Consider the following 64,307-nt stretch of genomic DNA (forward strand, 5'->3'; position numbering starts at 1 on the left):
CCTCTCGCTGTCGGGGTACCTCAGGGCTCAGTCCTTGGCCCCCTTCTCTTCTCCCTCTACACAGCCCCAATTGGACAGACCATCAGCAGATTTGGCTTTCAGTACCATCTTTACGCTGATAACACACAACTATACACGTCATCCCCTGACCTTATTCCTGCTGTACTACAGAACGCCACTGACTGTCTGTCCGCAGTCTCTGACATCATATCCGCTCTCTATCTGAAACTCAACCTCTCCAAAACTGAACTTCTTCTGCTCCCGCCTTCTACTAACCTCCCTAAATCTGACATTTCCCTCTCCGTGGGTGGCACCATAATAACACCCCGGCAGCAGGCACGCTGTCTGGGTGTTATGTTTGACTCCGATCTCTGCTTCACCTCCCACATACAATCTCTTGCCCGCTCGTGCCGCTTACACCTAAAGAACATCTCTAGAATCCGCCCTTTTCTCACCATGGAAACAACAAAAACTCTCACTGTAGCCCTAATCCACTCCCGTCTGGACTACTGTAACGCTCTATTAACTGGCCTCCCCCTCACGCGACTTTCCCCTCTCCAGTCTATCCTTAATGCGGCAGCTAGGGTTGTCCATCTGGCTAATCGTTACTCGGACGTGTCCGCTCTTCGCCAGTCGTTACACTGGCTGCCCATTCATTACAGGATACAATTCAAAGTACTTGTTCTCACCCACAAAGCTCTCCACAGTGCGGCACCCCCTTACATCTCCTCCCTCATTTCTGTCTATCGGCCTAGCCGACCACTGCGCTCTGCAAACGACTTTCGACTAACCTCTGTACTAATCCGTACCTCCCACTCCCGACTACAAGACTTCTCCCGTGCTGTGCCAATCCTCTGGAATGCTCTACCCCAAGATATTAGGACCATCCACAACTTGCATAGTTTTAGGCGCTCGCTCAAAACTCATTTGTTCAGAGCGGCCTATCACGTTCCCTAATCAAACTCATTTTATGTTTGTGTGTGTGTAGCCCATTCAGTATCTCCATCTACCCCCCACTCCATGAAGATGGCTGGACCATCATTGTAAATACATCATTGTAAATACACACCTGTACTTTGTATCTCCCCCACCTCATTGTAGATTGTAAGCTCTCACGAGCAGGGTTGTCTTATTTTGTCTTATTTTGCTTTATTACTGTATTGTTAACATTGTTGCCTATGACTGTTGTGTTTGAAACTGTTAAACTGTAAAGCGCTGCGGAATATGTTGGCGCTATATAAAGATTATTATTATTATTAGATCGATAGATAGATAGATAGATAGATACATTAGATGGATACAATACATATCTATCGTATCTACAGTATCTATCATATCTATCTATGGATCTATCTATCGTATTTATCTATGGTATCTATCTATCTATCTATCGATATATCTATCTATTATCTACCTATAAATATGTCTATATATAGATATATCGATAGATAGATATATTGATAGATAGATAATAGATAGATAATAGATAAATAGATAATAGATAGATAGATAGATATCTATCGTATCTATCTATCTATCATATCTATCTATTGTATCCATCTATCATATCTATCTATCTATTGTATCCATCTATCTATCTATCTATGGATCTATCGTATTTATCTATGGTATCTATCTATCGATATACAGTAGCTATCTATTATCTACCGATATATCTATCTATAAATATATCTTTATATAGATATATCGATAGATATATCTATAGATAGATAATAGATAGATACGATATACGATAGATAGATAATAGATAAACAGATGATTGATAGATACGATAGATACTTAGATGGATACGATAGATAGATATGATAGATGGATCACACATGCGAGAAACTCGGACGAGTAACATAGTAACATAGTTAGTAAGGCCGAAAAAAGACATTTGTCCATCCAGTTCAGCCTATATTCCATCATAATAAATCCCCAGATCTACGTCCTTCTACAGAACCTAATAATTGTATGATACAATATTGTTCTGCTCCAGGAAGACATCCAGGCCTCTTTTGAACCCCTTGACTGAGTCTCGCATCTTAATACCCGGCACTGCCGCCGCCGGCACTCGGGAGCGGAGCGTGCAGCTGCATGTATTTCTATGCAGCTAAACGCTCCGGTTCCGAGTGCCCGCGGCAGTGCAGGGTATTGACGCCGGCCTTAAACGCAATATGTTTAATTTAAAAAAAAAAATTTGAAAAAAAATGGCGTGGGCTCCGCGCAATTTTCTGCACCAGAGAGGAAAAACCAGCACCTGGGGGACTGATGTTTGTAGCCTGGGAAGGGGCTGATACCCATGGAGTTTCCCAGGCTATGAATATCAGCCCGCAGTTGTTTGCATAGCCTTTACTGGCTATAAAAATAGGGGGACCCCCCAAAAAATGACGTGGGGTCCCCCTATATTTTATAGCTAGAAAGGCTACGCAGACAGCTGCGGGCTGATATTCATAGCTTAGAGAGGGGCCATGGATATTGCCCCCCGGCTATATCCAGATGTAGCAGATGTACATCTGGATACATCTGGATATTGCCCCCCGGCTATATCCAGATGTATCCAGATGTAGCAGAGCCTGTAGATGATCGTCGGAAATAACTCTCCAGCGATCACCTACAGTACAGCGTTCTCACAATCAGCTGATCAGCTGTTTGTGAGAACCAGACTAGGGACTGGAGATAAGTCCCGGTCACATGCACGGCAGTTCTCTCTATAAGATAAGTTATCGTGAGAACTGCAGTGGACGAGGGACTTCCGGCAGCGAGACAGGTGAGCCGGCAGACATGCGTAGTAAGCTGCGGGTACGCAGTTTCTACGCATGTGACTAATGATTAGATGTGGTTTTACCGCATCTAATGATTGTCTATGGGAAATTTATGGCACAGCGATGAAGCGTCGCAGCACTGTAAACAGACATGCTGCGTTCTGAAAAGATGCACTGCATGTCCGTTTACGCGAGTCTGCTGCCTGCGTGTTTTACCGCATAGTGGAGACGGGATTTCATGAAATCCTCTCCACTATGCTGTAACATCTGGACGCTGCATGTTTGACGCTGCGTCACTACACAGCGTCAAACGCAGCGTTTCCTGAACGTGGAAACATACCCTAATTCTATCACCGAAAGTTATTATTATTAGATTACTGACTGACTTCTAAATCGGTTCATCTGCTTATAATTGCACCCTGCAAATTATATTACACTACTAATTATATTAGTAGCATTATATTACACTACTTACACTCACTACTAATAAATTATTTTCTCTCCATATTATTGCGCCCAGTTATTTGAAAGCTACAATTCAGTTTTATATCCAATAGCTAAGCACATAATGGAAAAACACGGAGCAAGTAATGAGCAAAAATTGATGCCAGTTTCAAAGTTTGAATAAAAACTGAAAAGTAGTGAAAAGTTGGGTCAAATGTAGATAAATGCGCCAATGAACAAGACCATGCTGTTAATGCACATAATGTGCGCCTGATTATGTCAAATCAGCATTGGATCAAGAGAGCAAAAATGAAAGTACAACACAAAGGATAATAAAAACATCTTAACTCCGATATCTAATAAACAAAAACTTAGCACATCCTAGCCAGGACAGCGTAGAAGATCATAATACTGACAGAATAAAAACATATGACTAAACCTACAATTGTTTTATTTTTGTACTTTATTTTTTTCCTCCTCTTCCTCCAAGAGCCATAACTTATTTATTCTTCTATTGACTTAGCCATATAGGATTTATTCTTTTGTGGGACCAGTTTTAGTTTTGAATGACACATTGATTTTACCATCTAATGTGCTGAATACTGAAAAACATTTCCAAGTGTAGCAAAAGAGTGAAAACACAATTTGGCCATTGTTTTTTGTGTTTTGTTTTGTCAGTGTTTAGTTTGTAGTAAAAATCACCTGGCAACATATTTCTTCAGGTAAGTCCGATTATGGAAATACCAATATTATATTGATTTTATTAATATTATTTTAGTTGCGTAAAAAACTTCAACATGTTCTAAAAAAAAATTACATTTCTGTTTTCCCAGTCATGTATAAAAAAAAATCATCTTTGGAGCTGTATAAAGACTTGTTTTTTGTTTGCCAAACTGTAGTTTTTATTTTTTTACTGGAAAGCTCCCAGGCTCGAGTTCATATGAGGACAACCAGCAGAGGGCGCATCACCGTGAATGAAGGCAACTACAGGTCATTAACCTACATTACCTTCATTCCCCGGGGTTTTACAGGCAGGAGCACAGCTGCATTATAGCAGAGCTCCTGCCTGTAAAATATTTTAACCCCTTCAGATGGATTTACATCGTGGGACGTTACAGATCAACAGAAGGTATGTACAGTATATTGTTGGTTTATTATTTTTCCTTTGTTACAGAGCGAGGGTCTTCAGGTGGATTGAGAGAGCAATAAAATAGTAAAACAACCTGTGTGTTTATTTCATTAAAATACTTTTTAATAATGTGTGTTTTTTAACCCTTTCATACAATTGGATTAATAATGGATAGGTGTCATAATTGACGCCTCTCCATTATTAATCTGGCTTAATGTCACATTACAATAGCAAGGTGACATTAACCCTTCATTACCCCATATCCCACCGCTACACGGGAATGGGAAGAGAGTGGCCAAGTGCCAGAATAGGCGCATCTTCCAGATGTGCCTTTTCTGGGGTGGCTGGGGGCAGATGTTTTTAGCCAGGGGGGGGGGCAATAACCATGGACCCTCTCCAGGCTATTAATATCTGCCCTCAGTCACTGGCTTTACTACTCTGGCGGAGAAAATTGCACGGGAGCCCACGACAATTTTTTCCGCCATTTAACCCTTTAATTTAATAGCTACAACGCCCAAATTTTGCACATACACACTACTAACATTAGTAGTGTGGAATATGCAAAAAAATGGGGATATGAGATGGTTTACTGTATGTAAACCATGTCTCATATCATGTCGGGTTTAGGAAGGAGAAAGCAAAAGGCGGCAATTGAATTACCGGCTTTAAAGCTATCTATTCTATGTGTACACATTTATTCTACCTATTCTATTGTAAGCTGTCAGTGTGATTTTACTGTACACCGCACTGAATTGCCGGCTTTTCTCTCTAACACCGCTGCGTATTTCTCGCAAGTCATACTGCTGGTCCGTGTGTAATCCGTATTTTTCTGGCCCCATAGACTTTCATTGGCGGATTTTTTGCGCAATACGGTGACAAACGCAGCATGCTGCGATTTTCTGTAGAAGACCGTATAATACGGATCAGTAAAATACGGCTGATAGGAGCAGGGGCATAGAGAAGCATTGTACCGTATGCAATCCGTATTTTCAGCACCTCTCTTACGTCCGTAACACTCGCTAGTGTGAGGCCGGCCTTAATCATAGATATACAGTGTGATTAGTAAACATTTTGGGGCAGACACCTCTTTTTATAAAGATTAACTGATAGGAAAAGTGTTGATCTGACTTGACGTTCTAGTATTATATGGCACATAATTAGTATTTGTATTTTTTTCTCTATAGGGACATTTTATTTTTCTTTCTGCTCTTTTAACCCCTTATACTTACATATCATTATGTCATGCACCATGTTCGGGAGTATGGGAAGGGGTCAATAGCGGAGTCCACAACATATCTCGGAAATGCCACCTGTGTTATACAGCTGGCACTTTTGGTCCACAGCAGCAATCGGAGATCGTGCCAATCGCTGCTGCTGTTTAACCTACTATATGACACCATCAATCTTTGGCAATGGCATTTAAGGAGTCTGATCCTATCCAAGCATCCATCCGTGTGCTGATCACAACTCCATCATCATGATTGTGGGATTAGATTGATTGGCATGACAGCCCGGGTCTACTGAAGGCTGCCAAGTTGGTTTTCCTGTGAGGCATCATAGGAGACCGTGATTTTTGATATACAGTAATATTATGGTATTGCACTATGTAGAAAAAGCGATCAGGAAATCACAGGTCCAAGAGAAATAAAAAACAAATATAATAATAATGCTAATAAAAAAATATGCATATAAACAGCAACATAAATCTTTGAACTGCTCCTGACTCTTGTGGGAACGAAGCGGAGTTGGGGACAAAAGCCTAAAAAGGGGAAAGTACGGTAGCCTAGGCAGGGTGGAGTTAAACGAAATCAACTAAACATATTACTATATAATCAGTCACAAGTATGAGCACATGGCAGTTCTCCTTCACACAATGTCTGCTGAACCCTGTAGGAGCCATCTGCTCCTTTCTTTCCATCTGCTGTGTTCTGCTTTGTTGCAGGTGCAGACGACCACTTCACATTGTCTTACATGTCTATGAACTTGTCTTTGTTGATCACCAGAAAGCAAAATCTAGTTAGGCAGACTGCTTTTTGGGAATTTTATTCTGTGCTCTCAGGCTGGGGAATAAATTAGTATAAAATCAATACTCCCTTTTTTTGCCACACACAATAGCAGAAAATCCTCTGGTGCTATAAAATTTACATCAGCAAAAAAAAGAACCTAATAAGCACAATAGAAATAAGTTATGATCACTATTACTGTTATTGTTAGTACTATGCTTTTATGCATGGGGCAAAAAATTACAGAAAATGTAGCATGGTGGGAAAACCTAGCATAATCTAGCTTTTAAAGCGACATTAACATAGGCGATCATATGATTTTGTACTATACGTCTTTGTGCAAAAATAGTATTATCATGACGCTGCCCCTGCCTGTCACACTGTCTCCGAGTGCCGCAGCTCTTCCTGTCAGCGGTCACTGGCACCGCTCAGAGGAATGAATATGTGGCTCCACCCCTATGGGAGTGGAGTCCATATTCATTTCTCTAATGAGCGGTCCCACGTGACCGCTGACAGGAAGAGCTGCGGCACCCGGAGACCGTGTGACAGGCAGGGGCAGCGTCAGGAGCGCCAGGACTAGGCGAGTATGCCTCAGCGCCCTCTCCCCCTCACCCGCCGACCCTGCCGCCCACCGTGACTCGAGTATAAGCCGAGAGGGGCACTTTCAGCCCAAAAATTTGGGCTGAAAATCTCGGCTTATACCCGAGTATATACGGTATATAATATCTACCCTTTTCCATCTTGAATAAATGCAATATTTCACATACTTACCTTCATCCATTTGAGTATTGGACATACAGTAAAGACCAAAAGTTTGGACACACCTTCTCATTTAAAGATTTTTCTGTATTTTCATGACTATGAAAATTGTACATTCACACTGAAGGCATCAAAACTATGAATTAACACATGTGGAATCATATACTTAACAAAAAAGTGTGAAACAACTGAAAATATGTCTTATATTCTAGGTTTTTCAAAGTAGCCACCTTTTGCTTTGATGACTGCTTTGCACACTCTTGGCATTCTCTTGATGAGCTTCAATAGGTAGTCACCTGGAATGGTTTTCACTTCACAGGTGTGCCCTGTCAGGTTTAATAAGTGGGATTTCTTGTTGTGTTGTGCAGTAGTCTGGTGGATACACGCTGATAGTCCTACTGAATAGACTGTTAGAATTTTTATTATGGCAAGAAAAAAGCAGCTAAGTAAAGAAAAAGAAAGTGGCCATCATTACTTTAAGAAATGAAGGTCAGTCAGTCCGAAAAATTGGGAAAACTTTGAAAGTGCCCCCAAGTGCAGTGTCAAAAACCATCATGTGCTACAAAGAAACTGGCTCACATGAGGACCACCCCAGGAAAGGAAGACCAAGAGTCACCTCTGCTTCTGAGGATAAGTTTATCCGAGTCACCAGCCTCAGAAATCGCAGGTTAACAGTACCTCTGATTAGAGAACAGGTCAATGCCACACAGAGTTCTACAAAAACCATCATGTGCTACAAAGAAACTGGCTCACATGAGGACCACCCCAGGAAAGGAAGACCAAGAGTCACCTCTGCTTCTGAGGATAAGTTTATCCGAGTCACCAGCCTCAGAAATCGCAGGTTAACAGTACCTCTGATTAGAGAACAGGTCAGTGCCACACAGAGTTCTAGCAGCAGACACATCTCTACAACAACTTTTAAGAGGAGACTTTGCGCAGCAGGCATTCATGGTAAAATAGCTGCTAGGAAACCACTGCTAAGGACAGGCAACAAGCAGAAGAGACTTGTATGGGCTAAAAAAACACAAGGAATGGACATTAGACCAGTGGAAATCTGTGCTTTGGTCTGATGAGTCCAAATTTGAGATCTTTGGTTCCAACCACCGTGTCTTTGTGTGACGCAGAAAAGGTAAACCATGCCTGGTTCCCACCGTGAAGCATGGAGGAGGAGGTGTGATGGTGTGTGGGTCCTTTGCTGGTGACACTGTTGGGGATTTATTCAAAATTGAAGGCATACTGAACCAGCATGGCTACCACAGCATCTAGCGGCGGCATGCTATTCCATCCGGTTTGCATTTAGTTGGACCATCATTTATTTTTCAACAGGACAATGACCCCAAACACACCTCCAAGCTGTGTAAGGGCTATTTGACCCAGAAGGAGAGTGATGGGGTCCTACGCCAGATGACCTGGCCTCCACAGTCACCGGACCAGAACCCAATCAAGATGGTTTGGGGTGAGCTGGACCGCAGAGTGAAGGCAAAAGGGCCAACAAGTGGTAAGCATCTCTGGGAACTCCTTCAAGATTGTTGGAAGACCATTCCTGATGACTACCTCTTGACGCTCATTAAAAGAATGCCAAGAGTGTGCAAAGCAGTCATCAAAGCAAAAGGTGGCTACTTTGAAGAACCTAGAATATAAGACATAATTTCAGTTGTTTCACACTTTTTTGTTACATATATAATTCCACATGTGTTAATTCATAGTTTTGATGCCTTCAGTGAGAATGTACAATTTTCATAGTCATGAAAATACAGAAAAATCTTTAAATGAGGTGTGTCCAAACTTTTGGTCTGTACTGTATATCCTGTGGTGGCATTTACCTCATGTACATATGTGCGCTTTATTGACATTGATTCAGGATAACTATGCATATTGGGTTTAATCTATGCACAAATTTATATAACGTTTACCTTTATTTAAATTGGCTAATGCCATATACTGCATGACTCTACAACACTTACCTTTGTCCATCTAGGACAAGATTACATATATTTTATGCTGGCAATTATGTAATGCACATGTGTGCATTTTATCAAAACTTTGGTTGTTCGCCAGACTTACCTTTTTCCATCATTCCAAATATATTTTATTTTTGTAAGTACCATATATTATGTCTATATGCGTGTCTTATTCAAACTTTGGATATTTACAAGCATGGTCGCACGTGCGCACCACTCCTTTAGCTAATTATTTAGCTTGTTGATAGGTTTTGATCTGTATATCCACCATATTGACACAACTATGTGCACCATTATATATAACTGGTGTCTTGACATGATTGCTTTGTTCTCTTTTATGATTCCACACATAATTTTAATGCTTTGAGCTGATTGGCAGTATGCACACCCAGCATTCCAAATTATGTGCATATGTCCTTCATAGCAATGTCACACCCAGAGTCCCAAATTACGCGCATACATCCTTCACATCAATGCCCTGGGACGCTTTATAGTCTGCGTGCCTACTATTTTAAAATATATGTGTACAGGTCCTTCTCAAAAAATTAGCATATAGTGTTAAATTTCATTATTTACCATAATGTAATGATTACAATTAAACTTTCATATATTATAGATTCATTATCCACCAACTGAAATTTGTCAGGTCTTTTATTGTTTTAATACTGATGATTTTGGCATACAACTCCTGATAACCCAAAAAACCTGTCTCAATAAATTAGCATATTTCACCCATCCAATCAAATAAAAGTGTTTTTTAATAACAAACAAAAAAACCAACAAATAATAATGTTCAGTTATGCACTCAATACTTGGTCGGGAATCCTTTGGCAGAAATGACTGCTTCAATGCGGCGTGGCATGGAGGCAATCAGCCTGTGACACTGCTGAGATGTTATGGAGGCCCAGGATGCTTCAATAGCGGCCTTAAGCTCATCCAGAGTGTTGGGTCTTGCGTCTCTCAACTTTCTCTTCACAATATCCCACAGATTCTCTATGGGGTTCAGGTCAGGAGAGTTGGCAGGCCAATTGAGCACAGTAATACCATGGTCAGTAAACCATTTACCAGTGGTTTTGGCACTGTGAGCAGGTGCCAGGTCGTGCTGAAAAATGAAATCTTCATCTCCATAAAGCATTTCAGCCGATGGAAGCATGAAGTGCTCCAAAATCTCCTGATAGCTAGCTGCATTGACCCTGCCCTTGATGAAACACAGTGGACCAACACCAGCAGCTGACATGGCACCCCACACCATCACTGACTGTGGGTACTTGACACTGGACTTCAGGCATTTTGGCATTTCCTTCTCCCCAGTCTTCCTCCAGACTCTGACACCTTGATTTCCGAATGACATGCAAAATTTGCTTTCATCAGAAAAAAGTACTTGGGACCACTTAGCAACAGTCCAGTGCTGCTTCTCTGTAGCTCAAAAGTGGCTTTACCTGGGGAATGCGGCACCTGTAGCCCATTTCCTGCACACGCCTGTGCACGGTGGCTCTGGATGTTTCCACACCAGACTCAGTCCACTGCTTCCTCAGGTTCCCCAAGGTCTGGAATCGGTCCTTCTCCACAATCTTCCTCAGGGTCCGGTCTCCTCTTCTCGTTGTACAGCATTTTCTGCCACATTGTTTCCTTCCAACAGACTTACCATTGAGGTGCCTTGATACAGCACTCTGGGAACAGCCTATTTGTTGAGAAATTTCTTTCTGGGTCTTACCCTCTTGCTTGAGGGTGTCAATGATGGCCTTCTTGACATCTGTCAGGTCGCTAGTCTTACCCATGATGGGGGTTTTGAGTAATGAACCAGGCAGGGAGTTTATAAAAGCCTCAGGTATCTTTTGCATGTGTTTAGAGTTAATTAGTTGATTCAGAAGATTAGGGTAATAGGTCGTTTAGAGAACCTTTTCTTGATATGCTAATTTATTGAGACAGGTTTTTTGGGTTATCAGGAGTTGTATGCCAAAATCATCAGTATTAAAACAATAAAAGACCTGACAAATTTCAGTTGGTGGATAATGAATCTATAATATATGAAAGTTTAATTGTAATCATTACATTATGGTAAATAATGAAATTTAACACTATATGCTAATTTTTTGAGAAGGACCTGTATGCATCTTTTGCATCATTGTGTATGCGTTTTCTACATCATTGGCAGTTTTACTACCAGTGTCTTATTTGGATGCTTTTGCGCATGCGCATTTGTATATTCATACATTGATTGCATCAATCCATGCATGTACTATATTCTCTTGCGTCCATTGCACTTTGCTACTCACAGTGATTTACTTTGACTTTTGTGTGGCTGTCTCTGAATATATATTTATTTTAACAATGCTGCTCACTTGGGAATGAGATGAGGTTTCACAGTTACCATTTCTCTTTAAAAGTCTGGCTGGTTTATTTCAGTCCTTATAAACTGCATAACAGGAAAACTCAAATACAGCCTTTGTCTGGCATAAAGTAACAAATCTATACAATGGTGCGGGCTTGCCCACTTGCGTTAGAGTCCAGCATCCTAGTATTTTACCAAATGCACATAATACTGGAGATCTGCAAACCTCAACACACACTGACTTCTGTGAGACAAACAGGCCTCATTTTACAATGTGAACCACACTCAGTGTGGAGATATGATGAGCAGTAGTCTCTCCCTACTCTTCAGCTGCTGCCAATCAACCTGTCATGACCAATTAACCCCTCTTAGTACTATGTCTACTAGAGTATTACTCCATGTTAATATCACAGACTTGCACCTCTGCGATACATATCTCCCATCCACTATGTGTCCGGCACCACCTTACATAGCTCCCCCCTCTGCCTAAATCCGTGGGGCTTGATACCTTCTAACACTAAACATAGAATTCTCAAGAGAGCATTACCATGTAAGTTCCCGGTTCTATATTCCCCATGGAAGTGGAAATCATGCAGGGCTAGAAATCAGCAGGTAACACAAGCGTTTTTCCCCTTTTTCTCCCTCATCCACCTGAATGGGGCATAGTCTTGTAATGCAGGTGTCTGGATGCAACGAACAGAGATCACGAGGCGGAAAGAGCCAGGGGTTGATATAATGCTATTTATACACAACTGTAACTTTTAAACAATTAGTGTTAGTAGCTATGCAATTTAACAGTAGAGGGAATAACCAGAGCTTTAAAATAAACAAGAAAGTCTTTAACTGCTTAACGTTTGTGTCCTTTTCACAAAGGAATTGCCCCCAGCCTTGGGAGTCACCACTTGAGTTCTCACGCAAAGCTCTGGCCCTAGTGGGGGTCGCCAAGTTTTCTTATTAGGCCACAAGTCTCTTCCTGACATAGTCTATTAAAGCTTCCCACGCACCTACTGGCCCCCTCCCAACTTTTAATCCCAGCCGAACTTGGTACCATTGATGACAGCTAGAAGTGATAGCCCTGCTCACTCGCAGTGTTCTTCTGCAATCACAGGCATGCCTCTCCTGTCACAGTCTCCGCATGGCTCTTCTCGGCTTGACCATCGGTGGGAGTCTCTCAGACTTAAGGCAGAGAGGACTGGGCCTCTGCTCTTGACATGCGAAGTCGGGCTGCATAGACTTGAGCAGCACAGGGCGCAGCCTCTGGCTCTGACCAGTGTAAGCCTTACTTGGGTAGACTCCTCGCTGAGGCCTGTAATGTTGGTCTCAGCGGTGTCTCTGGAGCACGTCTGCCCTGCTCCCTTCCCTCGCGCCAAATCTCCTCGTGGTTGGGTGTTCAGGGCTTTTATACCAGGGAAGTCTTCCCTGTGGGTCACCTGATCCAGTCCAGCACACAAGGTCCCTACCACTGTAATTCTTCTAGCATTCATTGTTTGCGCTCGACTATGGCCGGCTAGCAGATGGCAGCTTCTCCTTATCAATCGCACCTCCTGCAAGAGTTCTCCAGATATTTTATGGCTTACAGTCTGTCACTAATTTAAATTTTCGCCCTATGAGATAGTATTGCAATGTGTCCAAGCATTCCTTTTCTACAATGGAAACATTTTTCCCACATGCTGACAGTTTCCTACTCAGGTAGAGAACAGGATGTTCCTCTCTGTGTATCTCCTGAGAAAGGACCACTCCTCGGGTGACTTCTGCGGCATCCGTTTGGAGTCCAAATTCCTTCGTAAAGTCAGGAAATAGCAGGACCGGCTGCTTACACAGAGCTACTTTCAGTTCCTGGAAGGCTGTTTCAGCCTCTGACATCCATTTGGCCATAACTTATTTTATTTTAAGGTCGATCAGGGTGCAGCCACCATAGCAAAGTTTGGAATAAACTTTCTGTAGTTCCCACACAATTCCCAGACCTTAACTTGCTTTTGTGAGAGTAGTCTTGGCTAGTTCTGGATTGCATCCACTTTATTGAACTGTTTTTGATTTCTCCTCTACCTACTGCATAGTTAAGGTATTGGGCCTCCTCTTTCCTTATGAAACAATTTTTTGGATTTATAGCGAACCCCGCCGTTTTGAGAGCATCAAACACAGCCTGTACCTTTCGCAGATGACTTACCCAATCCGGCCTGAAGATTATGATATTGCCTAGGCATGCGGCAGTGTAATTCTTATGGCCTTTGACTATCCGGTCCATGCACCTCAGGAAGGAGGCCGGAGCTCCCTGCATTCTGAATCCCAATATATTGGAAGCATTCATAGGGTGTGGAAAAAACTTTCTTCTTGTGACATGGAAATTAGCCAATATCCCTACTTTAGATCCAAGGTGGTTATTTACCTTGCCGGCCCAAGTCTCTCAATTAGTTTTAATGAATGCAGCGTGTTATGAGTCCTAACACTAACATAGAGATGAACAAACTAGGGGATATGTTAAATCTGCACATCACAGGTTCGTATACAGACTAGGCAAACCCTAACCTGACACTGATTTGTCCCTGCCTGACCGCCGAGGTTGGCACCCTAAAATTACGCAATGATGCCCGCACTCAAAGTCGGCTGACCCTGAGTGTCCTTATCTGCACCCGCAAGTAACCCAAAACCACCACAACAGAATGGAGTGCACCCACACTGAGGGTGAGACACAGGGCTAAAGATGTGTTCACACAGTCATACATGAAAGGAAAGTAAAGAAAGGACCCCAAAAAGACCTTTGGTACATGTGAAAAACCCCGGACCCTGAAAAGTAAAAAAAAAGCTGAGAAGTGGAATACACAAACAAATAGCAGGAGAAGCAATAGAGAAACCTCAGCAAGATAATCCTGTCATGTCGACTGTTTCATTGCAAGCACCATGTTCAATTACAATACGTGGACATGTTCCATTACAGTTCTAGGGGTTAAAATGTGTCCTTCTGGAGAGCAGCAAGCTAGCAAAGGGAGGCTTATAAGCCAGGCCATGCACCCTGAAATAAAAAGATATGCAAATAACCTATGCATAGAGAGACAAGGTCTCCAGGGCTAATTTAGGCAGCAAGGCAGGTTGAATTTTGAAGTCTAAGATTTCTGCCTCCAGTAGGTGGCACTAGAGAGCTGTTCCCTTTCTCTTTAGCCGCCAGTTGCTGCGCACACAGTACATCTATGGATGCTGTATAAGGGGAGGGATAGGAGTTTTGGAATCTCAAACAGTCAGTCAATACATGAGCTGATCAAAAAATCATATGACAGATAAGTAAATGAAAAGGAAGATGCAATTTGATGAATATATTATATTTTATTCAGAAATCGGATGTTGCAGATTATAATATGAATAGAAATGTTACATGTTCTGTAATAAATAGGGAAAAAGAAGCCTTCTACAATGCAGGCTACAAACGTAGGGCTCCAGCAAGAAGAGCCTGGTTTTTTAGTACACCTACTGGGGTATGCACCCCAATGTGTTAAAGCATATCTATAAGATACATATATTTAAATTGTATGGAAGACAATCTACAGCCAACAACAGGTTCACTCTCTGCTCCTATATCCAATGTAACTGCCGGGTACAAGTGAAATACACCGTAAGGGTGGATAAACACGCTAAGGAGAGAGGGTTACAGTGAGTCTGCCTATGGCGTCACCCAGTCTGCACTATATGGCCCCTTTAACTAAGGTGGCACGAAAAGGTTACCAGGGTCTCCACATCTGCAGTGAGCCCATGAGAGGGCAATGTTTCTGCGGTCCATTAACTTGTAATTTTGTGCCAGCTTCAGGTTTCCTCCCTGCACCCTCCTCATTTATAAGGGGCAGCTCAGACTTTGCATCCATGGCTTCGGGAAGAGATTTTAACAGGTGATTGAGAAGCCGTGCACCGAGGGCTTGATCCATCCAGTCGCAGTTTAGAAGCAGATTGTGGAGCTCATGCATACACTGAATGTATCCCGTGCTGAATCTCTGATGGCTGTCTACAGTCTGAGAGGTCTCACCTGATAGAAAAGATAGAAAAAAGGATGTCACACAGGTAAATACAACCATTTATTACCTGGAGGTTGGCACAGAACTGACTACCTAAGAAACATGTCATAAGTGGGTTATTCAGTGTCATTTAGGAGCTAGATTACAGGGTTCCCCTACTCTGGACCTCAAGAGCCACCAACAAGTCATGTTTTCAGGATTTCCTTAGTATTGCACAGGTGATAATTGCATCACCTGCACAGGCAATAATTCCATCACCTGTGCCATACTAAGGAAATCCTGAAAACATGACCTGTTGGTGGCTCTTGAGGACCGGAGTTGGGGAACACTGAGTTAGAACATCCACTGAACTCACCATTGATGGCCACCATAGGGGAAATGGATTTCCATCCTTGGTCTCCACACAATGAGGTGCACGGTGAGTACACAAAAGATCATCCAAATGTTGGAGATTTGAATAACTCCCATTCAGTCCAACAAATGCTTGAAGGACTACTACATGATTGGTCTGTAATAACCTATACTATTCAATTGTGTTAAAGGATCTGTTTTGATTTCTGGCAACAATTTAAAAGAGTTGTTCCACTAACAAAGTACCGTATTTTTCGGATTATAAGACGCACCTCAAATTTTGAGGAGAAAAACAGTAAAAATTGTTTTTAATAAAATGGTGGTGTGTAGAAGGAAAGTGCCCCAAAATGTATATCTTTATATTGAGATGTGTTTAATGCATGTTTTGTGTATATACACCCCCACATGGAGGAGCGAAGCCCATCCTCCAGCCTGCTGTAGTGCAAAGTAGGTCTGCCATGAGCTGGTAAGACAGGTTATTGAGGGGATGTACCTTTGCCAGTGGACTTGTGACCTCATTCCCCACACCTGGGGCTGGACACACCTCTTTTAGTTGGTCACATAAGGCTACTTTCACACATCAGGTTTTTTGTATCAGGCACAATCCGGCGAATGTTGGAAAAAACGGATCCGGCGCAGATTGTGAAAAACTGATGCGACAAATCCGTTTTTTCGACGGATCCGACTAGCATATCCAGATAATTTGATTAAAAAAAATTGGGAGCATGCTCAGTTTAAAAAAACGGAATCCGGCGTCGGAATCCGTCATTTTCTGGATCCGGCACCTTCCGGCTCCCATAGGCTTCCATTCTAGCTTTTTCGCCAGAGACAAAAAACGTTGCTATGGTTGTTTTTTCCGGAAATGGCAGATTTGCTGGATCCAGCGAAAACCGGACAAAACGCTAGGTCATCCAGCGCAATCCGGCACTAATACAAGACTATGGGAAAAAAACGATCCAACGGCAACATTCGCCGGACCCGTTTTTTTTTAAATTAGCCGGATTGAACCTGACAGCAAAAATCTGATGTGTGAAAGTAGCCTAAAAGGGACAGGAGCATGTGGCTCTGGTCTCTTTTGCTTTGCCTGCTTCCTGGAATGATGATGGACCCGCATGGCTGAGTATAATCTGTAACCTCTTAGGCCTTAGGGATAGTAAACTATAGATTGGGAGGGCTGATATGGCATGTGTGATTTGGGTTTTTATTGTGTGATATTGAAAATCAAAAAGCGGAGAGCACCATCTACTATAATGGACTATTGGGATCTACCTGGAACATGTCACAAACAGTAATAGAAGACCAAGAGAAAAAGAAGACATGCTATAAAGCCGGGACCACCAAAATGTACACAAAAATAAAGTTTATTGGAAACCACAAACACCCAAAATTTAAAAACATTTAAAAACAGCAGTAATATACATCCCCACAATAGGGACTAGCCGCCGGACAAGAACCCAGATGAACACCAATATATTATACAAAGTATGACATCAAAATACTGACAATAGTCTAATATCAAAACTGGCCAAGCATAAAAAACGCAAAGGGGTACTAAATTTCCCAGCCCCCTAAGGGAAATACAAAGTTCTATGTCAAATCTCACAATAAGAATGGATTCCCAATCTGAATAATCAGCTGCAAAGGAAATAAAGTGCCTAGTGCAATAGATGAAACGATAGCAGGAATGGCCAATGCCCGCACACATATCTACATGTGCCAATAAGGAACAAGTTATTACAACTTCACAGCATCGTAGAGATTAGCTGAAGCCTTAAGCCAGGCTAGAGAATAGGCTTACCCCAAGAAAATGAATGCCTAAAGAGCATGACCAGTAAGGGTGAGGGTCCAAAGTATCACCACCTGTAGTGGCTTCGTCAGGAGCGGATGTAATGTGATGAACAAATAAACACATATATATAGCAGCATGCCCAGGTAGCCTGAATCGCAAGCAGCTGTGCGGGCCGGACCCGGAAGTCATCTGATGCCGAGGTGCAGTACGGCAAAAGCCGAAGGAGACTTCACAGAGCTGCTGGGTGAAGCAAGATGGCTGAATGGCAATGTACGTACAAAGAAGAGATGTTATGAGCGTGAGTATAAGCGCTAATTACATGACGCCTTGGGGATTTAGTGATTACCCCAAAGTGTAGAGGGCGAAATTGAAGAGGGATAGCCAGACGGCAATAAATAGTGTTTGCACAAATCAGCACGCCGGACCCAGAGGGTAGACATCACACAGTGATCACAGATGGTGTGCAGCGCATACAAAATAAAGCGCTGAATGAAAAGGCATTTTTATTGTGTGACATTGTGGTGATATTACTGGATATTGTGGGTTATTACTGTGTGATATTGTTGGGATATCACTGTATACTGTAGTGATATTACTGTATTAGAGTTGTAGTATCCGTATATTGTATATATATATATATATATATATATATATATATATATATATATATTTATAGTCGCCAGCTTGGGTGTAAATATATATGTATGTAATAGACTGCAGACTTGTGTGTGTAATAAATACCCTTTAATGTTACACTGTTTTGTCTCGGTTAATATATAGTATAAGGAAAAGATAACGTTGAGGTATATTAAGTGGATATTAATTATTAATAGTCAAGTTTGGGGTTAATAGTTAATATCAGACCTCAATAGAGGTGTAAGGAGATAACTATAAGGTTAATATTTCTTGGGGGAAACTCGTCCTTTAACATGGTGCTTCTTATAATCCATGCGTCTTATTGCTTACTGGGGGTGGTGGCTGTGGTGAAGCATGGGACCATGGTCGCTGCTGGAGGAGGCAGGAGTGGGGTGATGCTGCAGACCGCAGGCTGGGATGAGGGGGCATTCCGATGTGCGGCGCACCACTGTGGGTGTCCGATGCTGCTGTGGGGGTGTCTGGTGCTGCTGAGGCGGTGTCTGGCGCTGCTGTGGTGGTGTGTGGAGCTGCCGCTGGGATGTCCAGCGCTGCTGCGGGGGTGTCTCCGGTGCTGTGGGGGCTCTGCCGACATATTGTGAAAGGCCAGAGCCCCTGCAATTTCATGATTTCCTGTGCAGTGGACTCCATGAAATGGACTGCTGGGGGGCGGCGCATGCGCAGATGGAGATCTCGGCACCAAGATCTCTGCCATTTTCCCGGAGTCCACCGCACAGGAAACCATGGAACTGTGGGGGCTCTAGCCTTTCACAAAATGTCAGGAGAGCCCCCACAGCAATGCTGGACACACCCGCAGCAGAGCCAGACACACCCGCAGCAAAGCCGGACACCCCCTTATCCCAGCCTGCAGCAACGGAATCGGTAAGGTATATCCGCATTATACGATGCACCCCCATTTTCCCCCGAAATTTGGGGGGAAAAAATGCTTCTTATAATCCGAAAAATAAGGTACATTTAAATCAATAGATCTTGGATTAATAAGTTCCACAATTGCATGTGTTAAAAATATATTCCAGTGCTGAGATAAATGTGCCCCTTGTATATAATGTTATTTGCTGTGTCTGACCGTACAGAGTTAGTCCAGTTCATGGTCTATACATACCACAGCTCAATTGCCAGGAGAGGAAGCATACAGTAAGTCACTTATGATAAGTCAATATACAGATGTAACAGCAGGGGCTTGCAACTGCTGGTTTCTGATGTAACATATTTCCCTGCCTATTTTATCACAGGAGTCAGTGATTCTGTCTCATCTCCAGCCCTCTGAGCTCCTCACAAAGTGTAGTCAGTGACATAGGTGCTCCGGTGGCAGCTGAGCATATAGGTCACTAACTTGATTTATGATGAGCTCACAGGACTGATGACTTGGCAGAAACACTCCTGTGATAAAACAAGCAGGCAAATGTGTTACCTCAAAAAGCAGATGCTGTGATTTATATTCTCTCCTTGGCCAGGAACTTTGGTATGTGCCAACCATGAACAGGAGCAGGTCTGTATCTGCATAGTTAGACACAGTCCTAACGTAATACATACTAGAATAAACTTTATAACACATCCAATTGTGGAATTTATTATTTTTCCAAGATCTTTTAATTGAAATGTACTTTGTCTGTGGAAAAAAAACTGTATACGCAAAACAGACAAAAAAAGGTGAAAACATTAAGTCTGTGTGATTTCTCACCTGTGGTTCTAGTTTTCTGAATATTTTCCAGATGTCTCACTGTCATCTCCAGGATATCTGCCTTCTCCAGCTTGGACTGCTGAAAGTATGAAAAGATAGTGTAGCTATTTGGCTTGAATTCATACACCATTTCTGACACAACACTAATAGCAAAGTGAACATAACATGCCTGCAAAATGAAAACCTAGGATGAAAATAAAAAGTGGCATTGTGCATGAAGGGGCAACGCAATCTATTTCTTTGTGTTTTCAGAAGGTTTCTCCCTTCTATCTATGAGATGGATTCTAGGAAGTAGTGGCTGCTCTATGTCTCTCTGCTCTTCCTCCCCTGTCTGAAAAACTGCATACAGGCATAACTGAGAAGTGGTCAGGGCAGGCAAGCCATTGGACAATGAATATTACATCACTTGCTGGTGAGTGAAATGGAGTTCCAGCACATATAGTGCTGGAAGAATGCTAATGAGGAATTACACAATAAAATAGAGTGGATGACAAGTTATAGAGCATTACAATTGTGACAGTTCCTGCACATACAGTGGGGCAAAAAAGTATTTAGTCAGTCAGCAATAGTGCAAGTTCCACCACTTAAAAAGATGAGAGGCGTCTGTAATTTACATCATAGGTAGACCTCAACTATGGGAGACAAACTGAAAAAAAAAAATCCAGAAAATCACATTGTCTGTTTTTTTAACATTTTATTTGCATATTATGGTGGAAAATAAGTATTTGGTCAGAAACAAAATTTCATCTCAATACTTTGTAATATATCCTTTGTTGGCAATGACAGAGGTCAAACGTTTTCTGTAAGTCTTCACAAGGTTGCCACAAACTGTTGGTATGTTGGCCCATTCCTCCCTGCAGATCCCCTCTAGAACAGTGATGTTTTTGGCTTTTCGCTTGGCAACACGGACTTTCAACTCCCTCCAAAGGTTTTGTATAGGGTTGAGATCTGGAGACTGGCTAGGCCACTCCAGGACCTTGAAATGCTTCTTACGAAGCCACTCCTTCGTTGCCCTGGCGGTGTGCTTTGGATCATTGTCATGTTGAAAGACCCAGCCACGTTTCATCTTCAATGCCCTTGCTGATGGAAGGAGGTTTGCACTCAAAATCTCACGATACATGGCCCCATTCATTCTTTCATGTACCCGGATCAGTCGTCCTGGCCCCTTTGCAGAGAAACAGCCCCAAAGCATGATGTTTCCACAACCATGCTTTACAGTAGGTATGGTGTTTGATGGATGCAACTCAGTATTCTTTTTCCTCCAAACACGACAAGTTGTGTTTCTACCAAACAGTTCCAGTTTGGTTTCATCAGACCATAGGACATTCTCCCAAAACTCCTCTGGATCATCCAAATGCTCTCTAGCAAACTTCAGACGGGCCCGGACATGTACTGTCTTAAGCAGTGGGACACGTCTGGCACTGCAGGATCTGAGTCCATGGTGGCGTAGTGTGTTACTTATGGTAGGCCTTGTTACATTGGTCCCAGCTCTCTGCAGTTCATTCACTAGGTCCCCCCACGTGGTTCTGGGATTTTTGCTCACCGTTCTTGTGATCATTCTGACCCCACGGGGTGGGATTTTGCGTGCAGCCCCAGATCGAGGGAGATCATCAGTGGTCTTGTATGTCTTCCATTTTCTAATTATTGCTCCCACTGTTGATTTCTTCACTCCAAGCTGGTTGGCTATTGCAGATTCTGTCTTCCCAGCCTGGTGCAGGGCTACAATTTTGTTTCTGGTGTCCTTTGACAGCTCTTTGGTCTTCACCATAGTGGAGTTTGGAGTCAGACTGTTTGAGGGTGTGCACAGGTGTCTTTTTATACTGATAACAAGTTTAAACAGGTGCCATTACTACAGGTAATGAGTGGAGGAAAGAGGAGACTCTTAAAGAAGAAGTTACAGGTCTGTGAGAGCCAGAAATCTTGATTGTTTGTTTCTGACCAAATACTTTTTTTCCACCATAAAATGCAAAAAAAAATGATAAAAAAACAGACAATGTGATTTTCTGGATTTTTTTTCTCAGTTTGTCTCCCATAGTTGAGGTCTACCTATGATGTAAATTACAGACGCCTCTCATCTTTTTAAGTGGTGGAACTTGCACTATTGCTGACTGACTAAATACTTTTTTGCCCCACTGTATTAGCCTAGTAAGTAAGTTTTAACTTGTAGGGCATAAAAACTACACCATATCTTTCCTCTGGGTGAAAAGACATATATTTTTTTAAGTTTAAGGATTTCCTCAACCTTAGGTTACAAGTGAAAAGGTTTTTTTCCACTTCAGAGCAAAATTAGACTTTTAAAGGTGACCTATGGTTATGAGAAAAACGTAAAAAGGGACAGTAGATGAAACTATAAGGCTATGTGCACACGTTCAGGATTTTTCGCGTTTTTTTCGCTATAAAAACGCGATAAAACTGCAAAAAAAACCCGCATACATTAAGCATCCTATTATTATAATGCAATCCGCAATTTTTGTGCACATGTTGCGTTTTTTCCGCGGCGGAATCACATTCCGGAAAAAAAACGTAGCATGTTTATTCCTTGTGCGGAATCACGGGGAATCCGCACACATAGGAATGTATTGATCCGCATACTACCCGCATGTGGCTATGCCCACCATGCGGGAAGTAAGCGGATCATGTGCGGTTGGTACCCGGGGTGGAGGAGAGGAGACGCATGCCTACAGTTCTTGAAGGAACTTGGCAGGGACGTTGTTCCATACAACTTGAAGCAATTGCCAGAGATCTTCTGTGGATATAGGCTTCACACAAATCCTTCTGTATCTTCATGTATTCCCACATAGACTCGATGATGTTAAGTAGAAATGAGGGGATTCATCCACGGAAGATTATATTAGAAAGTATTTCTTGAAATTCGGGGTTTTACGCAAATTCAAACACTCTGTGAATTGATTTGCAAGGATCGAACAGAAGTATCATGTGTCTTTCATCTGCTGCACTAAGTTACCTTGGCCAACTATTGCATCTATGGTTTTCATTATTAGCTATTTCTTGGTTCTTCATCACAACAACACTTGAAACCTCAGTCTGCTTTAAATCTTTGCCTGGGGGAGACCTTAATGGTCCAGTATAACTACCTGGCGTCTTCTTGTTGTAATGTACCGCAGGGAATTATATCCGACTCATCAAATAAATAACTGGTATAGCAAAATGGGGATATTACAACTTAACCTTTAATTAAGTGTATAAAACCACCAAAAAATAGAAATATCAATATCACAAAAAGAACATGTTTCCACACAAGTGACCTCAACCGGTTAACAGTGGAGTGTATAGTACCTATGTTTTAGCTGCTGTATTCAGCACACAAAATATTAATAAGGCATAGTCCAAGTTACCCGAGGACTTAAACTTGAAAAACTTGTTCTTCTCCTTTCAATGAGTGGATGCTAACTCATGCCTTTTTGTTTAGAGTCATATCAAACCTCTCATTCTTCAGAGCTTATGGCATAATGTGCTCTTAGTGCTTTGCCATCGGTATATCAAGTGACTACAGTGGGTAGGGGGATAGGTGAGTCATGTGTGTGGTCCCCTGTCCATTCTATAGCCCCAGATCCACTGTAAAGTATATCAGAAAAGCAGCTGATTTAATAGCTATCCCAGTGTGTCATTTTGCAGCATAAAGCGGCTCCCTACTGTATATTCACAATAGGATGGTCTGTAGGACCATATTTATCCTTATACTAAATGGATAAGCACATACTGATTAATTAAGACACCAATATTTAACTAGGGTTTCAGAATGGAAAAAAGGCTTACTCTCACCCAATTGGCCCAGGGATACCCCAAGTTACACGCTCTGCCAATCAGGAGATCTGGTGGATAACTCCCCTGATGAGTCCGCATGGATGAAACGCGTCGGGAGACGGGAGACAGACTCAAGGCTTGACTGAACTTGGGGTATCCCTGGGCCAATTGGGTGAGATCAAGCCTTTTTTCCATTCTGATACCCTAGTTAAATATTGGTGTCGTAATGAATCAGTATGTCCTTACCAATTTAGTACAGGGATAAATATGGTCCTACAGACCATCCTCTTGTGAATATGTAAGGAGGTGGCGGGGACCCACATGTACCTTCTCCTTAATGCTGTTTACCTATGTCAGATGTGGCACCCTGATGTTTTACTAATGTTTTGCTATGGTGTGCACTGTAATGTATTTGTCATGTACTGTAATGTGATGTATTGTGCTTTAGCTTAGAGATAGATTAGTAAGTAATGCAGGACCATAGGGGTTAAGCAGATGGGAGGAGTCACAGAGCAGAGCAGCACAGAGCAGAGAGGTATAGAAACGGGACTTCCTGATTAGAGAGAGACGCCCGGGCACCTTGGCCAAGGGCAGGACATGTGAGCAGAGTATTACAGGCCATGGGGATAAAGCTAATTCAGTAAGGGGCCCCAGGCTGAGAATCATGCAGGTGGTCACCAGCTTAGACAAGAACCATTCTAAGGAAGGATCCGAAGCTAGCGGCTGGGATTAGGAGGCAGCTGAGTCGGCGAGCCCGTTACCCTATAACTCGCAGCTGGACCAGGGAAACGGTAAGAAGCTGGTGGGCCTGGGGCACGAGTGGGACAGAGATTGTCCAGAAGAGGGACCGGGATTGTCCAATAGTGGGTCGCGATTGACCAAGGATATAGACAGAGTTGAGTGGAAGAACTGAGTCTGCCCAGACGGCAGGGATAAGTTGTCTCTGTGTTTGAACTGTGCTGTCTGTAAGATGAATATGCTGCTATTTAGTAAAGTTTAACCATTGAAATGAAGACTGTGACTCTGTGGTGCTTCATGGGACTAGGATTCAAGCAGACACAGTGAGTATTCATCCCTTCATGTGCAAGGTGCCGGGGTGCTCATTGACTGTTGCTTAGTGAACTAGCCCACGACTACCACCCTGTGCCAGCTTGTTACAAATATAGGGAGCCCTGATTGCTTTATGCTGCAAAATGACACACTGGGATGATTATTAACATAGCTGTTTTTCTAATGTACCTTACAGTGGATCTGGGGCTAGACAGTAGACAGGTTCAGAAGGTTTGAATTATCATTAAGATCTGTAAAAAGTATATGGCAAATATATGGCTCTAAACAAAAAGGGATTGTCATGGGGCTACTGCGACAGAGGTTCCAGAGCACCGCAGCACTCTGGGACTCGTTCACACACAGTGAACAGAAGCTCTTCACCTATATTCTGACCTGGCTGCTTTGTGCCAGCAGTGCAGGAGTTAACCTTATTGCTGAGTTGCTGAGAGCTGGGTCTCTCTCAGCTGAAGTGGATTTTGTAATCTGATCCTCTATATAGACCCAGTCCTGACTTCAGCTATTGTCAGTGATCAGTTCTACTGCCTGGCTTGGAGGTTGAAGGAGCGTAGTGTTGGTGTTGGAGGTTTATTTACAGAGATTGGGGTCTGCGGTTTTGGTTGCATGTTTAACTTGTTTTCCTTCCTAGTTTATTCTTTCTCTTCCCTTCTCTGTGTTTCCTCTGTGGTTGTGTGAGCATTTGGTGAGTTTGAGACTTTTAGTTACCTTGTCTGTATACCCTGTTATTTGTTGTATTATTACACTGGTGCAGTCCACCTCCTTTGGGGGGAGAGGGGGCCACTGATAGGGCCTGCACAGGAGACAGGGATACGTTGGCGGCTCGGGCCTCCTAACCATCATAGGTACCCCGAGATAAGGGAAAGCCAGGGCCCCATTAAAGTGGTATGGACAGGTGCGGGTCCCAGTACGCCGTCCTGCCCCTTTAACGCCGCTTATGGCGTGACAGGGATGAGTTAGTATTCACTCACTTAAAGGAAAAGAACAAGGTATTCAAGTTTAAGTCCTTGGGTAATTTGGACTATGTCATATTAATATTTTGTGTGCTGAATACAGCAACTAAGACATTTTATAGGTACTACACACTCCACTGTTCACTTTACTGATAAGTCTGTAGCAGACAACCATCACAACATTGCACATTGTTGAAGAGTGCAAGAGATATCAGCTCTGCTATAACCACCTAATTATGTAAAACCATACAGGCAGCAATACTAATGTAGATGGCTGAAGATACTGTACAGGAGCTCAGAGTGCATAGAAGCATAATATGAATTCAACACTTAGATTAGCTTGATGATAACTCAGAGAGGAGGGGTTTTGTTAGGAAAATACTAGAGAGGATGGAGGTGGCTGCAGCATTGAGGAGAAGCAAGAGCTGCTGGGAAATGTAGTTTTAGTAGTATAAAAATAGGGCTGTGTGAAGCTGGATGCACTGAGGGGCAGAGAGAGATTAAAAAGGACACAAAGACACAAGGAAGAATTGTTATGTTAGGCTTTGTCTGTATATTAACAATAAATATGCATTTACAATTCTAGGAATAATCCTTTAAAGTGAATCTGTCAGTAGGATCAACCTCCCTAAGCCATCTATAAGGACATGCTCATCATAGAAAGTTGAATAAAATGATACCCTGATGTTTGCCATCCGATGTCTTAATCCAGAGAGATCCATGTTTTTCTTCATTTGTAAATGAGATGTTAAGCTCTATGGACCGGACATAGATCTCCCTGATAATCTGCCTCCAGAGCTTATTCCAAATGAAAAGGGGCTGTGAAGATCTGAGGTTATGGGTTGTAATAATCATCTAGGCAGGTTAACAATGAAACTATTTTTTTATTCCTTACATCTATGGTTTTACAACAACTCTGGGTAGATGGACAAAATACATTGCCCCCAGTCCACAAGATCCCCTCCCAGAGGCCGGTAGTCCCACTGCCCCCATACCAGGTGATACTCACTGTCTCCCAACTTTCGGTTAGCCACAGATTTTGTATCTCCCTCCAGTATAGTCTGTAGTCAAGGTCCACGCTCCTCCAGACGAAAACCCATGTATCTAGCAGCAACAGTCCTTAAAAGTTCCTTAAACCAGATGCTAGATCCCTCCACCGTAGCAGGGGGAACCAGCTCAGCCGGCATCTGATCTCCAAACTCCATAGGCCATACATCCATGGATTCCAGGACCTCAGACTAAATCCTCGTCTCTAGACATGTGACTTCTTGTTTTCCCTCCCTGAGATCAGCCCCCTGGATTTGCAGAGGTGTTCACACCTTCCCAATTAAACATTTGATTTTAACTCAAATAATCAAGAATGTTACCGAAGCCCATCACCTAGGACTGCATGTGAGACCCCTGCGGTGACTGCTCCGTTGATTATTAATCCTGGGTTTGACTATATGTATGCTTATATAAGATCCAGCCTGCACGTCTTCCTCTGCTTACTGTAACTGAATAAAAACATTCTTGAGGCTGAACTCACGAGCAAGCAAATCTCTAATAAAACACAGCAAGCAAATCTCTAATAAAATACAACAATAAGATCGACGTAACTGGTGCCCTGTACTGGAAAAAGTCTGCATCCCTTAGAGCCGTGGATTTTGCTCTACGCCCATTGGTCCAGTAGTCTTAGAACAAGGCCGGCTCTTTACAGTGGCGTTACCAGTGTGAGACATGTAATGACTGACACTTTGCTCTCACACACTGCCCTGCAGCAAGATAAAAATTACACAGGCTTATTCTCAAAAACTATCCAAAAAACTCGAGGTATAAGTCCTCAAAATCATATGAAAAAACCTCAGTCTAAAATGGTATAATTTTATTAGTAAAAGCAAGGCAGACAGACACGCCTACAAAACCCAACACAAAAATACAACCAAAAAACGTGAACAAATGTGTAAAAAAAAAAAAAAAAAAACTAATGGGAGAATCTAGATCACCCTACCTAGGCCACTAGTTTGCCCCTGCCTATCTGCGGAGGTAGGCACCCTTGGGGAGAGCGTTGTGGCGCCCCCGCTCCTCGATGACTGTCCCTAGGAGCCCTATAAAACCCTACGGCCACTAGTGTAAGCCACTACCCACACACTAAAGGGTCCTCTAACGCTAGACAGAAAGATACTCTTCTAAGGATGACCTAGTTCCCACTAGTAAAACGCTATATACACACACACATATGGCAATATGAATATCACAGTGGTATAGTAATTCACAGCGGCCTCAAGATATTAGACAGTGTAAATACACTTTTGAGATGGATGCAACCAGATCATCTAAGCATATATAAATACTCTATTCTCATGGGCTAACATTTATACAGATGTGGGTGAAGATCAAAATCATACCAGCCAAATTGGCTCAATATCATGCATGGGTAGTATCTCTGCTACCTCACTCCAATGTCCCCACACTATTTAGACAATGCTAACAGTAGCCCATACATAGCCCCGAGACAAGGCTATGAATACTCATCTGAGCCGCTGTGTACCACCGAACGCCATATGAAAAGCACGCCTCAACGCGTTTCGCCTCTGCAGGCTCATCAGGAGGCCTGATAGTCCGATATGTTGTGTCACATCAAAATTGTGGACCCTTTAGTGTGTGGGTAGTGGCTTACACTAGTGGCCGTAGGGTTTTATAGGGCTCCTAGGGACAGTCATCGAGGAGCGGGGGCGCCACAACGCTCTCCCCTAGGGTGCCTACCTCCGCAGATAGGCAGGGGCAAACTAGTGGCCTAGGTAGGGTGATCTAGATTCTCCCATTAGTTTTTTTTTTTTTAGTTTTTTTTTTTTACACATTTGTTCACGTTTTTTGGTTGTATTTTTGTGTTGGGTTTTGTAGGCGTGTCTGTCTGCCTTGCTTTTACTAATAAAATTATACCATTTTAGACTGAGGTTTTTTCATATGATTTTGAGTAAAAATTACACAGGACACAGAGCTAACACATTACAGCAGGAGTGAACTTTGTCTCATCACGAACACATTTGCAGGTGTCCTCTCATGGTGCTTCAGTGTTCCATCTCACCGGCAGTCATTGAGGGGGGAGGGGCAGTACAGCAGAGCTGACAGGACTGTGTGAGGACAACTGCAAAATGTGTTTGTGATGAGTCAAAGTTCACTCTGCTGCAATTTGTTAGCTCTGCTGTAATGTGTTAGTAATGATCTCACTGCAGAACTGTGTGTAATTATGAGAGCAGTCTGTGAGTCATTAAACATCTCACACTGGTGATGCCCCCTTTAATTTAAAATATGTTCTGGAGGCAGATTCTTAGGGAGATCTATGCCCCACCCATAGATCTTAACAGCTCATTTTGGGCTCATTCAGACGTTAGTGATTTTTCATCAGTGTTTTTATGCCAAAACCAGGACTGAAACATACAGTGAAAAAAATAATTGAAAGGCTGGCAGCTGATCTTTTTTTGGAGATACTTCTGGTTTTGGCATACAAACACTGATGAAAAATCAATGACATCTGAAAGAGCCTTTATATATTAAGAAAATAGTATATTTCTATGGAATAAGATATCGGATTGCAAATATTTTATTCAGCTTCCTATAACCTGCATGCCCATAGAAAGGCTGATGCTACTGACAGATTCCTTTTAACTCATCTGCTTTTTACTGCATTTTTACTTGCCAATGTTTTTTTCCACACCTGCCTAAAACGTTTGCACTTTGACAAAGTAGATGACTTCCTTCAGTATAAGGCCGCCGTCACACATGCGAGTTTTACGGACGTAAGAGCGCAGAATCTACGTCCGTAAAACTCGCAAAAAATACGGCACAATTATTCTCTATGCCCCTGCTCCTATTTGCCGTATTTTACTGATCAGTATTATACGGCTTTCTACGGCCGTACAAAATCGCAGCATGCTGCGTTTGTCACCGTACTGCGCAAGAAATACGCCAATGAAAGTCTATGGAAGCGTGAAAAATACGGATTACACACGGACAAGCAGTGTGACTTGCGAGAAATACGCAGCGCTGTTAGAGAGAAAAGCCGGTAATTCAGTGCGGTGTACAGTAAAATCACACTGACAGCTTACAGTCCAATAGATATAATAAATGTGTACACATAGAATAGGTATATATATATATATATATGTCAGTGAGACACATATATGTATATATATTAATATTTATTCCAGCGCTATACAGCTTGAAAGCCGGTAATTCAATTACCGGCTTTTTCCTTCTCCTTCATAAAACCCGACATGATTTGAGACATGGTTTACATACAGTAAACCATGTCTTCTCTCCATTTTTTTTGCAGATTCCACACTACTAATGTCAGTAGTGTGTATCTGCAAAATTTGGCCGTTCTAGCTCTTAAAATAAAGGGTTAACTGGCGGAAAAAATTGGCGTGGGCTCCCGCGCAATTTTCTCCGCCAGAGTAGTAAAGCCAGTGACTGAGGGCAGATATTAATAGCCTGGAGAGGGTCCACGGTTATTGGCCCCCCCCTGGCTAAAAATATCTGCCCCCAGCCACCCCAGAACAGGCACATCTGGAAGATGCGCCTATTCTGGCACTTGGCCACTCTCTTCCCATTCCCGTGTAGCGGTGGGATATGGGGTAATGAAGGGTTAATGCCACCTTGCTATTGTAAGGTGACATTAAGCCTAATTAATAATGGAGAGGCGTCAATTATGACACATATCCATTATTAATCCAATTGTAGTGAAGGGTTAAATAAAACACAAACACATTCTTTAAAATTATTTTAATGAAATAAAAACAATGGTTGTTGTAGTATTTTATTCAACGCCCAATCCAGTCACTGAAGACCCTCGTTCTGTGAGTAAAGAAACATAATAAACCAACAATATACTTACCCTCCGCAGATCTGTAACGTCCAACGATGTAAATCCTTCTGAAGGGGTTAAAACATTTTGCAGCAAGGAGCTGTGCTAATGCAGGCTGCTCCTCGCTGCAAAACCCCAGGGAATGAGGCTAAAAATAGATCAATGATCTATATTTAGCATCATTTGCGGTGAGGCGCCCTCTGCTGGCTGTTCATAGATCGTGGGAAATTACCTAGAAAGCCAGGGAGCCAGGGAGCTTTCTAGGTAATTTCCCACGATCTATGAACAGCCAGCAGAGGGCGCCTCACCGCAAATGATGCTAAATATAGATCATTGATCTATTTTTAGCCTCATTCCCTGGGGTTTTGCAGCGAGGAGCAGCCTGCATTAGCACAGCTCCTTGCTGCAAAATGTTTTTACCCCTTCAGAAGGATTTACATCGTTGGACGTTACAGATCTGCGGAGGGTAAGTATATTGTTGGTTTATTATGTTTCTTTACTCACAGAACGAGGGTCTTCAGTGACTGGATTGGGCGTTGAATAAAATACTACAACAACCATTGTTTTTATTTCATTAAAATAATTTTAAAGAATGTGTTTGTGTTTTATTTAACCCTTCACTACAATTGGATTAATAATGGATAGGTGTCATAATTGACGCCTCTCCATTATTATTTAGGCTTAATGTCACCTTACAATAGCAAGGTGGCATTAACCCTTCATTACCCCATATCCCACCGCTACACGGGAATGGGAAGAGAGTGGCCAAGTGCCAGAATAGGCGCATCTTCCAGATGTGCCTGTTCTGGGGTGGCTGGGGGCAGATATTTTTAGCCAGGGGGGGGCCAATAACCGTGGACCCTCTCCAGGCTATTAATATCTGCCCTCAGTCACTGGCTTTACTACTCTGGCGGAGAAAATTGCGCGGGAGCCCACGCCAATTTTTTCCGCCAGTTAACCCTTTATTTTAAGAGCTAGAACGGCCAAATTTTGCAGATACACACTACTGACATTAGTAGTGTGGAATCTGCAAAAAAAATGGAGAGAAGACATGGTTTACTGTATGTAAACCATGTCTCAAATCATGTCGGGTTTTATGAAGGAGAAAGAAAAAGCCGGTAATTGAATTACCGGCTTTCAAGCTGTATAGCGCTGGAATAAGTATTAATATATATACATATATGTGTCTACTGACATATATATATATATATATATATATATATATATATATTCTTTTCTTTTTGGGACACATGGATCACTTCTATAGCGGTATGTTGGTTTTGCAAGCCTGCGAGAAAACCACGCAGTACGGATGCCATACGGATTACATACGGAGGATGCCATGCGCAAAAAACGCTGACACAGCCTGCCTACGGAGGAGCAACGGACCATTTTTTTGGGGACTTTTCAGCGTATTACGGCCGTAATATACGGACCGTATTGTTTTACGCTGTGTGTGAGGCCGGCCTTACAGGGAAGCAAGCAGGTTTTACTGTTTCTTTACCAGAGTGTGAAATATGGAGAGCTTCTCTTCTCTGGGACGTATCAGCTGTGATGGAGAGCTGGTTATATGCCAGATCTCAATGGCTAAGTAAAGCCCTATGATCAGGTCTGGCCTGCTCTTGGCTGTTTCACTGTTTTGTCGACTTGTTGGTCCAGAGAATATACTGGTGGTTTTGTCACACATTTTTCTCATAAATTCACCAAGGAGAATTCCAAACATGGTAAATCAATTCACCAACGTATCCCAATGGGCAGTGAATCAGAAAAACGATAATAAGAAATCAGGTACAAAGTTTCCTCACCTCCTGCCAGGAACATAACTGAATATTGTTTTTTTTATAAGCTATGTTCCCATGGATTATGAGTTCAGCTAAATGAGGAGGATACATCTGCCTGTAAACTGTTAATCTGCATGTGGGCGACATAACTGTATACAAACGGTCAATTTGCAAATGAAGGAATCATTTTCCTGCAACGGTTTAATCTGAATTTCTCGCAAAGAGTATACAGAGACAAGCACAACACAATGAGGAGAAGCTGTCACAGTATTTACCTCAGTTACTGTTTGTAGGCTCCTCCTGCTGCTTCATTATACACAGTAATCCATTTTACAGTTCTTCATACAGAACAACATCCTGCATAAAGTAAGTTAACAGCACAGACATCCCTGTGTTTCCATGTTGCACACTCCCAGTCTTCCCTCACACGTCTCTCGGCTCAGAATCAGAGAGTCTCACACATCTGCCTAACAGTGAGACAGCAGGGAGCCCCCTTCTTCAGCCACTTTCAGTCTCTCTTTTATAAAAGACCAGGCTTTTATCTCTAAATTAATCATTTTTTGTTAGCTTTCCTAATTGTATTACACTAGCTATTGAACCCGTTCTACGCCCGGGTGGCGAGCATTTATATTGGTATATGGTCTCCATCCTGGTATGTGCTGCTCCATTTTGCGCCCCCATCCTGTCATGTGCTGCTTCATCCTGCTTCCCCATCCTGTCATGTGCTGCACCCATCCTGCGCCCCCATTCTGACATGTGCTGCTCCCATCCTGCGCCACCGTTCTGTCATGTGCTGCTCCCATCCTGCGCCTCCATTCTGTCATGTGCTGCTCCCATCCTGCGCCACCGTTCTGTCATGTTCTGCTCCCATCCTGCGCCCCCGTTCTGTCATGTGCTGCTGCCATCTTGCACCCCTGTTCTGTCATGTGCTGCTCCATCCTGCGCCCCCATTCTGTCATGTACTGTTCCCATCCTGCGCCCCCGTTCTGCCATGTGCTGTTCCCATCCTGCGCCCCCATTCTGTCATGTGCTGCTCCCATCCTGCGCCCCCGTTCTGTCATGTGCTGCTCCCATCCTGCGCCCCGGTTCTGTCATGTGCTGCTCTCATCCTGCGCCCCCGTTCTGTCATGTGCTGCTGCCATCCTGCACCCCCGTTCTATCATGTGCTGCCCTATTCTGTCATGTGCTGCTCCCATCCTGCGCCCCCGTTCTGTCATGTGCTGCTCCCATCCTGCGCCACCGTTCTTTAATTTGCTGCTCCCATCCATATGCCCCATACGCTGCTCCATAATATATGCCCTGTATCAGGTGGCGTAAGTAACAAATAGCTGTGGCATGAAGTGCCACAGCCTCATGCCACAGCAATTTGTTACTTGCGCCACCTGATTCCTTTCCGCTGCCATTTACTTGGTCCTCATGCTGGCGGAATCGGCGCCTGCGCAGTCCGCGCTTTCCAGCGCCATTTTCTTGAAGACACACTGCAGTGTGTCTTCAAGAAAATGGGGCCGGAAAGCGCGGACTGCGCAGGCGCCGATTTCCGGAGCCATTTTCTTGAAGACACACTGCAGTGTGTCTTCAAGAAAATGGCGCCGGAAAGCGTGGACTGCGCAGGCGCCGATTCCGGCAGCATGACCAAGAAAATGGCGGCGAAAAGGAATCAGGTGGCGTAAGTAACAAATTGCTGTGGCATGAAGTGCCACAGCTTCATGCCACAGCAATTTGTTACTTACGCCATTCCTTTCCGCCCATTTTCTTCGTCCTCCTGCTGCCGGAATCGGCGCCTGCGCAGTCCGCACTTTCCGGCGCCATTTTCTTGAAGACACACCTGCAGTGTGTCTTCAAGAAAATGGCGCCGGAAAGCGCAGACTGCGCAGGCGCCGATCCCGGAAGCAGGAATCGGCGCCTGCGCAGTCTGCGCTTTCCGGCGCCACTTTCTTGAAGACACACCTGCAGTGTGTCTTCAAGAAAATGGGGCCGGAAAGCGCGGACTGCGCAGGTGCCGATTTCCGGAGCCATTTTCTTGAAGACACACAGCAGTGTGTCTTCAAGAAAATGGCGCCGGAAAGCGCGGACTGCGCAGGCGCCGATTCCGGCAGCATGACCAAGAAAATGGCGGCGAAAAGGAATCAGGTGGCGTAAGTAACAAATTGCTGTGGCATGAAGTGCCACAGCTTCATGCCACAGCAATTTGTTACTTACGCCATTCCTTTCCGCCCATTTTCTTCGTCCTCCTGCTGCCGGAATCGGCGCCTGCGCAGTCCGCACTTTCCGGCGCCATTTTCTTGAAGACACACCTGCAGTGTGTCTTCAAGAAAATGGCGCCGGAAAGCGCAGACTGCGCAGGCGCCGATCCCGGAAGCAGGAATCGGCGCCTGCGCAGTCTGCGCTTTCCGGCGCCACTTTCTTGAAGACACACCTGCAGTGTGTCTTCAAGAAAATGGCGCTGGAAAGCGCGGACTGCGCAGGCGCCGATCCTAGCAGCAGGAATCGGCGCCTGCGCAGTCCGCGCTTTCCGGCGCAATTTTCTTGAAGACACACTGCAGTGCGCAGGCGCCGATTCCGGCAGCAGGACAAAGGAATTAGGCGGCGTAAGTAACAAATTGCTGTGGCATGAAGTGCCACAGCTTCATACCACAGCAATTTGTTACTTACGCCATTCCTTTCCACCCATTTTCTTCGTCCTCCTGCTGCCGGAATCGGCGCCTGCGCGGTCCGCGCTTTCCGGCGCCATTTTCTTGAAGACACACCTGCAGTGTGTCTTCAAGAAAATGGCGCCGAAAAGTGCGGACTGCGCAGGCGCCGATTCCGGCAGCAGGAGGACGAAGAAAATGGGCGGGGCGGAAAGGAATGGCGTAAGTAACAAATTGCTGTGGCATGAAGTGCCACAGCATAATCAGGGCACTAATATGTGCACGGTGTCCCCCTGCTCTCGACCCCCTGCTCCCGGCAGTCCGCGCCTTCCGGCGCCATTTTTTTTTCCTGACACTCTATAATGTAGCGCTAGGAGCGTCGCGCCTGCACAGTCTATAAAGGCTTCGGACAGAGTGATGCTCCCAGCGTTATATTATAGATTTGATAGAAGTTGTTTTTTTTTGTGGTCTATTTTACTTCATGAAATTTTTCTGGAGGTGATAGATTAGCTTTTGCAAAGAATAAAACTTTAAAAATCGTCCCCTTGAAAATATAGATCCCTGAGTAGTCAATGAATTCATACATAATATATCTAAAAAGAACTGTCTCACTAGGAAGGTGACAAAAGTTTCCTCATGATGTTAGGGGGAAATGTTCTGTAAGCATGGTACTTACATCAAGATGAAATGCTCTGATCACAGTTTCTTTTAGCTGCTCCAGACAGGAGTTAATACGTTCTCTTCGCTTTCGTTCAATGAGCGGCTTTCTGAGCTAAATTGATGGATACAAAATGTATGTTGATTTGGAGAAGAATATCATAAGCTTCATCTAATATACATATAGTAGTTTTAGAAATGACTGGACACAAAAGTCAGGGTGTTGCTGGGAGTTGTAGCTATGCAGTAGCTATAGAGCAGGGGTCCCCAACTCCAGGCCTCGAGGGCCGCCAACAGTGCAGGTTTTCAGGATTTCCTTAGCATTGCATCGGTGGTAATGTGATCATCTGCACAGGTGATGATTCCAACCCCTGTGCAATACTAAGGAAATCCTGAAAACCTGCACTGTTGGCGGCCCTCGAGGCCTGGAGTTGGGGACCACTGCTATAGAGCAACAGATTAGAGGCCAAGGGTATAATGAATAATGTATGCTAGCACTTTGCTGGCTAGGCAGCTCCAAAAAGTATGATGGACTAAGTATGCTGAAGTGACCTTACAATGGACCAGCATAAACAGCCAGTTATCATATTGATAGTGTAAGCAAATGGGCAAGAGAAGTATAAGGTTGAAGATCATGACTAGCTGAGTAAATGCTAGTGAACACCGCCATCTGCTGGTCAAAGGCAAAAGTGAAAGTAAAGAAAGAAATACAGTTGGAACTTAATAGTGGGAACCTATTTTCTGACAGGAAGAGTAAAGATGACACCAGGTCAGGTGACACATGGGTCATTAGCTGCTACTTGACTGCAGCAGGTATCTGACACCTGATAACAAAAGAACTGTACCTGTGTGGAAGATATGTATGGAGTTCTTTATACTGTACCCTGGGGACATTAATAATGGATTGCCCAGTTTTTCAAAAATCCAATGAAAAGTATTCATGACATTGACAGTGTGATTTATTAGTCTAACAGATGCCTCAATTACTTAAAAAATTTTGGGAATCTGTTAGCCCAATAAAAGGCAAATTTACTAATGATATTTACACCATGAGTGAAGACATTAAATTAGGGCATGTCCCACACAAATTGGATATGCTGCGGATTTTCTTACCAGACTTTTGCATTGTTAAAATCCACAACATGCCTGACTAGTGTGAACGTACCCTCGTGCTCAGTGAACACAAAACTGAGATGGCTGTTCACCAAGTGTGACGCTTTTCCAGCAACCTTGAGAGCGGCTCCAGCATTACTGCCCTTTGGAGACCCATAGCTCTACAAGTGCTTCATACTCTTCTATTTCAGCATCTTGTGACAGTGCAGACAAAGCTTAGGAAGATTCGAAACGTCACATTTTGTCACAGATCGTTGAATTATTACAAGCTGTTTACCACTGTATCTTCGTATAATTTTTTGGGACTTATATAAATTCTGTAAATAAATATTTCCTGTATTGCAAGAATAGAAGACTGGAGTGTGCTATGTTATTATATGGACTATTTCTGGGGTTAATCTATTCACTAGCACCTCTTGGCATATGTTAATAGAGTGTGCTGCCTTTTCCTTCTTCCACATTAATTATCCGGCATTGGTCTCTAACATACGACCTTGAACCAAGCTTGGCCACGGCTGTGAAAATAATTTAGATGCGCTGTCAGTCTCTGACCTGACGGCATTTCAATGGTGTCACATCAGATGCGAGCGTGTTACGGCTATCATCAGCCCACAACGGCGTGATCTTGTGGAACCAGTGGGTTAGTATGGCAGTCAGGGTCCTACTGAAGGCTCCCGTCACTATCATCTTGGTACTCCTCTGATGTCAAACTCTGGCCCCCAAGGTGATTACATTCGGTCCGCGAGGAAGTACCCGATGACTGTTTACACTTGGCCCGCAACAATGCCTCGGTCATGTGATCTGACTCCTGGCTCGCTATATGTGGGCGGGGAGTTAGGATTCATGGTCGCATCGTCAGTCGTGACGCAGGCGGTGATGTGCCCGCCCCTGTCCTGTGATCGTCACTGTGCACCAATGAATGGGGCTGTAACATATCTGCAAAGTTATCCACATTGGCGTTTGAAATCTAAGGAAGAGAAGAGTAATCTCCACATGGTTTAGCTAAAGCTCAGACACTGAGTTCCTTCAGAAATGGTCAGAAAAAAAGAGAAGTGCTGCATTTTGTAATCTGGCAGTCTCATTGCATTGAGACCAGTCTGCTAGTTTCCCCTATCCTTTGGATATCTTTTGATAACTTTCAATGATGGTACTTCCTGCCTAGGGGGTTGTACTGTGCCTCTTTCTGATCTGACATTGGTCGTACTGGGGTACTGCTGTGCCACATTTGGACATTTCTCCAGGTTTTGTGAATATATATATTTTAATCAGAATAAGACATGTTCACAATACATGCCAGCTTTGGACAGTTGCATGGACAGCCGTCTTACCCAACATGCAGAAGAGGTCAGATCAGGACTGAAGAAAGAAGATCAATCGTTTTATCCTTATAATAAAACTAATTACTGGCTAAGAGGTGACTTGGATTACATTGCTAAGGAGAAAATAAGAGAATGTTAAATATTGTGCATCAGATCTCACAGAAATACAGTGTACTAATAAACACATTTACCAGCTATTCTCAGGATAGGTGATAAATGTCTGATCGTTGGGGCCGTCACAATCTCTTGCCTGCAGTGAGGAGTATGAATGAAGTAGCGGTGGAGCAAGCAGCTCCATTAAAACCTATTGGGATGTACAGAACAACCAGACATTTTGCAGACAAAGAGCTGTTGCTTTTTTTCAGTCAACTAGCAACCAAGACGAGATGCCAGGAATCTGGCTTGGATCAGAGTGCATCAGAGTACATCAGCATATTCAATGTTAAAGCAAAACTTAAAGGAGTTGTCCCACAAACAAAGTACACTTTAATCAATAGGTCTTGGAATAATAATACATTCCACAATTGGAAATGTTCCTGTGCTGAGATAATCTTATAAATGTGTCCCTGCTGTGTACTGTGTAATGGCCGTGTCTGATCCTGAAGGGACAATGCAAAAGACAGTATACAGACATAACAGCACAGGATCCCTGCTGCTTGCTTCTGTAAGGAAAAACATTTCCCTGCCTGGTTAAAAATTTGTTTTATATCCCACAAAGAATCAGCTGTGATCCCCTGCTGTCCTGTCTGTATATTTTCTTTTGCGTCCTCCCCTGCCCAGGAGCTGTGGTATGATCAGACCATATTTCTACACAGTCAGACACAGCCATTACACAGTACGCAGCAGGGGCACATTTTATCTCTGGAAAATATCTTTTTTTTTTTTTAGCACATCCAATTTTGGAACTTACTTTATTCTAAGACCTATCAATTAAAATGTACCTTGTTTGTGGGACAAGCCCTTTAAGCTTGTTTCCATATGAAAAGGTTTGTGATATTTGATAAGGGAAAATGTCCTCAATTGTAGACATTGTTTTAATGTTTTTGTTGGCTGTCGACGTTGTCCAAGTTTTTAATTTTGGCCCTCTGTGTATTTGAGTTTGACATCCCTGCTTTAGAGTATACCGGTAATTACACTATATACTGCAATACTAAAAACTAAATACGGTAACTAAAAAAAAAAATGAAAAAGAGTTTTTAAAAATGTAAATAAAAAAATGTATAAAAATTTGATTCAATTACCTTTTACTGCATGTCAAAGAAAGAAAATAATCATATCTTATATCGCCGCATACACAAAAGTCAGATCTATCGAATTATAAAATTGATTACCCGGATTGGTAAACATTACAAGGAGAAAAAAAAAATCAAACACCAGGATTGTGACTTTTCAGTCATCCACCTCTTTAAAACATTCAATAAAAAGTGATTAAGACATCATATGTTCCCCAAAATGGTATCATTGAAAATGTCAGCTGGCCACACAAAAAAAACAAACCTTTACACAGTTCCATTAACGCAAAAGTAGAAATGTTACGGGTGTCAGAAAATAGTGACACAAGACAAATTCTATTTTACAAACTTGTGAATTTTTTTCACAACTCGAAGGTGCAAAATTAGAAATAGGCCCAGTCATGAAGCAATTTAAAGGAAACCTGTCACCTGATTCACGCTGTCCAAACCGTGGGCAGCCGCATACTTACATATGAAAAGCTCCGGCAGGTGATTGACAGGTCTCTCCCTTGTATGTACATATGGAATGACCTGTCAAGTCAATCACTTCTAGCAGTGCTTGTAAGAGCCGGGCGATGGTTGTGCCGTACTCGTCTCATCGCTGGCTATGGTACCCAAAGTATATTCTCTCTTAAACACCAGAATCTGTTTCATGCAGCTTTTGGTTTGAGCAGCATGAATCAGATGATGTGTTCTCTTTATGGTGCCCATTCACCTTTGATAGCGCTCTGCTAAATTTAACTCCTTTTGTCATCCAGGAGATAACTCACTTCTTATTCCCATCTTCCTATTAAGAAAATGTGTCTGGCTGAACATGCATATAGTCATGGATGAAAGTGTTGGCACCCTTCAAATTGGTCCAGAAAATGATTGGAATTACACGTTTTGTAATACACACGTTTATTTCCTTTGTATGTATTGGAACACCACAAAAAAACGGGGGAACAAGGGCAAATTGGACATAATTTCACATAAAACCGCAAAATGGTCCAGACAAAACCGTTGGCACTCTAAACTTAATATTTGGTTGCACAAACTTTGGAATACATAACTGCAACTAATTACTTCCTGTAACCATCAACAACCTTCTTACACCTGTCATCTGGAATTTTGGACCACTTCTTTTGAAGGGAGCCTTCTTTCAACAGCAATTTTAAGATTTCCCCACAGGTGTTCAATGGGATTTAGATCTGGACTTATTGCTGCCACTTCAGAACTCTCCAGTGTTTTGTTCCATCCATTTCTGGGTGCTTCTTGAACTTTATTTGGGGTCATTGTCCTGCTGGAAGACCCACGACCTAGGACATAAACCCGGCTTTCTAACACTGGGCATTACATTATGACCCAAAATTATTTGGTAATCTTCAGATTTCATGATCCCTTGCACACAGTCAAGGCACACAGTGCCAAAGGCAGCAAAACAAACCCAAAACATCTTTGAACCTCCACCATATTTGATTGTAGGTACTGCGTTTCTTTTCTTGTGCCTCACTTCGTATATGGTAAATAGAATTGTGTAATTTACCATAAAGCTTTCTCTTGGTCTCATCTGTTCACAAGATGCTTTCCCAGAAGGATTTTGGCTTACTCACATACATTTTGGCAAACTGCAGTCTAGCTTTTTTATGTCTGTGTCAGCAGGGGTCCTTCTGGGTCTTCTGCCATAGCATTTAATTTTATTCAAATTTAGACTGATAATTCTCGCTGACACTGATGCACCCTGAGGCGTTTTTTCTGCGGAGTTTGCACACCGGTGCTACCATGACTGCAGGTATTATGCGATACCTTTGTAGCTTTAGCCCACTGTAATCGTTACATGTTATTTTTAGGCTCTTGGGGTATTGTGCAATATGTATGGGGTGATCCTATTAGTGAGGTAGTATTTTTCTTTTCCACCTCATAGCCATTATCCTTAGGGTAGTGTGGGTATGTACTTTTTTACTCTGGTATGGTAGGCATCCTATGTACTTTTTGGGTCATGTTCGTACTTGGTGTGCTCTATCCGTAGTACATTTCTCTTTCTGCAGCTACCATTATATGGATGGTTGTACCATCTTATTTGTACTCTCTTGACTGATTTTTTTTTTGTTATCATTTATTGTATATTATTATTATTCTACTAATAAAAATTTTGCTATATTGGATATTGCTCCTTCAAGTTTCTCTTTTCGGTATATGTATTGATATGAAGGATTAATCCTTTTTTGGATCGGGTGGTTCTCTTATTGGCATATGAGGCGTTCTCTTTAAGTGCACTGATGCACCCTGAGCCTGCAGGACAGCTTGAATTTCTTTGAAACTTGATTGGGGCTGCTTATCCTCCATCTGGCTATCCTGCGTTGCAACCGTTTATCAATTTTTCCCTCCCTGTCCATGTCCAGGAGGATTAGCTACAGTGCCATAGGTTGTAAACTTCTTGATTCTGTTGTGCACAGTGGACAAAGGAACATTAAGATCTCTGAGATTGTTGATATTGTTCAACAATTTTCTCAAGTCCTCAGCTTTCTTTTCTCCATGCTTAGTGTGGCACATACAATGCAAAGACTGATTAAACTTCTCACCTTTTTATCTTGTTTCAGGTGTGATTTTCACATGCTACTTGTCATAGGTGCTACTTATCACGTGCTTGAAACAAAGTTGTTCACAAACAATTTTGGAAAAGTGACAACAATTTTTCTCCACCCATTTGTGGGTTTTTGTGTGAAATTATGTCCAATTTTGCTTTTTCCCCCCTCTGTTTTTTGTGTTGTTCCAATAGACACAAAGGAAATAAACATGTGTATAACAAAACAAGTGCAATTGCAAACATTTTCTAGGACAAATAATTCATTTTCTGGAACAATTTCAAGGGTGCCAATACTTTTGTCCATGACTCTATATATGGAGGAGATGAATGTCCAGGTGACACTTATCTAATGTGTATTGCTAGCCTTAGCTTGCCCATATAATAAATCCAGCCACAGAAGTACACATATAAAATATATAGGGTGTGATTCATTAAGGCATTTTGCCAGTTTTCTGGTGTAAAACACCTTGAAATTTTTGCCCAACTTGAAGTTCCACAAAATTTTGCAACTTTTTGTACTTTTACGTCAGTCCTAGCCAGCTTTACCAAAATGAGATGAATTAGGGTGTGATGATGTGTGGCAAAGATCACTTGGAATATTCTTTAAAATTTAGGCTTCTTTTTCTCCAGAAATGTTATCAAGTCTCTGACTGAAGTAACATTTCTGGTGGAGACACATGACAGCTGTAAAATAAACCTAATCCAATAACTAATGTGCGCCTCTTAATGAAGTAAATAAATAGGGCAGCACACTGCAGCGCCAAAACATGCAAACTTGAAAACACGAAATATGAACTGCATTAGAAATATGAAAAATGAGAGCTTTTAGCGCACAAAAATGGCCAATTTTATGTGTACCTCGTAGCCACTTTACGGCATCTCTCTTATACGAGGTCCTACGCTTGACCTACCTCACTGAGAATAAACGTCTCCATCTGAATGGGTATATGTGAAACCTCTTCTTGGACTCAAATTCTCTCTCTCTCTCTGTGGAGGGGTATTGGACCTACTATAATTGAAACACCTGAAGCTAGGAGGCGGGGAGTGCACGATCAGAAGGCTAGAGAATACATTTCAAAAACCTGACCTGCACATCCAAACATAGACTGAGTGTGAACAGGTGCTGAACCCAGAGTCGCCAACTCGTATATAGTTAAATAAATAGGGCAGCACACTGCAGCGCCAAAACATGCAAACTTGAAAACACGAAATTTGAACTGCATTACTGCACTAGAAATATGAAAAATGAGAGCTTTTAGCGCACAAAAATGGCCAATTTTATGTGTACCTTTTATGTGTAAGTTTGCATGTTTTGGCGCTGCAGTGTGCTGCCCTATTTAATTAACTATATACGAGTTGGCGACTCTGGGTTCAGCACCTGTTCACACTCAGTCTATGTTTGGATGTGCAGGTCAGGTTTTTGAAATCTTAATGAAGTAGGCGCATCTCACTCCAGTGGTGCCGTCATTAAGGCTGGCATGCACAACACCAGTGCCTTTATGTATAGTCCAAGACACAACGGTACCTACAAAATTAAAGAGAACCTGTCATGTCCAATTACACTATAAACCTGCAGATAAAGGGATAATCTGCAGGTTATTAGCATTATGAAGGTGCCCGGCCTCTGTAATTTAACTTTATTTCCCATGAGAGCCTCCGTCTTTCAGTCATACAGATGTGCCAACACAACTTCAGTCTAAAATCACTAACTACACTGTGAACTGCAGGTGTAAACATGCCCCGGCACTTTGACTGGCAGCTCGCTTTCCACTGATGCACGGTAAAGCTGACTATTAGTTAACCCCTTTCCGACATCGGGCATAAATGTATGCCGATGTCAGACTCCCTCCCTTTGATGTGGGCAACGGCAGTGAGCCCACATCTTTCTGGCACATGTCAGCTGTTTAGAACAGCTGACATGTGCCTCTAACAGCCACGGGTGGAATCGCGAACCACCCGCAGCTGTTAACCCGTTAAATGCCACAGTCAAACTCTGACAGCGGCATTTAACTCAAGCTTCTGGCAAATGCTCAGGAAATCCGCCTATCGGTGACCCCTGTCATGTTATCGCAGGTCACCGATGGGTTGGCATGACAACCAGAGATCTCCAGCAGACCTCTATGGTTGTCACTGCCAGATTGCCCGGTGGTCGGCATTCATAGCAAGTGAGTAATTCTGCTACATACAGGCGATCTGATCAATGCCTGTATGTAGCAGAGCCGATTGGATAAGTGCAGCTTCTAGTCTCCCATGGAGACTATTGAAGCATGCCAAAAGTAAAAACAAAATGTTTTAAAAAATATATAAAATATAAATATATACATAAATATAAAAAATATATATATATAAAAGTTAAAATCACCCCCCTTTCGCCCCATTTGAAATAAAACAATAAAAAAATAAACATACACACATTTGGTATTGCCGCAGTCAGAATCTCCCGATCTATCAATATAAAAAAAGAATGAACCCAATCGCTAAACAGCGTAATGGGAAAAAATTAAAAATGCCAGAATTACGTTTTTTTCGGTCGCCACAACATTGCATTTAAATGCAATAATGGGCGATATAAATATCATAGCTGCACCAAAATGGTATCATTAAAAACATCAGCTCGGCACGCAAAAAATAAGCCCTCACCCAACCCGAGAAAATGGCGCAATTTTTTTTCTTTTAACAAACTTTGGAATTTTTTTTCACCACTTAAATAAAAAAGCACCTAGACATGTTTGGTGTCTACGAACTAGTAATGACCTGGAAAATCATATTGGCAGGTCAGTTTTAGCACTTAGTGAACATGGTAAAAAAAAAAACAAATAAACAACTGTGGGATTGCACTTTTTTTGCAATTTCACTGAACTTGGAATTTTTTTCCCGTTTTTGAGTACATGACATGGTAAAACCAATGGTGTCATTCAAAAGTACAACTCGTCCCACAAAAAACAAGCCCTCACATGGCTGTTTTGACTAAAAAATAAAAAAGTTATGGCACTGGGAAGAAGGTGAGCAAAAAATGAAAATGCAAAACCAAAAATACCTCTGGTCATTAAGGGGTTAAACTATCAGGGCGTGTGTACTTTATAGTGAGTAATGATTGAAGCTATGTTGGCAGACCTTTATGAATGAAAGCCAGCAACTCCAAGGGGAAATAAAGTTTTTCTCCTGGGTGCTGTGCTTTTAATACAGTGGCCGGACACCTGCTGTATAGATTAATCCTTCATCTGCAGGTTAATAGCATTATCGGACATGATAGGTTCCCTTTAAATGGGTTGCTCACTACTCAGACATTCCCTTCAGAGATGGGCGGACACCTGAATGTTCAGGTTCAGCGGGTTCGACTACAAGTTACAAAAAGTTCTGGTTTGGGTACCAGAACAGTACCTGGACCCGAACTCCATTCTCTTGAATGGGAGGCCCGAACATCCAGTATTTGCCACAATGTCATGTGCATGACAGTGCAGCAAACACCGCTTTTGATCAACAGTGAAATCATCCCCACCGGTCAGAGAGCTGTGGTTCCCACGCTGTCAAAAGACAGCGTGAGTGCCCAGCTGTGATCGGAGACATAAAGTTTACCTCCGGTTACTGGTGTCAACTGATGGGACTACAGCTCCCATTATCCAACACCTGCTGCCGCTATTAACAGCGAGAGAAGGAGCAGCTGATGGGTGTGTTCATTACCACTTCTGCGTTGTAAATAAATAATAATAGAAAAAAAAAAACGGCGTGGGTTCCCCTGTATTTTTGATAACCATCAAGGCAAAACTCACAGCTGGGGGCCACAACCCTCGGCTGTCAGCTTCAACAAGGCCGGTTATCAAGAATAGAAGGGTCCCCACACTGTAGTTTTTAATTATTTAAATACATAATTTAAAAAAACGGCATGAGGACCCCCCATTTTTGACAACCAGCCACGATAAAACAGTCAGCTGGGGGCTGGTATTCTCAGGCTCGTAAGGGGCCATGGATATTGACCCCACCAGCCTAAAAATAGCAGCCTACAGCCGCCTATAAAAGGCACATCTATTAGATGCGCTAATTCTGGCGCTTTGCCCGACTCTTCCCACCTGCCCTGTAGCGGTGGCAAGTGGGGTTCATATTTGTGGGGTTGATGTCACCTTTGTATTGTCAGATGACATCAAGCCCATAGCTTAGTAATGGAGAAGCATCTATAAGACACCTATCCATTACTAATCCTACAGTTATAAGGTTGATAATGACACAGCCAGAATAAAGTTTTTTATTAGAAAAAAGACTAAACACAGTTTTCCATTTTTATTTAAAAATAACAAACACAGTTATACTCACCTAACGCCTAATTCCACTGAAGCCCTCGTTCTCCTGTAATAAAACTAAAATAAAAAAACAACAATATCCCTCACCTCTCCGTCGCTCTATCCCACAACATAATCCATATCTGGGGAATAAATAGTTTTCAACCTGGACGGTGCCAAGATGTTACCGTCCAGGCTGAGAACCACTGGGGAATGAACTACTGCGAGCGCAGCCTCAGTGACTAGTGATGACATCATAGAGGTTACCTCCGGTCACCGAGGCTCCGTTCCCAGCCGGGCTGAACTGCAGTGACCTCGGTGAGATCCCCGTGAGCACTGTGAGAGTTTTCACTGATGTCAAGGCAGTTCGGCCCAACTGGGAACACAGCCTCTGTGACCAAACGTAACCTCGATGACGTCACCACTTGTCACTGAGGCTACGCTCGCAGCAGTTCATTCCCCAGTGGTTCTCAGCTTGGACAGTTGCATCTTGGCACCGTCCAGGATGAAAACTGTTTCTTCCCCAGGCATGGATTATGGTGTGGGACAGAATGACGGAGAGGTGAAGGATATTGTTGCTTTTTTAATTTAGTTTTATTACAGGAAAACAAGGGCTTCAGTGGAATTAGGCGTTAGGTGAGTATAACTGTGTTTGTTATTTTTAAATAAAAATGGAAAAGTGTGGTTAGTCTTATTTCTAATAAAGGACTTTATTCTGGCCGTGCATTTACTTACCTGGATTAGTAATGGATAGGTGTCTTATAGCTGCCTCTCCATTAGCAATCCATAGGCTTGTTGTCACCTGACAATACCAAGGTGACGTCAACCCCACAAATATGAACCTCACTTGCCACCACTACAGGGGAAATGGGAATAGCTGGGCAAAGCGCCAGAACTGGTGCATCTAATAGATGCGCCTGTTCTGAGCAGCTGCGGGCTGCTATTTTTAGCCTGGGGGGACAATATCCACAGCCCCTTGCCAGTCTGAGAATACCAGCCCACAGCTGTGAGCTTTAGCAAGACTGGTTGTCAAAAATTGGGGGGACCCCACGTCATTTTTTTAAATGATTTATTTAAATATTTAGAAAATACGGTGTGGGGACCCCTCTATTCTTGATAACTAGCCTTGCTGAAGCTGACAGCTGAGGGTTGCAGCCCCCAGCTGTGAGTTTGCCTGGCTGGTTATCGAAAATACAGGGGAGCCCACGCCGTTTTTTTTTAATTATTTACAGTGCAGGAGCAGCTAATGAATACACCCATCAACCGTGCCTGCTCTCGCTGTTATTAGCGGCAGCAAGCAGCAGATGATGGGAACTGTAGTCCCATCAGCTGACACCAGTGACCGGAGGTAAACTTTATACCTCTGATCACAGCTGAGCGCTCATGCTGTCTTTTGACAGCGTGGGAACCGAGGCTCTCTGACCGTCAGGGATGATTTCACCGCCGATCAGAAGCGATGTTTGCTGTGCTTTTATGCACATCTTGACAGCTTGACAAACACCCGGTGTTCAGGCAGCCGAACCCGAACAGTAACATGGACTTCCTGGTGAAGTCAGTGTTGGGTGTCCATGCCCGAAAGTAGGTGTTCGGCACGGACATTGAAGTTTACTGTTCAGGTTCACCCATCTTTAATTCCCTTCTGAATCCCTAGGTTTCCGCCCAGTAAAATAATAACATTTATACTTACCTCCGGTGCTGGAGAGGGCAGTGAAGCCAGCGCTGATTGGCAGCAGGCATTGCAATGTCACGAGAGCCCCGGATCAGCTAGTGCTGACACTGCTAGAACAACATCGACACCGGAGGTGAGAAGAGATGTTATTCGTTGGGTGGAAACATATAGATTCAAAAGGGTTTGTCAAGTAGTGGGCAACCTCTTTAAGTTCCCCACACAACAGTGTCATACTTACCTTGGCCACACTGATATGTCACTCCTTTCACTTACAGCCAGCAAATAATGTGGGCAGCCTTTCATTGACTCCTGAGTGACTTCCTTTTTCTGAAAAGAGAACTACAAAAGTATAGTGGAACTATAGGCACCTTTGGGCAATGAATGGGACTTAATGTGTCCATATTTATACAACTATTTTGTATCACTGTATAATTAGTCTAATCTGTCCCAGAAATAGTGCGCCAACCTTTCTGAGAGCTGAAATGTCTGCCATATTGGTGGTCGCCAGCTGTTCTTGCTGTCCTTTGCCTTCCTTTCAGTATATTTGTCAGGACAAATAATATAGTGAAGTGTTATACGCCCAATTAAAAGTCAGTGGTGTCCATTTGGAAACAGATATGTCGTAGGTGTCATAACGTCACTATGATCGGAAGGAATGGACACAACCTAAGAAATTACGGAACTGAAGTTTTAATAACCTACCGTATACGTTTTCTTATTACATATTACCTTTGGTCCACCGGCCAATGTAGCTGTGGTTTCCCTACCATGAACGTGTAAATTTGCACTTGCCAGCTCCACATTCACAATTGTAGCAAGTGGAAATCCACACAATCAACACACGCCATAAGGCAGTATGAAGTATTGTTCCTGTAGTTAATAGATATACATATTAATGGTCCATACATTAAAGGATAGCCAGTCTTCACACCACTGACTGCTACAGCTGATTTCTGCAGTCTTCCTTTATTATGCCGTACATGAATACAACACAAAGCCGTGCAGCAGACACATGGAAGGCTTTTCTACCCCGCATGCTGTGATTCTGAAATACACAGACTCGACAAACTGCTTCTCGCTGTGTGTGAACCTTCCCAATGGACAATTAGGCAGAGCCCGGCTGCAAAATTTAAATGGGTCCAGCTGCAAATGTGCCCCCCAATTGTGTATGTGAACTGTGCCGTACTGCGGATCTCCAATGTATAACAAGAGCATCTGGTGGTGCATATTCCCATGCCAATAAGTTCTACATTGATACCGTTAGCTCATCACAGAGCGAGGTCTTACCTTTCTTTCTTGTTTAGAATTGGATAGTTTCAAGGGATCCTTAGCCGCAGCAGACATTGCCACCAGCCTGTGCTGTCCAGCTTCCCAGTGTGATCCCTGGATTGGCTCTACACTGGTCCTGAATCTCAGTGTTGTGCCTCTCTAACCTCCTTCTCCCTGTGTCTCTGCCTTTTTCTGTCTCTTCTACAGTTTCCCGCTCTAACATTATATACAGGCCTCCATTAGCATGTGAATAGATCACTCTTTCCCTTTCTATTCAAGAATCCTAAGACCAGATGTCCAGATCAGGGTCTATTGTGAAGATAAAACCAACCCCCTGACGCCCTCATGTCACAATGTAACCTCATCAAAAGAATGCAACTTGTAGATAAACAGCATGAAGAAGCAGATACATGGAGGGTTATGGCCAATCCAGATGCACATGTGCATAGTGAAGTATCAGAGTGATGGTGTAGGCTATATCGGGGGCGATAAAATATGGAGCACAGTACCGGATGTTACCACATAGTACTTTTTTTCAGGTGGTAGTGCTTTAGGTTGCCTGTAAAAGTGACTATATATATCAGGGAAAGGTTAGCAGGTACTGGACAATTTGGGGTTTGAGAGACCAATTTTTTCCTGAAACTTGATTTTTGAAGCAAAAAGGATCAGACAAACTGAGTTTCGGCATCCAATCGTTTTGTTGTCAGGGAAGATAGGCTGCTGGCAGTCTCTTACTGTCCTTTCTTTGCTGGAAACCCTTGCACACTTGGCCAAATCAACAGTGCATGTGTCAGGAGGAAGGTATGGCTATAATCTAAATTCTATTGAAGGAGCAGGGGCACCTGTAGAAGGGCTTTCTATTTAGAAGACACCAACAATGTAGCTGCAGATGAACAGTTAAACAATAGTTTTACTTTTCTAAAGTGTTTCTTACACTGGAGTCAGTGACTGATTAATATTCCACCACTAACACCATTGTCAAGTTGTAAGGGAGGTGTGGTAAAGCGTCTCACTTGGCTGGACACAGAGGTATAAACGGAACATTGGCTCTTTCAGAACTTGCTTGGTGTATTGAGGCAGCATAAACCAAGCACAAGGAAAAATAAACACGGTCCTCTGGGCAAAACAAAATAAGGAAAAATACACAGTCCTTTTCCTAGCTGGGTTCAGCCCGCTCACAGGTATAGTGTTCACGGTACAGGTCCATAACATGCCACACTGGCACAAACACTTTCCTGGACTGTTTCATCTCCAGGTACACTGCACACTGCTGTCTGACAAAGCCCGCCACTTAATACATAGACCATGTGACTCCTATCCATCATGTGACTGACCACATGATTGTGGCATCACACAGGTGGGGATAAGGTGGGCACCCTCCTACCCACTCTGTGGATGCCCACATAAAACCAGCCCATGTACTGTACATAAATTTTACTTAACCATCACAACACGTAGTGTGGTGAAGGAAAATACTCTGTTTTCACATCACTGCCACCATTAAGCGCAGTGACACATATCTCCCTGCCATTACTTTACCAGTGACTTTGTCACATATCCACACTCTGTCCAAAGCCGGGGGTTTTGGCACCTTCACTGGTTAAGCAGGAGACTCTGGACAGGGCACCTGCGTTCACATGCAACTTCTCTGTCCTGTGCTCCACATGATATGTAAAGTCCTGGTGCGCCAGAAACCACCTAGTTACCTGGGCATTCTTCTCCTTCTTTTCCCTCATCCATCTCAGGGGCGCATGATTTGACACTAGCCTGAACTTTCTGCCTAACAGGTAGTATCTCAGAGTGTCGAGTGCCCACTTGATGGCCAAGCACTCTTTTTCAACTATGTCATAGTTTTTCTATGGAGGATTTTTCCTACTTAGGTATAAGACTGGATGTTCATCACCATCTATCTCTTGGGACAACACGGCTCCTGCTCTGACATCAGGGGTGTCCGTCTGGAGCACAATCTCCTTAGTGAAATTCAGTGCGACCAAGACCGGCTGTCTGCACAGAGCAAGCTTCAACTCTTGGAATGCCATCTCTGCTTCGGAGGACCACTTGACCATCATTGATTTTGTGCCCTTGAGAAGATCCATCAGGGGCGCGGCTATCATGGTGAAAATCAAGATAAATCGCCGATAATATCCCACAATTGCCAGAAACACCAAAATCTGATTTCTGGAGACCGGCTGCGGCCACTTTTGGATTGCCTCCTTTTTGTGGCTTTATCTCACCCCTTTCAATGATATAGCCCAAGTACTTTGCCTCTTCTTTCCCGAGGATGCACTTCTTTGGGTTTATAGTAAAACTTGCCTTCTTCAATGCATCCAGTACCGCCTGGACCTTCTGCAGGTGACTTCCCCAATCCAGGCTGAATATCACGATGTTGTCCAAATAAGCAGCGGTGTACGTCTTGTGGGGGACTAGTATCTGGTCCATAGCCCTCTGGAAGGTAGCTAGGGCTCCTTGTAATCCGAATGACATATGGGTATACTGAAAGCACCCGTCAGGTGACCCTAGCCTCTCATTAAGCTCATCTACCCCAGGGCACCGGGTAAGCATCGAACTTGGACACCTCATTGAGCTTCCTGTAATTATTACAGAAGCGCCACTCTCCATTCGGCACAAGGACAACTAGGGTGGACCAGCTGCTCTTTGACTCCTTGATCACGCCCAGACTCAACATTCTCTTCACCTCTTTGGAGATTACCTCGCGGCAAGCTTTCAGAATCTGATACGGCCTTTGATTCACCCTCACATGCGGTTCCGTCAGGATTTCGTGCTCCACAACCTGCGTACATCGTGGTACCACTTTGACATCGGCTTCAGGATGGGCCCCTAGGCACGTTGCTTCTACCGAATTCCTGTCTCGCCACAGTTTGAGCAGGTTGATGTGGTACACTTGGTATGGCTTTTTTCTCCCTGATTGGTGGACCTCATAGTTAACATTACTCAAATTTTCAACCACTTTGTATGGCCCTTGCTTGCCACTTGGCCAGCAACTTACTCTCCACTGTGGGGATCAATACCAACATCCAGTCTCCAGGGCTAAATTGTCTCAGCCTCGCAGCTCGGTTGTAGATCTTCGCCTGGGCGTCTTGTGCTTGAAGGAGGCTCTCCTTCACAATCGGCATCACCCTTGCGATCCAGTCCTGTAATTGGGCCACATGCTCGATAATGCCCCAGTGGGGTGTAACTTCTGTTTCCCAGGTCTCCTTTGCGACATATAGAAGCTGCCGGGGGTGTCGTCCGTATAACAGCTCGAATGGTGAGAAACTCGTAGAGGCCTGTGGGACTTCCTCATGGAGCATAGTAGGTATGACAGGAGGCAATCCCAATCATGGCCATCCTTCTCCACGACCTTCTTCAGTGTGGACTTCAAGGTCTTACTGATCCTTTCCATAAGGCCGTCTGTCTGCCGATGGTACACTGACGTCCTAAGTTGAATAATCTGGAGAGCCTTACACAACTCCCTCATTACCTTGGACATAAACGGTGTCCCCTGGTCCATCAGGATCTCCTTCAAAAGGCCCGTCCGGGAGAAAATATGGACTAGCTCCCCTGCTATACTCAGGGCAGAGGAGTTTTTCTCAGTGGTGCCACCTCCCGGTACTGTGTAGCATAGTCCATTACCACCAGGCTATATTGATGACCCTTGGTGGACTTAACTAAGGGCCTGACCAGGTCCAATGCAATCCGGTCAAATGGGACTTCAATTATGGGTCATGGGGCTGCGGAAGTGAGATACGGGGACAGTTAGGTGATAGGTAGGGCAGGACCGGCAGAAATTAACAATTTTCCTGTGACACCCGAGCCAGTAGAACCTCTGCAGAACTCGCTGCTGGGATTTATCTACGCCTAAGTGCCCCCCAAAACATGAGCATAGGCCAGATCTAGTACCCTATGTCTATATGGTACCGGGACTAACAGCTGCTCTAATACTTCCCCTCGCTGTTTAATGACCCAATATAGCAACTCCTCATTAACTACAAAGTACGGGAACCTGGTGTTGGCCCCCAGCTCTTGGGCAACCCCATTTATCACAGTCACATTGTCAAAGGCATTTTTTAAAGTCAAATCCTGCATTTGGGCAGTCCCATAATTCCCACCAGAAACCCCCAGTTCAGAAATTTCGGCCTCACTAGTCACCATCTCATCCTCGTCACCAGCCAGGACACACAAGAGGAACTCGTCCATCTCCGACTGCAATGGAGTTTCATCAGGGTTGACCTGCCTCCTGTCTGAGTTATTTGTCAGCCCTGCCTTTCCGCATGAGTCCCATAACAGGCTGAAGTCCTGCCCGATTATCACAGTCTCTACCAAGAAATCGAAAACGAGAAAGCAGACGCACTATCAGCTCCACACCACCAATTGTAATCCCTCAGAACAGTCAGCGTTCTTTTAAGCCACTACGGAATGCGGTGCTCGTAGAAAACAGGTGAAAGTTCTGTAGAAACAAAATATAGAAGAATACGAGCACTCACCATTCGTGCAAAAAGTGTCCATCCTTTATTGAGGCTTCATAGTAAAACAGCAGGACATAGCAGGGAGAACCTGTGGTTCCAAACGACGACGGCCGTTTCGCTCTACTGAGCTTCTACGGGTCTAATGTCTAGACCCGTAGAAGCTCAGGAGAGCGAACCGGCCGTCGTCGTTTGGAACCACAGGTTCTCCCTGCTATGTCCTGCTGTTTTACTATGAAGCCTCAATAAAGGATGGACACTTTTTGCACGAATGGTGAGTGCTCGTATTCTTCTATATTTTGTAGCAAGTCTCTGTTTACCCCGTTCTCATGCAACTCAACCCCACAGTTTTTATAGTCACTCTGGCAACGGGATAGTCCTTTGCGTCCTCGTAGATGCAATGGATGCCCACATGTTTCCCTGAGACCAACTGGTGGGGGAGTGTGGCCCTTATCAGGGTCACCAGGTTCCTTGAGTCTAACAGTCCTGACACCAGCACTCCGTTTATGGTCACAGGACATGACTGCGGCCCCTCTCTGGACTGATAGTCCAAACTGAAGGCAGGATATGCATAGTAGGAGCAGTGCATCCCTAGGCTGCAGCCCATCTCTTCAGGGGACAAGGGACAATGGGGGGCCATATGTCCTGGACTGCGACATCTACAACAAAGCAAGTCTCTCACCGTAGCCTTTGACAAACCCTTAGCGACCCCGTGGGATTTAGGACTCCCCCCAGTGGTGGCTCTACTGTTTTTTTGGAGCTCAGGTTCCTGCTGTGCACCACAGTATAGGGATGCACCATCCCCTGGTTTCCTTAGGGACCTCCCGACCACCAGGTACTATTCCACTTGGCCCACCAGTTCATCTGCACTTTGGGGATCTCCCTTGGTAACTCAGGTCTGCACCTACCTGGGGAGAGTGTGAATAAATGGGTCCATGACCACGCGCTCGATCATCTGGGCTGGAGTGGAGCACTCCAGCTGCAACTATTTCTGGACCAAATGCAACAAGTTAAACATCTGAGAGCGGGGAGGTTTGTCACCAAAGCACGCCCAGTGATGAAGCCTTTGCGCTTTGACATACATAGTCACCCTTGCGCGTGCCAAAATTTCAGTTTTTAACTTGGCATACTCCTGCACATCCTGTAATGCCAAATCATAATATAGGCCTTCTGGGGCTCACTAGTCTGGTGTTAGCTTCTCACACTCCTCCACCCACTCGAACACAGCCAAAAATGCCTCCACATCAGCTGGCTCCGGCTGCAATCCAGCAATAACCCCTGGGAGGGCTGAAATACATGGGCAACAGGCAGCAGGCCCTGCATTTTGTTATTACTGAAAAGCCATTGCTATACAGGCAGCAGTTGGCTGGCCGCGCCCACAGCAGTTAAGCATCTCCTGCACAGATAGCAGACACGACCCCACAGTGTGGTCAGCAATTCGCTGGCCAAATGGATATCATCTTATCAAGCCCTTCCCAAGGGGGCCCCGAAAATTTTGCCAGTATGGGGTCCTGAAATTCCTAGTGGCAGCCCTGAGGATAATAGTTCCTACTACGATAGGTCAAGGTATTGACCTGGATCTCATCATACCTAACAGACCGGACATTCAGCGTCTCCCACTCACACACCACCACCTCACCTCGCCCCCTATCTGTCGGAGTCCCACAAGGTTCAGTCCTTGGGCCTCTGCTCTTCTCCATTTACACCTTTGGCCTGGGACAGCTCATAGAATCTCATGGCTTTCAGTATCACCTCTATGCTGATGACACACAGATCTACATCTCTGGACCACATATCACCTCCCTACTAACCAGAATCCCTCAATGTCTGTCCACTATTTCATCCTTCTTCTCCACTAGATTTCTGAAACTTAACATGGACAAAACAGAATTCATCATCTTTCCCCCATCTCACGCGAACCCCCCAACGAACCTATCCATTACAGTAAATGGCTGCCCACTCTCCCCAGTCCCACAAGCTCGCTGCCTCAGGGTAATCCTTGATGCTGATCTCTCCTTCAAACCACATATCCAAGCCCTTTCCACTTCCTGCCGACTTCAACTCAAAAATATTTCACAAATCCGTTCATTCCTCAACCAAGAATCTGCAAAAACCCTAGTCCATGCCCTCATCATCTCTCGCCTTGACTACTGCAACCTCCTGCTCTGTGGCCTCCCCTCTAACACTCTCGCACCCCTCCAACCTATTCTAAACTCTGCTGCCCGACTAATCCACCTGTCCCCCCGCTATTCCCCGGCCTCTCCCCTTTGTCAATCCCTTCACTGGCTCCCCATTGCCCAGAGACTCCACTGCAAAACCCTAACCATGACGTACAAAGCCATCCACAACCTGTCTCCTCCATACATCTGTGACCTCGTCTCCCGGTACTTACCTACACGCAACCTCCGATCCTCACAAGATCTCCTTCTCTACTCCCCTCTTATCTCCTCTTCCCACAATCGTATACAAGATTTCTCTCGCGTATCACCCCCTACTCTGGAACCCTCTACCACAACATATCAGACTCTCACCTACCATCGAAACCTTCAAAAAGAACCTGAAGACCCACCTCTTCCGACAAGCCTACAACCTGCAGTAACCACCGATCGACCAAACCGCTGCATGACCAGCTCTATCCTCACCTACTGTATTCTCACCTATCCCTTGTAGATTGTGAGCCTTCGCGGGCAGGCTCCTCACTCCTCCTGTACCAGTTATGACTTGTATTGTTTAAGATTATTGTACTTGTTTTTATTATGTATACCCCTCCTCACATGTAAAGTGCCATGGAATAAATGACGCTATAACAATAAATAATAATAATATTCAGTCCTTTCCAGGGGGGCACCAGGGGTTCCGGACAGTCAGGACACTAGGTGGCGTTGAGGAGAGGGCTGTGTTTCCTCTTCAATGAGGGGGCTTGCAAATTCGGGAACAAGTGTAAATTTAAGCATGCATGTTCAGTCTATGGGGGCACTCGCAGTTCAACAAAATGCTTCAAAAGGGGTAGACAAAGAGAGGGAAACAATTCTGAAAAAAGGGGTGACGCTGGTACGCCTGGTCGAGATGGAGCACTTTCTAATTTTGTTAAAAGAGGGGTTCAGAGATGTTTTTAAGATCCTATTTGTTGACACCAAGGTTAAGTTATCCCCTAAGAATTTCAAATCAGCACTTCAATTTCCCAGTGTTGTTTGTGAAAAATTGGCTAAGGAGGTGGCAATGGGTAGGATGACAGGACCTTTTGTTGCAGCTCCCTTTAGTAATCTGAGGGTTTCGCCACTTGGTGTGGTTCCAAAAAAGGAGCCAAATAAATTTAGGTTAATACATTATTTTCCAAAAGGTTCTTCAATGAATGCCGGGATAGATCGGAAGTTATGCTACATAATTTATACTTCGTTTGATGTGACAATTGGGTGGGTGCAGTTTTGCAGAAGAGGGGCCTTGCTGGCAAAGACTGATATAGGGACTGCAGTCCGGTTATTACCTGATAGCATGCACTTATTGGGTTGCTTTTGGGAAGTGCTTTTTTTCATTGATCGTTGCCTTCCCATGGGCTGGTCACTTTCTTGCGCTTACTTTAAAGCATTTAGGACTTTTTTGGAATGGGTGGTTAACAAACTGTCAGGTTTGAATTCCTGCATCCATTATTTGGATGTTTTTTTCTTTATTGGTGCAGCTCAGGCATCCAATTGTTCCATCCTGCTACGCACAATGGAAAGTATGTCCAAAAAATAGCTGCAGAATAGAGGTGGGGCCAATTACATCATTGAGTTTTGGGGATTGTAATTAATACAATGGTCATGGAGTGTAGGTTGCCCAAAGAAAAACTTGCAAAGTGTCTAGGTTCAGTGAATTACAGAAAGTTATGCTTTCCTTACATGGAAAATTGAACTTCGAGGGCAGAATAATGCCAATTTGTAGAGTTTTTGTCGGTGTTTATCATTGGGGACGGCTGGCATAAAATCTCATATCCATTTTGTTAGGCTTAAAAATGGATTGCGGGAGAACTTGAGGATTTGAGCAATTTTTCTGGAATCATACAATTGCAGGTCAATTTGGATTGAGCCTGTGGTGAGCACTGAAGGTTTGGGCTTGTTTGTCAACATAGTAGGGCAACACGGTTTTGGTTTGTATTTTCGGGGAAGTTGGTTGGCGGACAGGTGGCCCCAGTTTTAGATTGCTCAGGGCTTGACATCAAACCTTATCCTTCTTAATTTATTTCCCATTGTTGTTGCATTGTCAGTGTGGGGCGACAGCGTTAAGAACAAGAAAATCCATTTTCAGTGTGATATTGAAGGAGCAGCGGTGACGATAAATTAATTATCGTCAGCATTGTCACCGGTGGTAAAGGTATTAAAACGGTTGGTTTTGCTGGGTTTGACACTACACATGTGGGTTGTGGCAGAGTTTAGGCCAGGAGTTAAAAATTCAATCGCTGATGATCTTTCTCATTCACAGTGTGATCAGTTTTGGAAGTTGGTACCTCAAGCGAGGACAACAGGTCTGGTATGTCGAGCAAATTTGTAGAACCTTCCTTGCGGGCAGTAAAAGATCAGATTTCTTTGTCTTTGGCGGCTAGGACATGGGCTCACTGTGGTCAAGCTTGGAAAATTTGGGAAGATTGGAGGGCATCTTTGTATAATATGGTGGAGGAGGAGATCTTGTTATTGTTGTTAGTGGGTCACTGTTGGGAGCCAGGTTGGTCAGTTCTGAAGATGAACAATTTTATGGCAGGTTTAGCTTTCGGATTTAAAGCGCAGGTGCTTCGGGATGAGACAAAATCTTTTCTGGAGCTTCAAGCATTAGACGGCTAGATAAGGGGCTGGAAAGTGGCAGACAGTTTCCTATGAGTTATTGTTACTCTTAGGCAGGCAATAAGTTTCCATTTGTTCATCTTGATAGGAGATAGACTTGTTCAAACTGACTTTTTTGTTAGCCATATTGGGTGCTTTTTGTTTGAGGGAGTTGGTTAGTCCTTTCAGATTTAAAAAAGGAGGTTTTTTGAGGGAAGACGTGGACATATACGATGACAGAGACGAGGTGTGTATCCACTCTTCAAAAACAGATAAAATGGAAAAGAGATGTAAAGTGGTGCTTCTCGGGGTCAGAAGCTCTGCGCTATGTCCAGATTGCTGCACGAATGAGTTTGGAACAAGGTCTGGCAGGTTTAGTTCCCCTTTATTGGTTCACGCTGACAGATCGCTTTTGTCACGTTTTGAATTTATAACTGTTTTTAGGTGTTGTCTGAAGTTAGGGGGTGTTTCACCAAAGGATTATAGTGGCCATTCATTTAGGATTGGAGCAGGTACAGAGGCAGCCAGGAGGGGGCTAGGTAAAGAAGTGGTTAAGAGGTTTAGCCACTGGGAATCAGCCAGGCTCAGGTTATTTGTCGGTCCAGCCATGGTTTAATTTGGGCTAGTAGTACTTTTACAAGTTAAAGTTGTGTTTTATTTCCTTGTTATAGAAGTCAGCGGCTTGAGGGGATTACGAGGCACTCATTTGTATTCTGGCCAGGTTTGCATGCAGCAGTGCGCCTGGAGGGGCACCAAATGGGCTTCACAAGGGAAGAGGCTATTTTCTGATTGATTAGGAAAACGGGTATGGTCTGGAATCAATTCCTCCAGAAGTTTCATCGTTTTGTCTGGTTGGATCGGGTTTCGAATGTGTTGGTAATTTATTTGGGGGGCAATAATTTAGGTAGGAAAGCTTGCAGGGAATTGGTAAAATACATTAACCCCTTAACCCCCAAGGGTGGTTTGACCGCTAATGACCGGGCCAATTTTTACAATTCTGACCACTGTCCCTTTATGAGGTTATAACTCTGGAACGCTTCAACAGATCCTGATGATTCTGACATTGTTTTCTTGTGAGATATTGTACTTCATGATAGTGGTAAAATTTCATTGATATTACATGCATTTATTTGTGAAAAAAAACGGAAATTTGGCAAAACTTTTGAAAATTTTGCAATTTTCCAACCTTGAATTTTTATGCCCTTAAATCACAGAGATATGTCACACAAAATACTTAATAAGTAACATTTCCCACATGTCTACTTTACGGCAGCACAATTTTGGAACCCAAATTTTTTTTTGTTAGGGAGTTATAAGGGTTAACATTTGACTAGCAATTTCTCATTTTTACAACACCATTTTTTTTAGGGAGTACATCACATTTGAAGTAACTTTGAGGGGTCTATTTGATAGAAAATACCCAAGTGTGACACCATTCGAAAAACTGCACCCCTCATGGTGCTCAAAACCACATTCAAGAAGTTTATTAACCCTTCAGGTGTTTCACAGGAATTTTTGGAATGTTTAAAAAAAAAATTAACAATTTAAAACATTTAACTTTCTTTCACAAAAAAATTACATCAGCTCCAATTTGTTTTATTTTACCAAGGGTGTTACAGAACCCCCAGCACCAAGAATATGTTATGCAGTATATATAAAGTATAATAGGTTCCATGTGAAATGCATCAGTCCACAGGCTGCGCCCCTGGTCAGAGGGGACAAGATATTCTCCTTCTGACCTCCCCCACCTTTGTAATTCCCACAGTAAATATCAGCAGGCTCCGGCCCCCTGCGGCTATTGTAATGTATGTCTGGCCTGCTTTTTCTATTGGCCTGCCCTGTGTATCTGTGTTATATATTCTGTGTGCTGTGAATAAAGTGTGTTCTTTTGGACTGGAAATACGTGGAGTAGCAGTCAGCTTTTATATGCTCTCACGTAATCAAGGAATTCCAGCCAGCGTCCTTCATTCAGAATCCAGCAAAAGCAGAGTGGACCTCCTGAAACACAGGGGGTGCTGAAAGAGGTACTACAGCACAGTAGACCCCGTTACACTGGTGGCAGACAGCAGGATGTGATACCCCTTCTACAGGAGGAAAGGAATGAATGGAAGACAACTACCAGAAGTTAAAGAGGACTACATTAAAAGATCTGGTGGAAGCCCGAGGGTTAATCGCCAGCAACAAAACAAAAGTGGATTTGATAACAGCCATCATGGAACACGACAGTGCAGCGCCCCCCAATGTGAACGTGGAGGAGACTGAATTCCAGAGGGAGGTAAAGAACAGACTGGCGTTCTATGGCCCAAACCTTGCAGTAGAGATCATACGAGAGGTGATAGCTGATGTGCGTACTGATCTGAAGGAAGAGATGGCCAAGCAGACCAGGATAGAGCTAGCCAAGATGGAGATGGCAGAGCGGACCAAAGTGGAGCTGGCCAAGATGGAGATGGCAGAGTGGAGAGAGGAGAGTCAGCGAGCAAGGGGAGCTCTGGCCTCCGCCCAGGTACCTTCAACAGTAAGCCACAAAAAGATCCAGTATAATGCCTTCCGACAGTTAAGGGAGGCAGAGGAAGACATTGATGGCTTTCTGCAGGACTTTGAGCGGCAGTGTGCCCTTCATCAAGTGAAGCCGGAGGAACGGGTTCAGATTCTGGCCAGCAAGCTGACAGGCCGGGCAGCGGACGCCTATCGCACGGTACCTGATGAGGACTGTATGGACTATTAGCGGATCAAAGAAGTGATCTTGGCCCGGTATGCGCTGACACCAGAGGCATACCGCCAAAAGTTCCGCAGACTTAAAAAACGAGTAACCGATACCCATGCTGAATGGGCCTGTAAATTACAGTGGTCACTGCTACAGTGGGTACAAGGGAGCCAAGTAACCACTAAGGAGGACGTCCCTCCAGCTCCTCTTGTTAGAACGATTCTTTAATGGACTAAACCCCGAGACACAGGAATGGCTTCGGGACAGGTGGCCAATGACTCTTGAGGAAGCCGCTCATCTGGCCGATGAACATCATGACGCCAGGAGGCCTCAGTTGTCCGGATCAAAGATGGTCACTAGGGGTCCGACCATGGACCTGGAGGGCCCCAAACCACCGAAGATTGTAGGGAGACCAGCTAGAAACCCGGCCTACCACAGTTCCCCTGGGGCGCAATGCCACACCTGCCGTCAGCTGGGCCACCTGCAAAGACAATGTCCCAACCGGACTCTGCATACCCAGTGGCCAAAGGCGGGAACAGCTACCTTCCGCAGGGCCGCTGTACACTGCTACCAAGGCGAAGCTGACCTGGCATTGGGGGCTAAAACTAACCAAGGGGTGGAAGACATGGAGGAAGTGCTGCATGAAGTAGACCCCGTGAAGGCAGCCCGGGCAGATAATCGACAACAGCATCGACAGGTCGTGTGGGTTAATGGGAAACGCATGCAGGGACTAAGAGATTCTGGAGCAACTTTGACCCTTGTAAAGCCTCATCTCGTCTAGGACCAAGAGAAGACGGACCGGACAGTGGCAGTCCGTGTAGCAGGGGGAGCCATACATCGACTGCCCACTGCCAGGATTCACCTGAACTGGGGAGTTGGGGATGGCCTTGTTGAGGTCGGCTTGATGGAGGATTTGCCTGCAGACGTTTTGCTGGGAAATGACTTGGGGCCCATGTTGTCTGCCTTCTCGGTTGCCCCTCTGGCTGAGACATATCCTGTGACCACCCGGAGACAAGCTCGAGCTGCGGAGGTGGAATCACACTCAGAGGAGGCCCAGGTAAGACATCCCAGCCCTACACGTATTCCCATAGCCAGACACATTTCTTGGGCCACCCCAGATGAATTTAAGAGGGAGATACTTGAGGATCCTTCATTGGAGGGATATCGTGGGAAGGCACAGGAGGGGAGAGGGGTACTGGAAGGGGAACAGTTTATATGGAAGCAGGGACTCCTCTACCGGATCACAGAGCAGCACCACACAGGGACGAGCCCTACTATAAAACGACAGCTGGTAGTTCCCAAGAAGTATAGGCAGGAGTTACTGCGAATCTCTCATGACATACCCTTGGCCGGGCACTTCGGCGTCAGTCGCACCAGGCATCATCTGACACAAAACTTCTTTTGGCCGGGGGTAACCTATGATGTTCGTCAATACTGCCAGACCTGTGACAGTTGCCAGCGCATTGGCAAGAGGGGAGATCGATGCACGGCCAAATTACGCCCCCTCCCCATTGTGGAGGAACCATTTAGCCGAGTAGCGGTCGATCTGATAGGGCCGTTAGCCAAACCCAGTCCGTCAGGGAAAAGGTATATATTGACAGTGGTAGATTATGCCACACGGTATCCAAAGGCGGTTGCGTTACCTAACATACTGGCAGAGACAGTGGCGGCTGCCCTGCTCCAGGTTTTCTCACGGGTTGGATTTCCCCGGGAGATTATCTCAGACCAGGGTACCCAGTTTACAGCAGAGGTGACCAACCAACTGTGGAAGCTGTGCGGCGTTAAGTCCATTAGAAGCTCCCTGTACCACCCGCAAACCAATGGGTTGTGTGAACGCTTTAACGGGACGTTAAAACAACTCATTGGGACTTTTACCAGGACCTACAGGGACTGGGAGAAATTCTTGCCTCACCTCCTGTTTGCCTATCGAGAGGTGCCCCAAGAATCCACGGGGTTTTCCCCATTTGAACTGGTATACGGGAGACGGGTAAGGGGACCCCTAGACTTAGTGCTAGAACACTCGGAAGGGGAGGGCACCATAGAAGGGGTACCTATTGTACGCTATGTTTTGGAATTCCGGGACCGCCTACAGGAGCTGACCCAGGCTGTACGTGGGAACATGCAGGTGGCCCAGCGGCGCCAGCGCGTATGGTACGATCGGAGGGCCAGAGAGTGCACCTTGGAAATAGGGCAGAAGGTCCTGGTGTTAGAGCCCACTAGGCAGAACAAGTTCCAAGCTGCATGGCAGGGGCCCTACCAGGTAGTGGGGAAAATAGCCGACACCACCTATAATGTCGCCGATTGTGACGACCCCAGGGTTATCCGCATGTTCCACATGAATATGCTGAAGCCCTATCGGGAGCGCCCTGAAGAGGTAGTGGCCATCTGTGCACCTGAAGCAGAGGATTTAGCCGGACTTCCCTTGCCTGATGTCTTAGGGGAGAGGACTCAGTCTAAAACATGGGACCAGGTACACTGGGGTGAAGACTTAGGTACCCGGGAGAGACAGCAGGCGGAGGAGTTGTTGAGGCAGCGACAGAGGATGTTTTTGGGGAAACCCGGGTACACTCACCTGGCACAACACAAGGTTGAGACCCAGGATCAGACCCCCCTGCGACAACCCCCCTTCCGCGTCCCTGAGTCTGTACGAGAAGGGATGCGACAAGAGATACAAGAGATGTTGCGTTTAGGGGTCATTGAAGAGTCAGATAGTACCTGGGCATCCCCCGTAGTGTTAGTGCCCAAGAAGGATGGGACTACACGGTTTTGTGTAGACTATCGTAAGCTCAATGAGAAAACAGTGACGGATGCGTATCCCATGCCGCGTGTGGATGACTTGTTAGACTGGCTGGCAGGGGCAAAGTATTTGACCACCATCGATCTATGCAAAGGCTACTGGCAGATTCCCCTTAGTCCTGATGCTATTCCCAAGTCGGCATTTGTCACCCCGTTTGGCTTATTCCAGTTTCGAGTTATGCCATTCGGGATGAAGACTGCCCCGGCGACCTTCCAGAGGCTGGCTGACCGGCTTCTGGATGGTCTCCAGGACTATGCGTGTGCCTACCTGGATGACATCGCCATCTACAGCGCGACATGGGAAGAGCATCTAAATCACCTAGAGACAGTATTAGACAGGATACACAAGGCCGGAATCACCCTAAACCCAAACAAGTGTCACGTGGGCAAAGCAGAGGTTCAGTATTTAGGGCATTGGGTGGGAAGTGGGAAACAGAGACCAGAACCAGCCAAGATTGAGGCCATAGCCAAATGGCCCACCCCATGCACTAAAACCCAGGTCATGGCGTTTCTAGGGACAGTGGGGTATTATAGGAAATTCGT

The 64,307-nt window shown here is 44.1% G+C and overlaps 1 protein-coding gene across 2 annotated transcripts; it reads right to left on the reverse strand.

The window, feature by feature from the left end:
• Positions 1-14,694: 14,694 nt before the first annotated feature.
• On the reverse strand, positions 14,695-49,253 carry LOC138680890 (transcription cofactor HES-6-like). 2 transcript variants are annotated; one of them, XM_069768108.1, is made up of 4 exons: positions 49,027-49,253; positions 35,586-35,681; positions 19,870-19,945; positions 14,695-15,405 (listed from the first exon to the last, which is right to left on the reverse strand). In XM_069768108.1, the coding sequence occupies exons 1-4, from the start codon at positions 49,081-49,083 to the stop codon at positions 15,107-15,109; spliced, it is 528 nt and encodes a 175-aa protein (XP_069624209.1). In that variant the 5' UTR covers positions 49,084-49,253; the 3' UTR covers positions 14,695-15,106. The 2 variants fall into 2 exon arrangements, with proteins under 2 accessions (XP_069624209.1, XP_069624208.1); XM_069768107.1 differs by having other exon boundaries at positions 19,870-19,948; positions 49,027-49,251.
• Positions 49,254-64,307: the final 15,054 nt, after the last annotated feature.

The sequence above is a fragment of the Ranitomeya imitator genome, chromosome 5 (genome assembly GCF_032444005.1).
Source record: "Ranitomeya imitator isolate aRanImi1 chromosome 5, aRanImi1.pri, whole genome shotgun sequence".
NCBI classification, from domain to species: Eukaryota; Metazoa; Chordata; class Amphibia; order Anura; family Dendrobatidae; genus Ranitomeya; species Ranitomeya imitator.

What these genes read in the sequence shown, in the direction of transcription:
- LOC138680890 (XM_069768107.1), bottom strand. Translation starts at nt 49,083, where the DNA reads ATGTCTGCTGCGGCTAAGGATCCCTTGAAACTATCCAATTCTAAACAA. An exon ending in ATTCTAAACAAGAAAGAAAG is followed by an intron (nt 35,682 to 49,026) that starts GTAAGACCTCGC and finishes CCATCAATTTAG; the next exon opens with CTCAGAAAGCCGCTCATTGA. An exon ending in TCAGAAAACTAGAACCACAG is followed by an intron (nt 15,406 to 19,869) that starts GTGAGAAATCAC and finishes CTTTTCTATCAG; the next exon opens with GTGAGACCTCTCAGACTGTA.